Source organism: Galendromus occidentalis, unplaced genomic scaffold, assembly GCF_000255335.2.
Source record: "Galendromus occidentalis unplaced genomic scaffold, Mocc_1.1 scf7180000077497, whole genome shotgun sequence".
Taxonomy (NCBI): domain Eukaryota; kingdom Metazoa; phylum Arthropoda; class Arachnida; order Mesostigmata; family Phytoseiidae; genus Galendromus; species Galendromus occidentalis.
This window is the reverse complement of record NW_003805485.1, coordinates 954,223-1,024,846: the sequence shown is the minus strand read 5'-3', so window position 1 is coordinate 1,024,846 and position 70,624 is coordinate 954,223. Positions and strand designations below refer to the sequence as shown.

At 50.7% G+C, this 70,624-nt stretch overlaps 4 protein-coding genes across 4 annotated transcripts; 1 reads left to right on the top strand and 3 right to left on the bottom strand.

Annotated features, from left to right (window-relative positions):
• Positions 1–19,916: 19,916 nt before the first annotated feature.
• On the bottom strand, positions 19,917–22,450 carry LOC100899993 (lipase member K). The gene is made up of 7 exons (XM_003746539.1): positions 22,319–22,450; positions 21,769–22,055; positions 21,379–21,628; positions 21,082–21,261; positions 20,798–20,953; positions 20,255–20,402; positions 19,917–20,119 (listed from the first exon to the last, which is right to left on the bottom strand). The coding sequence occupies exons 1-7, from the start codon at positions 22,448–22,450 to the stop codon at positions 19,917–19,919; spliced, it is 1,356 nt and encodes a 451-aa protein (XP_003746587.1).
• Positions 22,451–28,632: 6,182 nt separating this feature from the next.
• Positions 28,633–34,680, bottom strand: Kdm2 (Lysine demethylase 2). Its single transcript, XM_029112399.1, has 18 exons — positions 34,607–34,680; positions 33,640–33,801; positions 33,427–33,482; positions 32,624–33,302; positions 32,412–32,473; positions 32,219–32,321; positions 31,923–32,072; positions 31,591–31,799; positions 31,380–31,503; positions 30,843–31,025; positions 30,603–30,689; positions 30,243–30,470; positions 29,940–30,124; positions 29,638–29,785; positions 29,368–29,539; positions 29,081–29,232; positions 28,898–28,972; positions 28,633–28,778 (listed from the first exon to the last, which is right to left on the bottom strand). Exons 1-18 carry the CDS (start codon positions 34,673–34,675, stop codon positions 28,692–28,694), a joined length of 2,931 nt encoding a protein of 976 aa, XP_028968232.1. The 5' UTR covers positions 34,676–34,680; the 3' UTR covers positions 28,633–28,691.
• A 3,096-nt stretch (positions 34,681–37,776) lies between these two features.
• Positions 37,777–42,509, top strand: Orai (calcium release-activated calcium channel protein orai). The gene is made up of 5 exons (XM_003746454.2): positions 37,777–37,797; positions 39,691–39,812; positions 39,936–40,092; positions 41,215–41,373; positions 41,535–42,509. The coding sequence occupies exons 2-5, from the start codon at positions 39,699–39,701 to the stop codon at positions 41,717–41,719; spliced, it is 615 nt and encodes a 204-aa protein (XP_003746502.1). The 5' UTR covers positions 37,777–37,797; positions 39,691–39,698; the 3' UTR covers positions 41,720–42,509.
• Positions 42,510–50,221: 7,712 nt separating this feature from the next.
• Positions 50,222–59,955, bottom strand: LOC100899575 (SLIT-ROBO Rho GTPase-activating protein 1). Its single transcript, XM_029112358.1, is given in 11 exon segments — positions 50,222–50,785; positions 50,907–51,087; positions 51,227–51,274; positions 51,350–51,687; positions 51,801–51,915; positions 52,034–53,301; positions 53,660–53,787; positions 55,637–55,777; positions 56,609–56,696; positions 58,796–58,979; positions 59,919–59,955. Coding segments are annotated over 7 exon segments (2,346 nt in total). The 5' UTR covers positions 53,785–53,787; positions 55,637–55,777; positions 56,609–56,696; positions 58,796–58,979; positions 59,919–59,955; the 3' UTR covers positions 50,222–50,514.
• Positions 59,956–70,624: the final 10,669 nt, after the last annotated feature.

Sequence of the window (70,624 nt, the reverse complement as noted above, 5' to 3'; positions counted from 1 at the left end):
GGAAGGGGTCGATCGACTGTCGAGCCGAACAAAATCTCACTACGCGCTCGCTTTTCAACGCAAATACGATGTACTCCGTGCTCGAGATTAAGAAGTCTAGAGCCTTGTAGCGGCGTACGACGCGGCAATACGAACGCAGTCACCATGGGAGCTCACCGTACGCGAGAACGTCTTACAGCCTGCGCGTGATAGACGCTGGAGGGTAGGTTGCCGCCGCGGAGGATACCCAGTTATCACTTCCACGGGAGACTCTCCCTGTTTCACGATGTCGAGCACGACCGACGTAAGCCTCCGAGGGCTTCCACTCGCCGATATCAACTTATTCCGGATCCGAGCACTCCATGCTCCACCCTCTCGTCCGGACTGCTTTATTTCGCCACCGATCGATCATGGTATCAGGGACCAGGTTCGCTCCACATGGGTGGCCATTGGCATGACCGGGAGGCTTGTTGAAGTTCGTTGGAAAATATCGACGTTCCTCCGCTCAGAAGGCTCCGAAGACTTATCTTTCTCAAGCGCCCACAATAGGCTTCTAGAATATGCTACGCCGCTCACAAAGAGAAAATTCTTTCCCTCCCGGCGATGACTATCGATCTCGGCGAACGGTTCGTTGGTTTCAAGACTGAAAAGCTTGCTCAGCGACACAAACGCTCCACATCCAATGATCCGGCACAGGAGCCAGCGAAAACCTTATTATTGAACTCATATACGGGGACCCCCTGGGGAAAGGAGGGGGATAGAGGCTGAGAGCTCGGCTGAGCCATTGGTCGTCATCACTCATTCGCTCGATTGAAATTTTTTCCCCCGGGAAGGATGCGATGCTGATCCGTGTGAAAACATTTCAGGCCATTCGGTTCGCTACAACTCCGGCCGCGCCGAGCTCTTGTTTGTGGATCTTTTTTTTGCACTCTCAGAACAACGCTGGCTGCAGAAAGAGGATTTGAAGAATCACGCTGCGAGGATTCTTTTAACTTTCTGATAAGGCACGTTCGTCACGTCAGCGGCTTGTTGTTAGCGAGTTTGTGTCGGCTCTGTCGATCCTATACCCATGGTGGAGCTTTGCGAAAAACAAGCCCCGGAGCATCCAGCCTCCTCTTGAGGCGGCCGCGGAAGGGGATGAAATTAATGAGAGAATCTGAGAGTTTGAGGCAAGGCAACCCAATAGCTCTGAGATACAATTCAATAAACTGTGACCCATCAGGGCCTGATTTTCTACGCTCCACCCGGACCCTTCCTTCGAGAGTGCATGCCATCCTGCTGAGAGAATAATTCCTAGATTGAAATGTTTATCAAAAGGAACAACGTTCGTTCCTCGCAACGGAAAAGTGTCACCTTGATTTTGAAGCTGAAAACATCAGGAGTAAGTAATCCAATGTTGTCGACATCTCCTGGGGGTCAACAATAGTAGAAAGCTTCGAAGAAGGCATCCGCTTGTGTGGCAGGACGATAAGAGATAGCCCCGTTCTCCTAGGATTCCGAGTTCCCCCTTCCTCCTCCAGGAGAGGATCGCTCATCGAGCTATCATATGGATTTGACATGACGAATTTGTGGCATGTCACGTTTCATTGTTCGGGAGTTTTCAAACGCATGTTGCCACAAAAGGAGAAAGAGGTCTCGAATGAACGTTCTCTGACTGTGGCTGAGGATAATGTGGAAACCGTAGCTCGGAACTTCCTCCAAATTCAGCCGGAGCTTTCGGGATAGTCGCCATGATCACGGTGGGCCACGATCACGGATATGTTCTCTGGAAAATATCGCCGGACAGTCTCCCTTTCTTTCCTCGCCGATTCCCAAGCATCCGCCTCGTGCACCGCGCTCGCAAGCCCAAAGACAAACCAGGGACGGGTTGCGCGTTCAGAGTCGTTGTATCTCTGTGCCCCTTCCGTGAGGCAACTCGATCGTATTCGTGCCGTCGGCATGCCACTTACGTAACTCGACTTTTGCTGACTCAGCTCAACAGGTGCATCGCTTCTGGGCACGGAGGACACGAAGACTATTTCGGAATTTGATGCTCTCAGAGATGCAGCTGCGTGTCTTCCGACCGGAAGACAGCCTCAGATGAAACGGATCACCGACCGAGGAACTGCATTGTGGAGTTCCGAGTCGACCCGGCGCGGCGTCGCTCACGCTGAATGGAATCCGAGAGAAGTGAATACGGCACTCCGCTGATGGCTCGGAAGTTGGGATTCCTTTGCATCTTGGTCGTAAGACATGATTCGCTGAGTGATTCGCGGAGTTTTCAATCTACAGAGCGTCCCACTCTGTACTCAGCATTGACATTAGAACGAAATCAAGCAAAGTCATCAGAAGGAAATTCTCGTTCCGCCTCGTTGACTTTTTTCAGGAAATGGTTCGTTCTTTCCATCGCCGCCCTGAGAGCCGTGGCTGGAGAACGAGGGAGCCGAGCGAGAAACAGAAAATCCGGGCGATGAGTCGGTCAGCCGGACAGACTCAGAGCCAAGATCCTGATTTGTCGGCTCTGAGTGACCGCACGGCAATTCGTCTGCGACAGTGGCAAGCGCGCTCGCCGTTTCGCAGCGGGGTATACGGAAGCTACATAAATGATTACATGCTCCCAGCAGTCATAAATATGCATCTGGGTTCGGTGGGGGAGTTTGGGGGAGTCCGGCTCGATTTTCAATGCGTTTTCGCAGCCACCGCATTTCTCGCTCAGCTCATCTCTCCGCGATTTCCTCGGCTGTCGGAAGAGGTCCGAACCCGCTCGGCAGTCACGATCGAATAGCTCTCACCTCCCGGAGATAAGGACGTCTCTTCATTCCTTGCAGTATCCCGATTCTCTCCGTTCGATCATTCTTTATTTCGACTGTTTCGAGATGTACTCTTCCAAACATTGCGTGAGCTCGCAACTAGTGCCTACGAGGCTCCCGCTTGCCGCAGCTGGAGATTCTCACGGCGTTTGACCGAAAACTTTCGCCCTCGGAGCGGGAAATATGGTTCTGTATTTCCCGGAGTCCTCCTCTATTCAGAGCGAATGACGATGCTGAGCGTGGAATTCCCTTCAGCCGGGAAGCGGCTGCCCTGAATTGATTCACGGACAACGATCGAAAATTCGACAGTTGCTCCAAGTTATCGGACCCTGATAGAGCATTCGGATCGCTGAGCTTGGTCACGGAAGCATTATTTCACCAAGCAAACACATGTTCCGTCAGAGGTTAAGCTCAGGAGCCTCAGGCGACTGCCACTCACTGAGGTGGAGCCTATTAGTTGACTTTCGTCAAATTGCGATCTCTGTTGTCGCAAGCGCATTGTTCGTCAGCGTCAACACTCGAAGCTTTTGCCACCGTCGAACACTGTTGCACGGGGGCCCCTGAGAGAACCCGATACTCTCGGAACGAAACTTGCGGGGAATGTGACGTAGGATACGTTTTTGCCCCCGCTGGTGCGAAGCGGATGACGGATCTCGAAACCACAGCAGCGAGGGTGAAGTCATCCCTCTAATAATCGTGTCGGATCCCCGAACCTTTGTCACACGGTCTAATGAGCTACAGTTCCATTCGACTCTTGTGCTCTCAAAATGGCGATCTCTCCCTCCAGCTCTCAACGGAGCGGCTTCACTCTCATGCTCCTAAGGGGCGATTCTACCACCAACATTGTTCTAGAGGTCGAATCTGTCAAACGGCTCCTCGGTGCAAGTCCGGGATAAAGCAGGAGTGATATTCAATGACGCATGTCCCTTGATACGCTAGTGACGGTCGTTAGAAGTGATAAGAGATGGAATCGTCGCCGGCATATAATAATCATGGGGAGAATTAGTCGTCGTGTGAGATTTCGAGCTTCGGCAATCTCTACGCAAGATCGATTCAGTGGCCATTTATTCCATCGGAATCCGATGCTGAGCGCGAGCTTTTCTTTCGCCGCGCCGTGCAGCCGTAGTTTCATTCTCGACGCTAATTATCTTGCTAACGAAGGTCAGACGTTGACAAACATGTCCGGTCGAGCACGAATATCGCAGGCGATCCGATTGCACCCTCGGTCCGATTCGCAGAATGCTTGCAGAACTAAATTCTGACCCAGAATTCAGCAACCCTATCGGGCTTTACTCAAAGCTATTCCCTTTTTCGGGGGTTTCGTTCCGATTATGCGAAGCGGGGCTTGACTCACACTCAGTCAGACTCCGGGAACATGCTCCGAGGTCCCATCGCTCGGGTGCTCCCACTGGAACTGTGTCACAACGGCCGCGGAAATCGGAGCCCAATAGAAAAAAGGTCGATCCCTCACGATCTCAAGCTATTCAAATTCAATCACGGACCGCCAAGTTCTTCTCTGACACAAGAACGTATTCTGGGTGAATACCGGCTTGGCTCCCAGCCAAACCCACCCAATTTTTCTAAAATGAATCTGCCAAATCTGCATTCCGCTCAACTATGTTGATGATTCTCTCCGGGAATCCTTCTGTGACTTCCGGAATTTGGAAGGCTACGACGCCGCACCTCGAGCCGCCTCCGCTGCTGCGATCGAAGGGTCCATTCCATATACTCCCTCCTCTCGGGGCGGGATCCGAGGGAACTTTTCTTATCCCTCTATTGCATGTCGGATAGGATCTAGTGGATAGACAGACGAGCATAGGACCGGATGTCCATCGAGTATGTTCGGCGTGGTAGATGCATGGTTTCCGAGGCTCCCTGGAAGATGAAGTAGACTACCGTCAATTCCACCGCTCACTCATTTGCCGGAAAGCTCGGTGCAGGCAGCCGGCGTGCTTTCCCAGAAACGCGGACATGGCGTGCGCCGTTCGGATAGCGTTTCGGTATCTCCCGAAACATGGTTGGGCTCGAGAGACGGGCATCTGCGAAAAATGCATGGATACCGATGTGACGAGGCGTGACTCTGTATGAGCATCATTTGGCGAACTTTATGCATCTTTGAAGCCTCTCTGCCGGTATCCCGTCTGCCTCTATCTCGCTGTCTTCCCTAGGACGGAGCCGAAAAAACCTCCGTGACCTCACAAAATGCGAGAGATGTGGAATACGTGGATGTGACAGCCTTCAAATGCTCGCTATGCAAATCGCTTCCATTCATCGACCCATCCTAATACATACATTCTCGACAACTGAATTTTCCCCCGCGTAGTCTCGCATTCACGAGGTCTTTGTTGGTACGTTTGACCGTACGCGATACGGAATAGAGATGAGATCAACAACGTCTTTGCGAGTTCGGCTTCCTGGTCGTAGGTCCAGCGGAGAGTTTTGCCCTTCATACTTGTTCATGTAAATTCCGAATCATGTAAATTCTACGATACAGTGCACAACAATACAACCGACTTGGCGCTCAGGGCTGTTTCAGAGACTCAGACTCGCTTCGCTCCAATGTGGAGAGAATACGGGACTTCGTTGAATGCTAACCGGGCCTCGGGAGGACCAAAAACTCCCGACAGGTAGTGTCGTCATGACACTACCGCGATTGGACGTGAAACGTCTGTCCAATGATCTTTTGCAATGCCGATCAAAAGAGTAAAAAAAGTAGCGATGATACAATCCGAGCTCTGAACAGCTTACGTCAATGGTGGACCGACGAAGGTCCAGACACGAACGAGGGATTGAGGATGCAAGCGTCGACACCCATTGTTGCCGAAGGGAACGATTCTATCGAGTTACGTGTTTGATGCGGGGCTAGTTATGTTCTGCCTACGAATATTCACTGCGCGACTACGAAAGATCTAGCCTCTCACAACAGACGGAAAATCGGTACATGAGAAACGATGTGCATATATGATCAGGATGAGTCGCATACCTTTTCCTTCCGGATTGAAACATTTTCCTTTCGGAATGAAACCTTTTCCTTTCGGAATGAAACCTTTTCCGGAGCCTGAGACCCTAATCAAGTAGTGGCACGGGAGGGGCTGAAAGCAAACTTCACGTTGTAAGTCAAATCAGCGTCAAAAATCAATGTTGAAGAGCGCCTGAGGCATATTTATCGAGTGGGCGCGATGATTTTTGGAAAGATTGGAAACTCGAGTCGTGGGGACCCTGATCAATCACAGATTCAATTCAAACACGAATGAGAGAATCGCCCGTGAATTGTCCGCCGATCGACACAATTAAGTAAAAATTCCATGCGCAATTAAGATAGTTCTAGCCTCTCAGAAGCGGCGTTAAATCGTTACACGAAGAACGAAGTACATTGAACGCGCTCCCACTCGGACTTGAAGACGTTTCACGTCAAAATGCATGCTGAAACACTATGAATTGGCAACGGAGGCAATCGACTTGTACGCCGAGTTGAATCGCTTCTCACCGAAAGATTGATGAGGGTGTCCCTCGCAACAAGTCTTTCAGCGTGGAGCAACGAGAAGACTCAGGACGAGCTACTGCCGCAAAGTACTATTCAATTCTAAATTTAGAGACCTATATATAATGAAGGACATTCTACATTGTCCAGGGAGATTGAGGACATCCTTAACAGGACAGGAGAAGGCGGTGGAGAGGAAAACGCTGCTTCTTGCGATTGCTATCGAGGCGGATATTCTTAGAGAAGGCAGAGAACGGTCGCTGCCAGTGATTAGTGAGTACAATCTTCTCAAGCGGAACTAGACGAGGGCCGCAACCCCGCGCTCGTCAAATGCCTTCATCATTTTCGTGGCATGGGTTTATGCACCTTTTCTCCGGCCCAGAGCGGCCGATATTCCCATGGGAACACTCGAGCTCTCAGAGATATCTCCCTTCCATCTGAGGGGTATCGTATATGAGTTCTTCGTCTGTACGGTCGCCTCGTTTTTGTCATCCGTCAGAACCGCCGAACGGCGTCCTCCCGCACCGCAAGTCTGATCGACGCTGCGGGAGAGTAATTGCGAATGTTGCTTGTCCCGTGGAGGCCAGGGAGAATGCGGGAGCGCCCGAGCAGGTGGGGCAGTCGCGTCGTTCTCGTGGTAATCCTCCGGCATTTACCCGCTATCTGCGACGTTATCGTTGGAGCACTCGGGCCCGATCGTACATCGAATCGCCTCATCCGATGCAATGGAGAATCGTGTCGATATTCCATCTCAAGGAATGAAGGTATCGGCGGCCGTACGATGTCAGGGGAAGATTTCCGCAGGATCGTTCTCCGGATGGAGTCGAATAAATTCGAAATTTATGCCCATATCCAAATTGAAATGATTGATCATAATTCGCTCTATCAGTGTCGTTCTGGTGAACGGCGGCCGATACGGGGAATCAGGATGACCTTGACGACCAGGACATGACTTTCCGCTCAGGATCATCAAATCGATGGGAGTCCCCAGCTGATACATACTTCAGCTGATCAACATGCATGCGTGGAGTCTGATCATCATTCCCCGTCCGACGGAAAACAGGAATTATATCCGCTTCCGGTTTTCCTACTAACGGAAACGGAGAGCGTTGTCATCGATAAGCTTTCGACACTTAAGAAGATCGGGAGCGTCGCAGCGCGATAGACCCGATGATTCCGAACCCAGTGATTTCCCCTTCATTCGCAGCTAGAGCCGCCTCGGGCGAGAAACTTTCCCCGAGAGCTATGATACATGCGCCTCAGGAGCTGTGGAATGCCCCCAGAGTGAATTTAGGGGCTCCTCAAGCTGTCACGTAGAATGCTGATGTTTACTGAAGTCGAGCCCCATCTCAGTCGACTATCGAGTTGCAATTAGAAGGTGATTATCGAATTACGTTTCGGGGAGGCTTCGCCGAGCATGTGCGCTGGAAACACTTGTTCTGGTCATGTGCGCTGCAGTTTCATCCTGAAGTCTCCCGAAGAGCGTGATCTCTTGCTAGATAGCTACTTGACTCGAATTAGCTGCTTGAAACTCGAACTCACGCCTTCTTAATCCTCGACTCCTTCCGCTTTGCCCGTTGCCCCCTTCTTCTGTCTGTCCGTGGAGCCGTACCAGTTGATACACTGACTGAGACGAGCCGTTGGATCTTTGGAAGAAAATTGGCTGAATCAGTCTCCCTGGTATCACCTATTCGCATCCGAAGGGTGTCGAACGAAGAAGGAATTCCGGGTCGCTCAGAGATGGGACCGTCTCAAGCAGCTACTCGATCGAGACCTCGTCGCATCGCGTTGGCGTCGGTGTGACAACAGTTTCACGCCATGCACTTGTGTATGATAATCAAGAGCAAGATCAAACGATACCCTCGCGTGGAAAATCATCTCGAATTTATTATTTTTCCCCGCCGGAGAAATGTGGAAGTCTTAGGAAGATCGTGCATTTGCCACAGCGGTGTCCGTGATTCGAGTTCATTGATCGACAACCGACAACGGATTCAAAGATAGGAATGAATCCGTCCTATCTTTGCCGCGGGAAAGAGTCCGCTGTTGGTCTCACAAAACTTTATGGAGTCGGGAAAGGTGCAAATCCGGTTTTGCGAAATCCGGTTATTCAGCGAGCACTCAGTCGCGTCGTTCCCTCGGTTCGCAGTGCGAACGATGGAACAAGAAGCGAGAAGCAAACTGAGCAAGTTTATTCGTGGGACAACGCGCGAGGTTTCAGAGTCAGATCGATAGATTGCGACGCTTCATAGGAGACAGCTTATAATTGGCGCAGAAGTTTATATCTCGGCTCGCGCAGTTCTCCTGTGTGCCGAATTCCCGTGGTGCGACGCGACTTTAATGGTGACATGAATCGCTAGGTGGAGTGTCGGCACACCAGCCGACATAGATGTCGCTTAAAGAATCGGAGAAAGGTTTTGTTGAATATGGAAAAACTCGAATATTCCCACCCGTCCGTCTCTGTGTACCTCCTCTCGACGCTCACCCTGCTCGGATGATTCCATTCCTCAGATTTTCAACAATGTTAGGACTCTTCGAGAGGAGCTCTCATGAATCGGGTTTTCAGAAGAGGTCACCATTAAGGAAATTCGAGGAAAAGTCTCGTTAGGTGGCCATGGTCAGGATTCAGGGAACGAGAAGACGTGTTCCCATGCAGATATACTGTTCCCTCAACACGTGATACTAAGCAGATCGGCCATTTCCACGAATCGGTGGTGTTCGAGGAATGGAACATTCAGGAGGGAGGAATCGTCGATTATCCCCAAATAATCTGTTTCCTCGTGGATCCTTCCATCGCGATTCGCTCTCGCTTTCCGCCAACAGCTTGCTGGCCGGTCACCGCGCGAGCTCGCCGTTCCTCACTGAAAAACTCCGATCACTTTGGAACCCTACGGAATTCAATTGTGCAATTCCAGAGCGGAGTACTCTCCCTCAGGCCACGTCCCTCGGCAGGATAACTTCTACCGGGGAATTCGCTCAAGGAACGAGAGAAACCTTATTGAACAAGAACGAACAACTTTTGTCCCGGCGACGTCTGAGCGGTGCCATTTGCATGTTTTGAAGAAACAACTCCGGGCTGGAATAATGCACAGTATTCCCAAGGGACGAAGCGAATGGACGAGGCTCGGTGGAGACATTCCAACGGCGGGGCCGCTCCGTAGCTCTCGTCTCATGTCTCGGTCTCTTTTTCAGCCTGGCAGGTTCAGAGAACGAGGAATTTGAGTTCAGTTTCAGATTTTGAAGGACATGTAGAATGAAACATATGCATTTATGGCTCGCTTGCGGGCGTGATTCCGTCGATGGGGAAGAGAGAAGAGCCCAGAGCGATTGCCCCACCTTGCAAGAGCCGTCGTCAGTTTGGTCTACGCTGTATCTTTCGGGGCCGGAATCGAGTGCTCTTGTCCCTCGGTGCCTCATGCGACGCAAAGGGGGCACGAGTACTATCGAATGACAGGAGCTGTCGCATAAGCGTCCTCTCCTGTAATCGGACATATATGTAGCGGCAAATTTCCGTTGTTTCTGCAATTCGTATTCTCTCGTCCTTTCGTTCGCTTAGATCGTGGACATCGTTTGTCGCAGATGGCATCTAGCGTCCGGGTGGACGACGACCGAATCGCATGCAAGAGTGGCCCCGCGGAAAATTCATCGGCCGAGGAATCTACTTTGCCAAGCGCAAATCACAAACAACAATGCTGTTCGGCTCTGTATTTCCGAGGCAATCTTGTTTAGCTTCTTGTTTCCATGGTCCGAAGCCAGCTCCCGGTCTCTACGAAACCACTTGAGATTCCGATCAGTAGTTTGGCCCATCATGTCATCGACGCGATCTGCAGCGCGAGATTGATTGATCGCTTTGTTGACGAAATCAAGGGTCGATTGATTGCGTGGAACTCAGTTTTTCAGTGAAATCCGAGGTCTGAAAGGAGAGCCGGCCAATAACAAGCGCTGGCAACTAGAGTTGTCTGCAATATGATCCCTCGTCAATGACTCTCTGCGAGATGCATGAAGCCCTGCATCATCATGAGTCGGCTGCATTTGATCCAATCTCCCTGTAGACTATTATTTGATTTACACTCATGTCAGCAAGCGGGAATATCAAGCGACTCGCGCGACCGTTACAACAAATAATTCATCGTATCTGAGGGGGTACGGCGCGGCGTAGTCAGCCTATCATCGGCGAGGCTGCATCTATCGTAGACTTCTCCTTCGGAGAAATTCTCGATCGTCCGAACCCAGCCGGGGATCTGTTATGAGAATACATGTACAAACGAGAGCCTCCGAATCCGTCCGGGAACATCCTCAGGTGGTCGGTCACGTAGTGACCAGGGACAGAATGAGGTATTTCGCAAGCGCACCCAGACTTCCGAGCGAGCTTGAACTGCAAGTTTCTTGAGCACTTCCTCAAATCCGCATTGTGCGGAGCGAGAAGAACGGAACTCATTGAAGAATGAAGCTACGCATCGCGGCGCATCTCGAAGGAGGAGTCTCTGGAAACTCGAATCCCCCAGGAAATCATCTCCCGGGGAAACTCCTCCGCCGGCCAACCTATGAGCGGAGTCTGTTTACTAGGCGTCTTAATTATTCTTGACTTTTCAGGGAACGGTACGCTCAACTCCCCCTGCAATCTCGGAGCCGGAAACTGCAGAGGGGAAATTAACTGAATACTTAGAGCACTAATAAATAAGCCTCAAACTTTCTTCTGAGAGTCCCAGGCCACGTATGACTCCACTCAGTCAGATGCGGGCTGAATAATTTTCATTGGAGAGAGATCTTGTTTCCATCTATAGAATCCATCAAAGGCTCTGGAAACCTAAAGGAGTAAACTTCATCCCATCCCACAACTCGTCATGGAACCTTAAAAGTCAAAGCTTCTGGGTCCGAGATCCGCTTCCCGTTCTGAGCTGATAAGCTGGCTCGTTCGCCTGAATTCGACTCGGACACATCGACTCCCGCCGCGCAGCGTATGGGATTGGGCCGGCGGGCCGCTGTCCTCGTCCTGGCTCCGTTCAGATCCGGGCACTTCTGCCGGCTGGTTCAAGCTTTTCGGATTTCTACAGGGAGAACCATCGTTACCTCACATGGTCTCTGAACGGTCAAATCAGCTTGGAACGAGCCGGCGAGAATCACGCAGAGTATTTCCGACGCAAAGTACGTACTCGACAATTGCGGCCCTACCCCGTGGTGGAACTTGCATCGGTGAGAAAGACGTCTTTGGATTTTCTCGAACGGAAGGTCGAATCTTGAAGTCCGCTTCGATGACCTTTGACAGAATCCAGGGAATTCACAGCACGATTATAATAATCGTATAATAATCCTGCTGGCTCATCTGCAGCCCTGTGGAATCCTCGAGCGCCGTGCTCTGAGCCTGTAAGGACTGCCCGTTTTCAGGGGCAATCGTTTTCACGGCTCCACCGTGGACACTCGAGGGCCGTTCGAGCCGCAAAATAAAGGAAAACCAGTGAACCAGTCGCAGAGACCGCGAAATAAGGATCTTCGGTAAACCAGATAGAGGTGTACTGAAATATGCACAGGACAGTCAGAGACATCAGAGTTTCTCAGCCTGATCTGCCGTTGTCGGCCTGATCGCTGCTCCGCATAAAATGCGCGGACTACGGTCATTCGCTTGGCGATGCCATCGAAGAAGCGTTGATCCTTCCAAATAAATAGGTATCGAGCGAAGTGATAACGAAGTTCCATGACGAAGAACGTCGAGGCTTCCGACCATTCACCCGGAGGCCAAACTACGCCAAGGCGTGGCTCCGTCCACAGTGACTCCTCGTTCGGTATCGTGTCGCTCACGTTGTCGGAGAATGTGGGAGAAATTGATGTTCAAAGCTCCACAACGGAGAGCACCCAGAGTGCTGCTGACGAAGAGAGCAGAACGGAACAACCCTCAACCCCGAAACACAGTCTTCCCCAGAAAGGAATGGCCGCTGTCAAAGGATCTAAAAGCTCGAAAATAAGACTCGGAGCTAAGGGGAGCGAGAAAAAACAGGAGATAACCGTTGAGGTTCAGAACTCCGCGAATACAGCCAAAACGCTGAAAGTAAGTAAAAATTGAACAGTGAAAATGGCATGTGTATATCTTCAATGGCTTCGTCAGGATCACCGAAATATAATTAATTCCGGAAGTGGAGCGCTCTCTCTTCCCCAGGATCAGAGGAAGAATATACGTAAGCATCGAGCAAGGCCTATTATTACTGAAGAGAGGAAGTCAGATCCAGACGAGATCACGAAGGGAGACGGCGCTCGGTGTTGTCGTTTGACTTGATGTCGTGGAGCATTCATCCGCCGGTCATCGCTATGATTCCGCATCTTGAAATATTGCACTGAATATCGTTCCATATCAAAGTTCTTACGCTGAAGATGGCTGTCCAGTATCGAGTTATTCTTTGCTTACTATGTGGGAATAAGTCACGGGGATCTCGAACACAGGGTGACGACTTTATACGACAGTATCGATGCGAGTGCAGAGAGACGCTTTTCTTCAATTTCTATCTCACTCAGAACATGGCGACCTTCGTCACGCTCGGATACCGTTCCCCCCACGCTCCAATCTGACTCGGGTCGTCACAGGATTCCGCATTCCTCCTTTCCCCTCTCTCTCTCTGCGACCGTCTCTGATGACTTTCGTCGCGACGGAGGAGTGAAAGCATCACGTAGTCTGACGAAGTTGAAATGATACGTGAGAAAGGAGTGAACAGGGTACTCGAAACAATGAGTCGGGAACGACTGCCTGCAAGCTGTGATCAGAGGCCTGCTTCTGCGTTATAGAATTCGACGACGGGCCGTGATAGTTGTCCGTGTCGTGCCGCGACTCGCTACATCGAATTCAGTTTTCGGTATACTCCGGAAGCTAGGCTAGTCATCACCTGGTGGCGTGTCATGTTTGTGGCTCGTCGAGGAGGCTGGAGCTGGACGGAGCGGCAGTTTTAAATTCATGGCAAATCAATCTAGGTAATTGAATATTTAATACACCGAGGAATCGATTGTAGCAATCGGTAGTTCTTTCTGAGGGCTGAATATTGCGTGCTTGTCTGATAACTCACGGGTGTTCTCTGGACAACAGCATGAGAACCGGAAAAAAACTCCTCGCTGAAAAAGGCCCCTGTAACTTCGCGACTCTCTGTCTATTTGACCCTGAGACTCGGTGAAGCCTTCGGAAAACCTTCGGCGCGGAGAAAATTCAGCAGAGTCACAACACGGGTGGAACTCCCCCGTTTTTTTCAGACACGCTCCAACCAGAGAATTATCCATCTTCACAGTGCGTAGGAAGATCGAGTGCTTGCTGCCGAGCTTCACGCGAATCACGTTTGAGACTTCGGCCGAGGATTTCTTGTGGAAAGCCTTGAGGCCGCCGATCGTCTCTGCACTCGACAAGCCGAATCAATGCTGACAGGGCCGGGAAATATTCAACACCCTCAATAAGGAAGACTCCCCGGAGAGTGAGGCGGTTCCGACGGATCAATCTAGTTCTACCAGATCCGTCTTCAGTCCAGAAAGAAATTTTGTTCAGCTTCCGAATAGTTCGCGCGAGGAGTTTCCTCCCTAAAGCTTATTTTTTGGAGACTCAGGGGCACAATGCATACTTCCTTATTCCTTAGACTCCTTAGACTCCTCAGACCCGATCGGGCTGGGGATCCGGTCTTGGGCACGATCGACCTCAAGGGGTCTGAGAATACCACTTCCCAATCCCGCTTCCTGTGAGCTGAAGCCAATGCTCGAGATACCGGGCATCGACGGGAGTTATTGATTTCTTTGACGGGCTGCGGACAAGCCCCAAATGACCTGCATCCACCCCCGCCTCTCCGCTGAATTTCTAGCCAATGTGGCTCCTCAAGGAAAACAAGGCTCATTTCGCCAGCCCGTCGCCGTCGCCTAATTGGCGGCTCCTCACCGGTAGGCGACGATCCTATTGCCGGTCCTCTCCTCTGAGATCATTATTACTTCGACTCGAACTTGAAGGGAATCGTTCGCCGACTCGTATGTGTCTCCCCCCGCTAGGCTGGAACCGGGCTCGTTCAGTTATCTAATACCAATACTGCGCTGCCCCTCCTGATCCGGATGTGCGTGTCGAGAGCAGCGCGATCCGTGCTGCTACACGATCGCAGAATGGCACGAGTCAGTGACACGATGATTCTCCAAGCCAGGGACGGACTGTTTTCGCTCGTGTTCCAGCGTGCGCCTGGGTGATGATATTCTCGAAAGAGCCGTCTCTCTTATTCGCAAGCCGCCGGACTCGTAGACGGCCGGCCGTCTGTTCCTCTGATACTTCGGAGCAATCCAGGAGGGTTCAACTCGCTATCGCACGATTTGTCGATCAAGCCACAAGCTCACGAAATCTTTTCCGACGACGGAACGATTTCTCCCGACCACCATATTTGTATTAATAATATGATGAATGATGAGAGACGCATTGGACCTCCCACGACTCAGAGCGCCCAAAACGAACCGAAGGGACCGGGACAGCTCGAGCATCCTCTGGAGGGGCACGGATGATTCCCCGCGGCTAGAGGCGTCGGAAGGTTTTTTGGAGCTCGAAATCTCTTGCGTTTGTTGAGCCTGGATTGGAGAGTCCGATTCATATTCACGCGGAGCCTTTACAGAGCGCGGCATTTGTGGCGGGAATAATTCATGAGCTTCCAATCCGAGGAGACGGACCTTCTAATTATCCCGGGTGATTGGGATACATGTATTGTACTCTGCTCCGCTCGGAGCTGCTCGCTCCCCACGCGGGAAATATCTCGCTCGGCTTCACTTTCGCGCCGACTAGCTTTGAGCGAACTTCCATTAGATAGGGTCCGGGACGCGGGACACCGAAGCAGAGGATGATTGATAGAATATTGGGTGGGCGCTATTCATTCCAGCCGAACACTCGAATCACACTTGACCCAACAGTTCCGACAATGATCGATTGGAGTGTTGTTCATCGAATGCGATTTCCCGGGATCTAGGCAGAAGGGGTACTTACCACGTTCCGATAGAGAGGGAAAAACTCCCCTATTGCAAAGCAGAGAATTTCAAGAAGAAAATTGAATCACTAAAAGGGTCAAGAGGAGTGTTTGGACCTTTCCACCTCAAGTGCTTCTTTGCAGGTCAAGCATGACAACAATTACCCGGATATCCTGACGCCGCTGGCTGCTTTTGGCAAGACGCGGCTGCTGCTTGGCCTGCGTCTGAAAGAGAGAAGTGTGCACAGCTTTGACCTCCAACGATTCTTGGGCTCATCCTTCTGCTCCCTTACTTCACAGCTGGATTGAGATTGGGATCAAGTGGGAAGCGGAACGAGACTGAAGCCAGAGCCTGCTGAACTCATGTCAATAGACTCCAGGGGGGTTTTGAGCCGATACACCACGCGGGCACCAAACCAAACCGGGATCAGGAGGCGGTAGTTCGTCAAGATGTGGGACAAAGTTTTCACAAAATTCTGTAATCCATGGGCAGGATTCCGACGCAACACGAAAAGATTTCGGGATGATCCTCTCGGCTCGCTCCCTCTAGAGGGAAGTCGTCAAAATTGCGGATTCGAATGGCGAACATTCCCGTCGGCGGGACCATAGCCATCACGCATCTGCCCAATTGGCGCGATTGCTAGCGGAGTGCTTCCGAGTCGAGCTAATTATCCAATCGGAGTAGGCGAACGCAATTTGAGGCGATACAGCGCTCAATGACGCGGAATGATTGCGCTGTCGAACCAGCTTCTAATATGCAGGATGGCTAACTCCGAATCTGATGTGCACTGCGACCTTCACCTTGGGGAGTGGTTTGATGCGGATGGACAAGATTTCCCTTAGCTCCTTATTCCGCATCGTGAAACATTATGCACCTCTTATAAACTCAGGATTCCGCTCCTAATTCAGCGATCCGATTTTCCGTGCCCGAATCAATATCCATGAGCTGGCCCCAGCTCTGTGGAGCCTGGATACTCCCCACATCACGTCGACTTTCCATCCTTCCAGACCTCGAACGATGTGAAGCCTTCGGCATGAGAGGTCGCCAGTCGCTTTGATATAAGACAGTGCTATCTGTGGTTAATATCACGATGGAACGTTTCCCCGGACTCTTCGGATCATTGCTCAAACAGGACCGTATTATAACAAACTCGGATGGGACGAACATAAACGAAAAGTTTTCCGCGAGCCAGCCGCAGCGCTCTATTGCGGCGGGAAAGGGCCACCGCAGATATCTGAGCGAATTTTCCGAGAGTCCGCGCATATTCAGCCATCCCGATCAGCCCAGACGTAGCTAGTCCATACAGCGCCCCGGCGAAATCCGAAAAATGTCACCCCAAAGAAGAAACTCCTCTCAGGAGACGAACGCCCAGGTAGAAACTCGGGTACCCTGAGGTAACGAAATCCGTAACTTCCGGCACACATTACTAGGAGATGACCTGCTCTGCCGGGAAATTTATGGAGGAGTCTCCATTTTTCCGGAAGTCGGAGTCGGGAATCGTTTCCCCCGGGAGATGCGCCCGGGGCTCGTGTCTCCTCTTGGCCTTCCAGAGATCCGTGAACTTTGAGATTCGCAGATCCCGGATCCGCGGATAAGATCCGCACCAACCCGGATCCAGAAAAAAATACGTATACATGTGTACAACTTATGTACAGTTCTCTGCGGATTCGCTGCTGATCTCCACATGTTTATGATATCTATGCGGAGCCTACCCTGAAGCATTTCATGCATTTTCCGCTTTTGGAACTCTCCAAGAAATGTTTCCAAACCCAGCTCATCTGGTCCGTCGCTACCTTGAAGTCCTCCATGATGAGGAATGCTCCGTCTAAATACAAGGAGAACAACAAAAATGGATATACGGGCTCGTACCGGCAGGAGGGCTGCAGTTTATTCTCGATAATTTTAGGCTCTACAAACTTGTTCGCGGGGAGCAGTCCAGATCACGAACTGCGGAATAAGAACGCTTGCGCATGAGGTATGAACAGTTGTCTCTCAGCTGCTATCGACCGGATCCCGGTCATAAGTCGCAGCGAAGTCCGACATGCAGAGCCGTCATGTCGGCGGGAAATGAGTGAGGGAACAAGCCCTCAGTTTTGAGACGAGAGGTTCCGAACCGAAATGGGAAATTCATGACTCGCGTTACCTGCTTCCTCCATCGGAGAAACGCGATTAATGGTCGCTTTCCTCCCGACTACTATGTATGTACGATGGTTTTCCCCTACATTCGTGGAATTCGTGGAACAAACTCGTGCGGATCCTGCGGATCCGGATCCGAAAAATCCTGCAGATCTTGCGGATCCAGATCCGCGAAAATCATGCGGATCTCGCGGATCCGATCCGCTGGAAGGCCTAGTCTCCTCTCGCCCTCGCTAGGCTCAAGCTTATAAGTTAACTCTCGATGCCTGCCCTCGCGAAGGGAAACGTCAGATATTAGGATCTTCCGTCGCTGAATCCTGTCAAGGATCATGATGGCCTCGCGCAGGGTCGACTTCAACGCGTTTGGCTACTTGCCCCGCAGGTACACGGCCTTGATCCTCCTGGGTACATTTGCTCTATGGTTCCGTCCTCGGAAGCAATGTGAATAACAGCACCCGGGACGTTAAACCTTGGCTGTGTGGTCCAGCCCGAAAGAGTTTTTTAGCTATTTGCACCATCTCAGCTACGGCTCGGCAGTCTCATCGGCCCCAATCCGAGTTGCGGTATTCTAATATCCAGGGAGAGCAAGCGGGGAGGTTCACATCGGGGGAGAGTTTTTATGCAGCTTCCGAAAATGAGCTCGGGATGGGTAACCACCGGAACAATGAAAAAGCGTTCTGGGAGTCCGTTTCACTTTCTCGAGCCAAGACCATCAGCATTGCAAATCGGCGCTGACCTTCGAAATCCGCTAGAAAGTCTGTTGGTGATTCAGACGCGGAGGAGGAAACGGCGGACTCGATTAAGGCCATCAGCATAGAACGCATGTCGAAAATGCTCCCGCGCCTTATCGCCCGCCGTCGGAGGGAGAAAGATGAAATGAAAGGAAGCAGACGGCGACTTCACCCGGATAACTCCGATTACTCCTCATGTCACTTGAGCGATTGTTTGCGACCTGTCTGCGCCCAGTCAAGAATCATATCCACGATGTCCTTGTCCAAAAGCCCGCAGAAAAACGCCTCTCTCTGCTCGTCCAGACGGAAGGTCTGCGAGCCTCCACCTTGTCAAGAACTTCCAGAAAAATCTCGATCGGTAGGCATTGGTCGATTCCGAGATTTGAATCTCAATCATCGGAGGAGGCTACGACTGATCCGTGAATATTTGCCTGAGATGTATTGGCTGATTACCTGACGGAGTCCGTATTCCAATTACCACTCAGTTCCCAGCTCTATTCCGTGGTTAGGGCAGCAGACAATACATAACGTTCTCCGGACGTTATGGACGCGAACCCTTCCTCCGGCATCCGGTCCCTGGCTGTTCCTCCGGGAGATGGGGTATTTTGCGATGGATCTCTTGCCGTGTGCGGACATTCTTCCCTCAAGTCATTACACGAAACTCTGGAATACCCAAAGAGTCATCCCGTCACCCCAGGAATCCCATGTATGTAGGTATGATCCCCCCCGTTCTGGAGTCGATACGAGGCTCCGAGTCGGTTCCTTCTATTCATTAGAAGCCGAAGAGACAAATATGTCTTGCTATGACCTATGACGAATTGAGCAGCTCCTAAGCTCGTAGCACCCGTTCACAACTCAAATCCTAATCACACAGCTCTTGGCACCGGGAGGCTGTCGGACGTGTCAGACTGGAGATAGGCCCGGTAAGTCCTTCTCCTGATCTGATGACTTCGGAATGATCCATCAGCGGTCAGCTATTCTGCGGGTCAGTTCACAATGGTTGAGACTTCTCACTCGAGGTAGATCATTGCGCTTCGAAGCGCGGACAGGCAACGACACAAACATGTATCAATGGAACTCTGAGTGGGAGGATATGATCCGTCTAATCTGGCAATCATTCCACACTGATCCGCACGACTTTTTCGTCCCATCTCGTGCAGGATCAATAAGTTCAAGGGTTTTCTATATTATGTATTGAGCCTATTCTCCTGGAATGCAAATCGATATCGGGTTTGGTTTAGGCTCCGGGAAACCGCTCGAGAGAATCATCCGACCGAGTTTTGGAAAATCCGCCGAGCGTTTGAAGCACTCAGCCTCAGAAGATCCGCACGCTGCTCGCAATGCCGTCGAGGGATTCGCGGGGGGGGAAGGCCTCCTGTCTCCTACCTGTGGCTTATGGAGAGTCGGGAGCCAATGGATAGACAGAGCGACCTTGCTTCGAATTCTCACAGACTACTTTATTCTGTCCGCAAAAATCTCACTCGATGGAAAAAATAATGCCTTTTGAAGACTTGGTGTGAGCCCGCTCGACTCTCTCACGGCATCGAATCTTGATTTGGCATAAATTCGTGTCTCTTCCCTCGGGTTTTCGTTTCTGGCAATGAGACGAAGCTATAAGACAACTTTCAAAGATGCTTCGGAGAACGACTCACAATTCACAATCGTTCAGTCAGTCACAACCCGATAATTCCGACGGTCTTCTCGACAATACTGTAAGTTATCTACAAACTGTCTGCGATCATTTTTTCTCTACCGCTCGTCGAAGCTATGTGAGTCGAAAGTCAAGCAAGGCTCATCAAATCGGAACGTTGGAGTCAGGAAGCTTCAATATGTAATGCATAAGGCCCGTCAGCGTCATCTGATCGGAACGCAAGGCTGTGGCACGAGGTATTTCCATTCTGCTTCGATTCTCGGCAGGATCTTGGCGAACGTCTTGTTCAAGGAGATATCATGGTCGCGGAACGTCATGTATATTGCGTTGACATAGATCTCGGCGTTCTGTCGCCCCACCAGTGGGTCCACATGCTGAAAGTTGGGGACGCTCACTTCGAAGGCATCTGCAAAGCGTCGGTATCAGTCTCGATTCATACAATCGTTCAAATCGAATCAACCAGGCTATGGCGACGAGAGGAGTAGATAGCTCGCCCAAAGGAGGTCGAGAATGATCCCGATTCTAAGTCATATCCGCTCACATTTGGAGGCTCGGGGTCCCGAGATGAAGGTATGGCACAGCTCGTTTCGGATCCGTTCATTATCGGCGGGAGTACTGAATATTTCCGTATTCGCTTGAAGCATAATGTGCGGAGCTTTTATCCGGCTCAAGTCGAATGGTCTTGAGTCCTTGGGGAAGGGGGAGGGGAAAGGAATGAATCAATGAGAGACTGACGTCCGAGACTCCCTTCTCTGCGGAAGGGAGTCAGTCAGGGCGATTCTGGCGAGCCCGTTCGTTCTGAGAAGTTCCGAGGGGGGAAGGTGAATGAATCTGGGTCTGAACCCGGAGAATCTCCGCTCCTCCCCGATTGCGCTTGAAGGAGCGGAGATTCTCCGGGTTGAGACCCAGATTCATTAACCTTCCCCCCTCGGAACTTCTCAGAACGAACGGGCTCCCCAGAATCGCCCTGACTGACTTCTCCAGGATGAGCGGTAAACACTTCAGCATTAGGCCACACGAGGACGAGCATTGGAATGCTTGACAAATATTCTCATTCCTTTTGATGGCTCCTTCGGAATCTTACCGGTAAAGTCGATCGATAAACGCTCCTCGGGTCAGCGAGCCACGAAGGCGAATATCTCCGATAAAGTCCGGAGAATGTGTTCTGAGAGAATTGGATCATCTCCCGACCAAACCACTTCGTAGGAAAACCGCGTTTCACTGCCTTCGAGATGATCTCCTGAAAATAAGTCCAGTGCTGAGTCAGGATAGTTCGCACGTGCGATTCTCAAATAAATATATCTGGGTTCCAGACGACCACAGAGTAACCCGGGACAATATCGATTGGTGCCGAGACTTTTTGCTCACTCTATCCATGTTAATATGTCCGCGTCGGAATCGGGCATCCCAGAGCCAATTGACTATCCGCTGCTCCAACCCTGGAAGCGTATCAGCGAGCCTTTGGAGGAATAACGGGAACTCCCAGAAATGTAAAAAATCGAAGTACAGGGTATTCGAGTCGAAGAGGCTCATATAGATGTCTCCGAGCTGGAACGAGAAGAATCCAAATTCATGGTACTTCAGGCCTGGTTCGAGATCCGTTGACCCCCCGGAGCCTCAAGCCGAAAAATGGACATTCGGGGAAGAAACTTCTCTCTGACATACCTTGCCAACCATGAAGCGATGAAACTCCAAGAAATACTTGATCCACCCTCGAGGCTGTGTCACGGCAGTCACTGGGACCATTGTATAGTGGAGTCGCACCTTGGCGTTGTATTCTGGTCTCGTCGACAATAATGCCAGGGACACGAATCCACCCTTAGACATCGAAACTAAGTTGAGACTCGGGTAGCCCGTCCTCTGGAGGACATAATCGATACTAGCCGGGAGATCTTTCAGAGCGTTATCATCGATACTGAAAGCGTTGGGTGAGCCGGGTCAGAAGGGGAGTGGAGAAAGTAGTTACAACCTTTTATGGACACCTTCGGGTAGATCATTCTATTCCATGGCGTTGTATACGATTCCGGGGACACTATTCGCCGAGGAAGAGCTTACGTTGTGTTCACATATTGATGTTTTTCGATCGGACTGTAGGACGTAGCGCGATAGTTCAATGCCCAAACATCGTAACCGTTTTTCGCCATGACCATGGCTAAACTATTCGACGGCTTTGAAACGAACCACGTATCCCCGTCGGCGATGAGAGCATGCACAAATAAAACGGGGATTTTCGGCCCTTTGATTCTGGGGTTCCATAGATGGTGCAATGCCAGAGTGCAGTCATCTTCCGTCATAGTGTATTCCCAGTCGAAGGCGAGGCCGTAGCTACGGATGAAAACGTCCTGAAACGTCACGAAAAACATCAATCGAGCGAAGCTTCCAAGCGCCTCTCTATTCCCGAAATTCTCGAGGGAGACTGCATGTAGGAGAGTTACGATTGACCTCTCTCGCGTGACCTCGATCCGCGTCATCCGATCGTTCACACCTGACAATGGACCTTGACACCGGTTGAGTTTTTTTTGGGTTCTACCGAATATGGGACGATCACTGCGAGTCACTAATTACGAGAAGAAGTCATAGAGTTGCGGTTTTAGATTCCACTCACCGTCCCCTGCTTCCATAAAGAGTAATCTTCATCCCAAGGTCTGTCATCGAACACCGCGTTCTGACGGAAGCCGATGGCACTTTGAAGGGCGAGCAGGCACAGAAAGGATATTTCGATTGAGCAGCATGACATCGTCCGGGTTCGAGTGTTTACCACCTGCAGAATCGGCGAGACAATCAGCTCAGTCGCGACTGCCGATTGGAAGTTGTGCCTATTCCCTCGGCAAGTGCCTCAGAAATTATTTCTCGCGGCATCTGTGACGGCTTTGCTTGGATGCATGCATAGATTGGCAACAGTTACTCAGAACGACCTTCCCGATCTTACAGCAGAATAGGGAATGATCCTCGACGCTCCACGATCAACTTATATAGGATGCCGTTGGCGTCATCCTTGGGATCCAGTTATATCCCTTCAGACCTAGACTTGTCCTTCGGTGTGAGAGATCAGACCTTTAACGCGCCAAAAGGAATGCATTGAACTCTACCTACTTTACTTTCTCTCGACGGATCGAGTTCGAGCTCCGAAACCGGACAGCTTGGGCTTTGAGTTCACTTCCCGAGCTCTCGGACGATTCGTGCTCTAGGTGGACAATGGACCAGATCCAGACCTCGCGGGACCTCGCGGATTAGCATGTTCCACCCGAGTGTACTTGGAATTTCGCGAATGATTACTCGATATCCCAAAAGGATGCAATCAATGCACGGAAAAGTGAATCATATGCGGGGCCGACGTACAGAGAGCGGGATATCAAGTCCTAGCTGTCTCTCTCACGAACTACTTCGAAACGCTGCGACGGCAAGCGTAAGGACGGAAAACACGCGGATTCATCACACGGAAGAACATTGTGAAGTGTTGCCGACCAGTGGCGACCAAGAACTCTAATGATTTTTCCAGGGAACCGACGGAGGGAGAGTTTCGCTCATGACTCGTATTGCGAAGCCTGAGCACCTGATGAAAAATCGTCGCCGCGAGCCATCGTGTAGGAGGCAGACGGTCTTACGGGTCACGAGCGGAAGCTTCATTCACCTTGTTCTGGATTCTCCGAAATGCGCTTGACTGATGGGGTCAGTACATGCGGAGAAATCTTCGAAAATTGAATTATTCGGTATCTGAATAAAAATCCCATATCTTGCGAGCATCGAAGGCTTCAAAATATTTTGTGACAGGACTGGACAAAGATCCAGAAAACCATCATTGGTTGTCCGACGAAGCTCTCTGCGAAGTCGTCGACCCGAGCAGCGAGGTCAAATCGTTTTTCTATGTGGTCATTCCAATTCTCCTATTCCGGGGGTGCCCGTTCCACGCAAGCGTCCGGAAACTCGCCTCCCCTACAGCCAGACACTGCCGATGTACGAAGCGCTCTCCCACGGAATTTCAGCTCACGAAACTGAGCCTTGTCGAGTTCGTTGGAGCTGAGCGGTATGCGTATGATATCCGTCATAATTCTACCATAGTTCTATCATACTATCTACCTATCATAGTTCGGAGCTTCGAGCCGAGAAGCACTCTGATCGACCGCCGGCTAATGCTTCCCGGTGAGCTCCACCTCCGAAAGAATGAATCCTCCATCACGGAGACACAAGAATTAAGGAGAAGATCTAGCCGAAAATCTATTTCAAATTCTTATAGAGAGCATAGATCCGCGGGTCTCCGTCAAATGTGTCATTCGGCTCGTCGAAAGCTTTTTGACACGCTCTGTCGGCTTCAACCAGATCAATCATCGATTTCCACTGTTTTCCCTGTTGAGGGAATCGTCCCCTCATATGCAGAGCTGCAAGATGCTCGCGGCTGACGACACTGAAGTCTTCTCTCAATGACTCAGAGCTCGGGAGAGCCGGGAGAGAATTCGTTCTTTATGGAACGTTGAAAATAGCCGCAATCAATAGCGCAGCACTTTCTCGTCAAATCGATTTGACCGAAACCTCTTTCTGCAACAGATCACATCGCTCGCGACGCTTACCGTTCGGAACCGGAGCTGCGACACTTTCTCAGGAAACGTCCGATATCATGTATCCTGTCGACTTGTACGAGCTCATTTGAATTGATGATGTGGAAAATTCAGAACGACGGCGAACGGCACTTCCGATGGCTAATGCACGAACACCGGATCGCGTGATCCGTCAACGTTGGCGCGCTTCGAACTAGTTGAGGTTCACCGATAGTTTCTCTCGAGATTTGCGCCGGGAACCGCTTCAGTGGAAGCGAACTGTCGGTCTCTCGAGGGTCTCCCAGAGCGGTTTCTTGAGAGTGCAGGAGAGGCGGAGCGAGTTCATGGAGCGGCCTCCGACCACGTTTCTTTTCGCGGAGAAGACTTCACTCGAACACGGATGGCTCCGCCGTGGCTGACGGAAGCGTTCTGCAACCCATGCGGAAGGCTTCTGTCAGCTGTAACCGGCGCCGACTGTTTCTGATATCAGCCGACCTTGGGGAGCACCGATGGAGCGCTAGATAGATACTTGCGGGACAGTTTTATTGAGTAAGAGCGAATGAGAGAGAGCAACGTAACAGAAGATTAATGCATCCCGTAAGCGACGAAGACGGTCGTCGACACAGCGCTTCGATCTAAGAATATCTGACATTGATTGATGGACGGCGAACTTGAAGAAGACCGGGCGCATAGAGTTCCGGGTTCACGCCTTCCACCTCGGAAAGTTTACCGTTTGAACCTACGCTACTTTTCGGAAGAGCTATGCCATCGGGGAAGGTGTACAGAAGGTAAATCCACCCATACCGCGGACTAGGTACTCTACAGTGGGAAACTGTTCGCTGAACTCCTTACGATCACGAAGGATGCATCTTTTGAAACAAAAGTGAATCCTAATTCGATGGGAGCGGGCTAGCGTGTCATCAACTCCGATGGATAACATCGCTCGCGTGCCGAAAAGAATCCGGTTTGAGGATCTCAGTGACTTCAAAGAGAGAATCGAACCTGGGGCGGGACCCCGACCGATCGAAGTCCCTTCCAGGGAAACCTGCGTCAATGCTCTGACGGAGGGAGTCGGACAGGTGGCGTCAGCGGTTTTGCGAGAATCCCAAATTGCCTTTAGCGAATAGTTGAGCATTCTTCTGAATGAATCCCACGACGCGCGTCCTCGCTCGCGATCGATTGTGACTCGAGACCCGTGAGTCTCTAGTCGCGACTCCAGAGACAGCGAAACGCATCAGCGAGGAGCCGTTCCGAAGTTTCATTCAGCCGGAACTTCGAGGTTTCTCAGTACCCGGTAAGGCCCGAAAGAATTTCCGACCGATCGACCAACTTCTCCCAGCTGAGTACATAAGAGCGTAGATGCCCATGTCTGTCATCGCAGATATGGAGAACTCAGGGCTACAGAACGGAGAGACCTCAGCTCATTGGCCGCAGGTACATGTCGCCTGTCGCGAGATTCTACTGTGTTTTACTCGCTTCGCGCTAACACGAGAATCTACTTCATCAGCTGAGCGATGGGGGGTCTTCGGCGAGCGATGCTTGTTTTCCATGCTTTCGACCGTGTTCGGCCCGGATTGTCGCGATCGCCGCTAATGGCAGAGATAGCGGACAAAACTTTCGCTCAATTTTCGGAATGCGGACAGGATCTCGGCGAGGAACAGGCGCAAGGATACGGAGAGATTCAGGTTCAAATCTTATCAGAATCATCGCCTGGTGGCACCCCATTCGTTATAATTCGTCATTGAACCGCCCTACCGGAAAGCCGATAAGGCTCCTGTGTCCGCTTTCACGAACTCGCCTCCGATTCCATGAAAAACGAATCTGCTCATTCTTGGAGAAGAAAATCCACATTTTAGAATTAATCTTCGGTCGCTTCGATCTCTGCCCCAGGCCACATCGTGAGGGCGTCTAGTTCCGATGTAATCGTGTTGGGCGGATGAAGAGCACCGTTGCGTTGTCGGAGCGCAGCTCGCGTGACATACCGCGGCATCACGATTCTTGGAAGTAAATGGGGAATAGCAGTGAAGAGGCTAAGATACTTCTGGGTCTGCAACACGCAACAGGCCGTCAACGGAATTTCAGACTGCGTTTTATGCGCGAGAACGGCTGATAATAATGGGTGAGAAGACGGAATCAGACGAAAACGTGGGGAATAACCAAGATGGTTTCTCGCTGCGAGCTCAGAGCCGCAAACACCGATCTTCTCTGCATCTGAAGAATCATGCCTGGCTAACAATGGGCCGCGGTGACACCAAGGATCTTATCTGATCGATCGCCTCCGAACTTCGGCTGCATTGGAGCGAAATCAAGTCTTTGCTTATGAGCCCAGTCGGCTCCTTCTCTGCTCGAAGACTCGTGCAGAGAGAAGAGTTGGTGGAGAGCAGAGATTCTGGCGATCGCTCCGTCTCGGTCAAAACTATGTTTTTGCCGCAGGGGATCTACCCTTCTCCGAAAGATTATCCCTCGTGCTGACAGCATGAACATCCGTCTCACTCCAGTAGCTAATACCTTGAGCGGACTCTCGCATTGTCGGATATCACCCCGGTGTTAATCTGGGGATGTCTTTCAGTACGGAGGGCTCGTTCCGCAAGCCGCGACGCTTTGTGGGCTCTCGGCCGGCATGCGAGCTGAAAATAATTTATGCATATCAAGATTTGTAGAATCCGCTTATGTAAGCGTCCCTGCAACAGAACCAGGATCCAATCAGACGGAATTCTTTACAGAATCGATGTGCATATATAACATACGTGAATCTTGCCGATTGGATCGGTGAAGGTGAGCGGAAAACAAACAGGCTGATGGAGCACATCCGTGCGATTGCTTCTGATTAGGTAGTTTTTGTTTGAAATGCCATGATCCCGAAACCCTGAATCAGTAAAATAGTGTTAGCTGTTCTTGAATGAATTCAGAGGGAGGTCGCAACCCCCGAAACCAGGGAAGTCTATCTGTGGGTGCGAAAAGATCAGGCGGATCGACATTGGTAGACGGATACCAGAACATTCTGTCGGGTCCCAGAAAATGGAGCCATCGAACGGAGAAGACCTTGAGCGGGCACAGTGTGACAAAAAGTTCACCTCTATCGGAGATTTTTCCGCTATTCTAGAACCTAACCGCCCCCCCCTGACACAGAACTTGAATGGCGAAGCTCAGACTCAAGGGATACACATAAGCCGGGGGGCATCAACGCTCAAAGAGCCCAGTGCTACAGAATGTACAGAAACTCGTCGAATTTCCATTTTCTCTCCATGAAACATGCTCTACGAGAAGAGATAGACATCGTTGTATATCCGCTTCCATTTATTGTACATACGAGAATTATCATTCGCGACATCATCATCACCGCTTCCGTCATGTCGGAAGGACGGGTGTATGATCTTAGTTCCGATGAAGGTGTTCGTATAATGACGTGATAAAGGAATTTCGTAGGAAGTCGATATTCCTGACATTTCCTCTCCGATCCGTGCCCATCATGGATATCATCGTCTGTGACCATCAAATTACAAGTTGATTCCGACGGCGAACGGAGAGAATTTTACAAAAATATGGTAGTATACAGAGAATATCGTCTGTATGCAACACAGGATGATGTTCTAGACAGCGCGATCAAATGCAAAACCTCATTCAGAGGTTTATCTAAAGAGCTAGGATTCTGCGGGGCCACCGACTGAGACGTGGTTCGGGGATGTTCCGATTGACGGAGTCTAGGTCTGCGTCCGGATACCTCGCCCCGAAACCCGGCAGTAGCGGTATCAGCAGAAACCCTAGCATTTTGGGAATGAGTGAGCTCGTCTTCACTAAAAATGACGGTCACTCGCGGTTTTCGAAATTATGTTCCGTGAAACTACCCACGACAAACTGAAGATAACTTCAAACGAGTGATCTTTAAACATTGCAAGGAGAACTGATTGGGAAAAATATTGCGAGCTCGGAGCTCTCGTGGGTTCGACTAGTTTTTACATCGACAAGAATATTTCTAATGGGGAAGCTCGCAGAGTCGACGTTCGTCTTTTTGGTGGGGTCACTCGATATTCATCCTGTTGAGATCATTCTCATCAGATCTGGCGACTTGTTCTGAGTCGAGAATCACGGCGCCCGACCTGGGAGTTCAAGCACTTGAATCATCGATAAAGAAACCGAGAGTCTCAATACGGAAGGTGTTCTCCTGAGCATATTAACGTACGCGGAACGTCGACCCGCTCGCCATCGAACGGAAGTGATAATTGATGAGAAAAGAAATCTGCAGAAAGTATCTAACTCAAGGAGTACCTCAAGGGAGTGCCCTTCCCCTCGTTGTCAGATCTAATTTCCCAGTCACATTTCGGTTCGATAGATCTTCGATCTCAACGTTTAAGTAAATGTGCACCGGGTATGAGATCGTTTCCTTGTCATATGGTTGTCGCTCTTGAATCGATGCTTCGAACTCTGGCTCGAATCCAAACGATTGGGCTATTTAGCTGTGATCAATTTCCCTTCCCGGATGGCGTTCAGAGTCGACATACACACGAGGAGTCTCTTTATACCGTCTTCAGTGACCTGGATCCAGAAAAACGAGGGGAATTATTTCGATCCGCAGGGAAACATACTTAGGTAGTTCCAGGTATCCGCTTCATCTCAATCTGAATGCGGCGATATCTCCGAAAATGGTAGCTCACCTTGGTGCAGCCTCGCGCGTCCAAGCACTCGAGCTTCGAGCATATTTTCAGAGCCTCGAGTCCTGCATCGCTCACCTGCAACACAAGGATTCCTTTAGAATAGGACCGCCTTCTGCTTCGATTCCAAGGCGACTCATACCATTCGGAGAAGACGATAGCCTCGATTCCGCTCTTCTGACTGACCTGTGGGCAATGCGATATGACGAGACGGCTGAGCTTCGAATGCAGCTTCGACGCAAGCATCATCAAAGAGAGGTCCGTAACTCGATTACAGTTGGAGAGGTCGAGTTGTTGCAAATTTGGCATGTGCTGGCAAAGACTCCGAATTCCACTGTCTGCATGAAGGAATGAAGATTTATTCATCGATTCCGCGGCTAATCCCTCCATGGATCGCCGGAACGGCGGAGTTTTACGGGAAAGGGTCCCGAACGGCGACTCGAATTGGATGTCGATTTTCCGCGAGGACTCACCAGTGAGGCTATTTCCGCAAAGTTTCAGTTCGCTGACGGCTCGCATCTGTTTTGACCATCTAGCATCGCTTGTGTCAGGACAGAGGAGGTCCTTAAGTCTCTCATCATCGAGCCCGTCTACCCAGGACAGGTCGAGAAAACGCAGCTGGGGACCCTGGTCAGCATTCAACGCCTGCGTGAATAATGTACATTGCACATCTTCTCCTCAGAGTAAGGTCTCGAAATTATTGATGTCGTCCAGCGCTGGGATCACGAATCCATCCAACTCACCTTGAGGGAATGGACGGACAGCCCGCGGAGAATCAGACCTTTGAGGGATGGAATTCTCGGTAGTAACCACAAAAGTTGTTCTTGGCTCATTGAGGTCCAGGATACGTTGAGGTACAGAGGCTGTCGCCTCACAATACCCACGAGGGATCTGAGCAAAGGAGAAATCGATCCGTTAACCGAATAGAATGACTTTGGCGAGAAGCCCGGAAAGTCCCCGGATATGATTATCATTATTTTATTTTTGGTCAGCTCTTCGCTCGATCCGACAACGAGTCGGTCGACACACTCGCGGTTTGACTCACTTGCTGCTGAGACGAGTCTTAGAAACATCCATGTGCTTCCACAAGCTCGCGTGGGTCGCGAATTCGTTCCAACGTTTGCACACGAGGGAACAGTTTTGGAGATCTTTGACATTGAGGTACTGCATCACTAAAAGCATGATTTGGGAATTGTTCACGAAACCCTCACAGTTCGACGCCGGGGGCTCCTGTAGGGAACGAGCAGCAGTGAGTTATCGAGACCTCCACCAAGGAGGGTAAGAGAGCCCCACTCATTTCTTGAGGGGGCATTGGGCTCCGCCGAAGGCATGTCAGGCATGAACCTACCAGACAAGGCGCGGGACGCACGACGCACTTTGGTTGTACAGCGATCATTTTATTGCTGAGGTTCTCGAGAACGCCCTGGCGTTGGGCCTGCAGTGACGAATGCTGGAGAGACCGATTCTCGTCCTCGGATTTGATTTTCTTCTCTGGTGGACTGTCATCGGGATATCCTTGTACGAAGGGTGTCACTCGCGGATGTCCCTTACCACCTCCGCCTTTCGTGTGACGGGTCTGCCGAGAAATATTCACGTCCATTTCCGGCTTATCCATCTCAGGCAGAGATTCTGGCCCGTGATCGGCGGGGCCCTCGAAGCAAACCAAGTGTCGTACCGAAACGGTTCTTACATTTCTCTCAAGTCTCACCTTGGCTTGTTCTGGTTTACCCTCTTTACAACATTTCGGACAGTCCCAGCTATTCGGAAGGTCTTCGTTGAGCAAGCCGTCGTTTACCTGGAACGATCGCCGAGTTTCTCTACGTGGGTACCACTCGATATCATGCAGGCCAGATCGACCTCCGGCCAGATTTTCCGTCCCAGCAATTAAAGCTCATTCTTGCTGTTCCAGAAATCTAAGTCAGGAGACGGGGCCATCGGATAATCTCACCTTGAACTCTGGGTGTGCGATGACAAAACAGTCGGGATGAACGATTTCCCAACATTGAACGCATTCCATCAATTGTTCTGTGGGGATCACGCCATCGTCCGGCGGAGGAACCCCGGGAGGAGCCAGCTGGTTCGGTCTCTCGGTTTTACAAATTATGCATTGTGCAGTATGCGGGAGAACCGGCTGCAAGGTTTGACTTATTCAACTCTTGAGGTCACCGAGAGCTTTCTCTAGTATGCATGCGGATCAGTCGATCGCGGTAACATCATCGAAGCCCGGTACGTAAATTTCGTACGAATATTCGATAGAGGCTCGCGAGGCGCATACGATATCGCACAGGTTCCGGTGACGACATAGCGCATTTGAATTTCCAATTCGAAGAAGACGGGATGGGAGCGCAGACAATGGCTTTTTTTTCTTTCAATTTACAGAGTTTTGGCGGTCTTATCGCTCGAAATTATCGAGAGAGCAATTTATAAATTGCTGCTTCCAGGCCGATGTGGTATCACAGTTAAAACTTCGAGCGTATTTACTCACGGCCATGCACTGTCTCGCCAAGCAAGACTGCTTCATACGACCCGGACCTCCGAATTTCCGCATGTCTTTACAGAAATGGCAGTCACCGCAATCGGTTCTCAGACACGCGTCGCATTTACGGCATCTGTAAATAGGAATCTTCAGCGAAATCCGGTTTCGCATCCGAGGAATTCCTTGCTCTTGATCTTGGGATGGAGCGTCGGTCTCGAACCTTGTTCGCCGTCTTCGAGCCTTGTCCTGGTCTTTTTCGTGACGCTGTTGCCCTTTCGGGGCTCTCGGAGCAGCTAAGGGTCTCTTCGGACCACCACCATTTTGTAGAATGAGAGGGCGACGCTTAACGGCGCCTTCCGGCCAAGTTAGGATGGGATGACCAGTGATCGCCAAATCTTCATCGTCATTGGCATGGAGCGCGACAACATGCTGTAATGAAATCGTGGTTTTAGCGTATTCCTTGGAGCTCCGGAGAGGCGTTCTCGGTCACCTCTTCCATTGGTTTGAAACCATAGCAATAATCCCGAATAGGAGTAGGTACAAGCCCCTTACAGCGGCATCTTGGAGGAGAGCCGTTGCGTCCCGTAATAGATCCGGACAGCTCTTCTTCGACGGTGGGAGTCGTTGCAGATGATCAATGATGAGTGACAAGCCATGCAGTTCTCTCTGCGTCAAACGGATGGATTCCATCTCCGGCTTCACCTAGGAAAACGAGCACGGTTCAAACCATCTCTAGTGTGATTGAACAATTCTAGTTCCGAAATCCTCGGAACCAAAATCCCGATCCTGCCGTGGGATACCTCTCTGAATTCTCACGGTTTCCCTTTCTATTGAAGAGGCACATATACCTTTGGCGCCAGGAGGCAGTTGATCGAGACTGGTTTTCCTTCTTCATCGCACGATAGATGGTTACGTCCAGTCACACACATGACGTATCTCTGTAGTACATACCTGAAAATCGATCGACAGGAGTCATTGATTATGAACTGCATAGAACTCAGAGAGAAGTTCCGTCGATATTTCAGGCGAGCTCCGACTTACCACATCATCTCGGTGTAGAATGGATAGCGGAATTTATGGGGCACTTTCGTTGTGTCCTCAATCTGTAAGGAGAGAGCTCGTTTCTTGAAATTGCTTCTTTTCCCTGGTCTCTAAACTAGGTGATAGTCGGGGAATGATCAACTATACAATGGGACCGAATCGATTCATGGGAGGAAGGAGCCTTTCTCGATTTCTCTCCGATTCTCGCTTACCTGTGCAATTCGGAGTTGCATCTTGATGCCGAAACTGTGGAGGAAATTCCCTCCGAAAACCAAGGTATCTATCGGGGTGTACACAGCGTGGATCCAGCCGCTAGGAATGAAGAATGTCTCTCCGGCTTGGAGTTCAATTCTGGCACATTTTTCTACCGACTGTCCAAAGAAGATATCGCCTTGTTTTCCAGAAAGTACCCAACTTTCATAGAGTTTGAGGTTCGTTTCTGTCGGAGGAATCAGCCAAAATATCTTCTTTCCCCAGAGAATATGATACCAAACCGAGGTGCCACCAAAGTCGATATGAAAATCTGTGTAGCAGCCCGCTACAGACATCAAGCAGTATTTCTGAACTTTGGGATATTTCATATCGTCCAGAGAGTTCGTCGCCTCTGTCTGCGATTCCTTCAGATGTCTGGGCCAGGCGACGTCGATCCAGTCGACTTGACGAACCACCGTTGGGCTCTCAACATAGTTTTCGAGTTTCGTGTGGGAGAACTCGAGCGATATGACGTTCAGGAGTCGTTCGCGTTTCGACGCTGGTGTGTTCATGTATTTACACCATTCCTTCATGGTCATCTCGGTGTTTTTCTGCGTAATAACGTCCATGACGTCCAGTCGACGTCGAGATCCCACGCACATGCGAACATCGTTGACATTGAACTTCTCCGATGGCAACCTGCGGACATGAGAGGGGGAATCGGGTTCAAGTTCGGTGCAGATCCATGAACGAGGATGGCTTCTTAGAACATAAACAGAGGGAGTAAAACAGAATCTTAGATCTCCGGATCATATCGACTTACCGCATGCCCAGATTGCTTTTATCCCTGAATAGCAATGGTTCCTCGAAGCCGAATTCCTACCGAAAACAGATGCGATGTTATTCCCAGGCTGGGTTCCGCGAGGCAGATCCGGGAGCGATAATATCATTGATACTCTCGGAAGGATATCTCGCATCCAAAAATAAGTGTTGATAGCAGTTCATAATGAGCACATGATTCGGAAGAGTCACTCACCTGGAAGTGTTTGAGAGAGAAATCGGCACCCGATGGCATCTCCCGGACGAAGGCCGGTTGGAATTCGGTTGACGTGAGTTTGTCCTCGATCGTGAACGTGCGTCCACCTTCCAGGAACTCATCTCCGAGCTCATCAGTGTAGTGTTTCCGCTCCTTGATTCTCTGCAAGGCGTTCAAGGCATTAGGAGACGCTAGACAAAATCTTGAGCTTGAGATCAGACAATCACCGAATGAGCGGATCGGGATGTAAATAAGAATTTACGGTTCCCCGATGGTGCATTCGGCCCACTGTATCGTGCCACAAAGGTCCGATAATGACAGAATGACAAGGAGCAGAATATTCTCCGAGTGCGGAAAACTTTGCTCTTTCCTTGCGGCAATGCGCATTCATGCCTCATGCACCATGATTTTTGAAGCGAACGACGCGGAGGCCCCCGGGTGAGTGTACCGTTAGCTCCGTCGGAGGCACTGCGCTTTCATCGCGCAGGGAAGTTTCGAACACCGCAAACGAAGTTCCACAGACACAGACCCTCGAGACCACGCTTTACGGACCCCGACTATCGAAGAAAAAATCGCGTCTTCGAATCCGCTGCTAACGCTTCGCGCAAGGTTCTAGTCGGAAGACATATGATGAAAGTTCACATGACGGATGTTTTGATTCATATGCGGGAGAGAGAGAGGAGCTGTTTTGTGGGTGGGAGGGAATTGCGGCACCGGAACGAAGTTCCTCGATACTACTCAAACGTTCGATGGGACACAAGAATCGTTCAGGCAAACACTGGTTCCATGAGAATGAGGTCGGGTCTATTGTGCAGGTGTAGAGTGGTGTACGTGACAAAGCCCAACTGCCCCACGGAGTACCCCAGCCACGCGATTTTCAACACCTGCACCGCACTGCCTGGTATCGAGTCGCATATCAATCGAGAGCTCATTTGTCGCTCTATCCAGTCCGACAAAGTTCAAATACCTTTGAAAAAGTAGTTCCTGGGGCTCCAGGAGTTTCGCAGCGACCTAGCTGTTCGTCGCTAGACGCCATGTCTGTTGTTTGGTGTGGGAGAGAGATCACACCCTTCTCCTAGCTTATGCTAGTGGGCGAGCGAGCGGCGGCCGGGCGGACGACGGGGTTCTCAGCGCGGAGCTTCCTCTGCGAGCCCCGAGGAATGATTGAACGTGTCCCGGGAAGGTCCCTGATCCACTGACGACCGAGGTTGCAGTCTCGGGGTTTCAAAATGAAGTTCTGGTCGCTCCGTCCTGCGAGTATTTAAGCGGAGAGAATCCACAGATCACAGTAGTACACCCTCTCTCAACAATGATCCTTTGAATTCTATCACACGGACTCGAGAGCGCTCGATGCAGGCCTTATCAGATAATTGCGAAATACAGCAAGGGGGACGCCGCAAGAGATTTTCTCGTCGAAACTGGCTCGAATATTCTAGGAATGATGCTCTACCAGTGTACTGATTCTTATATGCCCCGGAGTAGCCTTCGAAACATCGGCAGGAATGCATCCGCGACCGAGAGTGCGGAATCTCGAAAGAACCCCCTCGCCCTTGAAATGCGGGTTTCGATACATTTCTATACGGTCCACGATAGTTGCTATGGTACTCGAGCTAAATGAGAATGATTCACATGAGAGCTGAGAGTTGATTGGAACTCCGTGAACTCAGAACCCTTCACAGCGCTCGGGGTGAAAGTTTCTCTTCCGAAAACGAGTGTATCTCGCTCAAAGACGAGGGGAATTTAGTTAATCCATGCTCTCAGCCGGAAGTGCTATTGTGAAATTGGTGTGCCGCTCGAGAAATTCGGAGGAGCTCGGCCGATCAGGAATCTGGAATTCGTAATGCATGAGGTCGAGCGACTCGGAATTTCTGGGTACATGAGTTGGTCGGTGAAGACCCCGAGCAGATGATTCCGATTCATTCAGCGCAGTTTCGGAGAGCATCGTCGAAAAACCGCAGGGCCATCAGGTCCAAGCAAATGAATCGAGGGCGGAAACTGGAAGTCCCAGACGGCGGCGTCATGACCGGAAGACCGAACGGCGGAAAAATTCATGCGACATGCAGAAATAGAGGGAATGACGGGCGGACCTCCGAGGATGGAGCAGATTATCTCGACTTCCCCGATAAGGGGAAGTTCTATCTAAAAGTTCTATCTCTGGTAGAACCATGAGGGGCGACCATTTGTCCTGGACTCATCGTTTTTTTCTGAAACATCCCAGAGTGGCATTTCTTGTAGGCTCGAATGATCGCCGAGATCGAGAGATGCTTCATTCCGCGGTTGCCCTCCGGGGATTAGCTTTCCAGCCGGCACCGCCCTGATTTGCATTTCTCACAATGTGCCCTCGACCCGCCCGTATCTTGAAGAAAACCCCTCCAGCGAGTGGTGTATCCAGGAGCCCAGGGAAAATCTCTACGACGTTTCATATGGTGGTCTAATATTCGAACGGGGAGGGGGGCTATCACGGTCATATCGAGTGGGGATTTTCCTGCGAGCGTCATCGCCTTCTGCAGATGAGGGATCTTCAATCGTGCAGGGGCGCTACCGGAGTTCCGGTTTCTCGTAAGGAACATGGATCCTCGAACTGTCACAGCGGTACGTAGTCCATCCGTAGTCTCCCACGTGATCGAGAATCTCTGCCATGAGCCAGCCGCATCAACGCATGACGGTCACATGCGAGAACCCGCTCTGTACCGGACAAATCTGTGATCGTTCGAATCTCCAACGATCTGTCAAAAATTACTCCGATGAGAATCTGCCGGCGTTTCCTCATTTAGCATCATCCGTCGGAATGGATTCACGAGCGGCGGCGCGGCAGTGTGAGTCGGTCGTGATCCACACGCCTCGAACCCGACAGCTGAGTGGCTGACTGTCTGACGGTCTTCCGCTGGCGGCTACAGGAGTAGCTGTCGGCCCGCCCGCTTTCTCCGTGGCCGCTGCTGCAGCAATCCACGGGAAGAGGGTTCTGTTGTTTATTGTTCCTGCTGTGGTCGACTGCAAGAAGCGCTCCGTAGAGCTGTCAGAGTATACAGCCCTTGTGGAAGAGTTCAATGTGAATTCTTTGAATTCCCGACTTGTGCTCGTCGAGTCGACAACTGTGACTCTCCATGAGTGCACCTAGTGGGAAGATTCGTGCGCCAATCGGAAAGAGAGATTTTCCTGACATAAAGGCTGAAAGCTCCAGACGCGGATCTCTCTACGACTCATGTGACGCGAGGGATTCCGAGAAATGATGGAGAACATGAGCGCGTAGGGTGCTGCCTTGACATTCCTCTGATGTTTCCATCACCGACAATATGAGCAGAACCTTGAATTAGGGGGAAATCCGAGTTTCTGTACAGCTCTTCAACCGAACGCTCGCCTCACTGCTCAACTCAGGAGCAGGACCGGACGGGAGACATGCCTCTCCAACGGAGCGATGACGAGGGGAGCCAAGAAAATCGTGAGTTCTCCAACTTTTCCCACCCAGGGCAGTCTAATAACCGGTTGATTTTCGCTCCAGCCAGCAATGCGTGGTAGTGCGTGGATGAGGTGCTTCCTGTTTACAATCAGAGCGGCTGGGACGACGTATCCACGAAGCTCTCGACGAAGAGACTTCGATACTGTTTTCTCAATTCAGCCGACATCCTGAATTGGAGCCATGAAGATTGTTGGGTAGCATGGGGGACATCCTGTGATTGAAAACACTCCAGATCCTCCTTCCTTGGATCGGCTCCAACAGAACCGCACCTGAGTCCTCTCGGACGATCCCACCTGTTAGACATCTGGGTTAAATCGGATTTATCCTTGCTTCCGACACGCTCTTTTGAAGCAGTGTGACGCTTCCAGGGAATCGATATTTATAGATCAAATTAGATTAGGAAGGGAATCAGGCCGCCTGTGAAAAGGCTTCTTTATCATTATCAACGAGACTCTGATTGTCAGTTTGAAGCAGACGACGTTCGGGAACCTTGATGGCAGCTGATCCGCAGCCGCTGCGGCTGCACCACCACTGACCGCCGTTCGGAGTGTATTCATACCGGGTGCCTCAGAGAGGCTGTTTGTTGGTCAATCGGTTCGGTTGTTTTTCTTTTCATTGGACGAGACGGGTGAAATCCCCGAGTGATATACCAGGACCAATGCCGCTAGAGATCGATGAGCACGTACACCATAAACTGCTGAGTACGTCGTGGGGATCTCCTGAACCGAGGGAGATCCGTTTCGAAGAGGAAAAATTCCTAGACTGGCACAAACCATTAAGCAAGTAACCTCCCTCCGTATTCATTCACTAATCCACCGATTTCGCTGTACTTATCATCATCTCCATACTCGAATTGTCCTAGGCTATGTAGAAACTTCAACTCGACGATCGAGGGTTTGGTCGAACTGAGAAGGAGGCAGGATCCTCTCTGCCTTGTGAGAACGGCAAGTCTCGAGCTATGCCGGAATCTGAAACCGATTCTGAGAAGTCGATGCTGGAGACTTTCATCCCAAGTTGCCTTGCAGATTCGCATGCATTCACGATTTGCTCCGTCTTTCGTACCCTCTCCCATTTGAGAATTCTGCCTGCATATGAGGGATTATCTCAAAGAGCCCCGAAAAGCCGTAACATGATCGGAAGTGCCCTATGATTTGAATTTCAAAGCATGCCGGACAGAATTCCGGAACACCCGCTTGGCTTCTCGGTGTCCGCAGCATGGACTCAGACGTCCCGTGTGGACGAAGGCGAAGCACACCCCAACTTCTTGTACGTGTCATATTTGGAGCACCGCCGCCCGATTATGGATTCGATCGGGATGGCAGACAACCATATTTGGCGCGATCTGCGCTTGAAATGCCTTTGTCTCGTGACTCTTTCCCGGCCGAGCGCGTATAGCTAGAGCCGCAAGTTCCAAATGGAGAGCTCGACCCCCCGTGACTTCACTGGCCGCATCCAATATATTAATTCAATCGCGACGGCCATCGCGGCATCTGGAGAACGCTTGAGGCTTTGCGAACCGTTTACCAATCGTAACTGCTCATATCCCATCGAACGATCGGACTAGGAAATTCGGGTGACGAGCTCACGATGTCAGCTTTCGTGGAGGAAAGCGATCGAAATTCTCTCAGAGGTTGTGGAGGATAAGTGACTGGCCTTATCCTCGCAGTGTAAGTCGTAGCCACTTATTCACGACTCGTTCCTCGTAGCTTCTAGCGCGTCACGCTGACGTGGCCAAATCGATCATCGTTGGCTGAACGCAGCTCAACAACGATCTAGCAACACTTTCAGTACGGTGGCGGGAATTTCATTCGAAAGGCGGAGAAGAAACGCTCCGAGCTCAGCCCTTCGGTGTGATCGCCCCGCCGCGTCGGTCCTCCTCCCAACGGATTCGTAGCCTTTGCGAGGAGGAACGGCGTTCCACTCGAGCAGAAGCTCTCAAGAAAGTGCTGCTAATCATCCTGACATCACGGAAAATCTTGGACCCGCACACTCGTCGGGGGAACGTTTACCCTTTACCTGTGGAATCCGTCGAAGAAACGGTCTGGTTGGGGAAGGCCGAGAGGAGCGTTTACAGGCCGTGATCATGGGAACGGATGGCAGGAGGGAATACAGCTCTCGAAGCAACCGCGCTCATAGGGGCATTCGCCGCCTTTCAGCGATGACTTCCTCGGGCGCTTTAGTCAGCACGGCTGACTGCCTGACTCAAGTGACTGACTCGCTGGCTAAATGACTGCGTGGCCGGCTGGCGGAAGGTGTTCTTGCGGCACCGCTCCGTCTCCCTCGATTCTTCTGCGAGCTTCCCATTTCCACAGAAAGAGTCTAGATACTCCTCTGCGATTCGAGGTTCTCGCTTTCACGACTCACTCAGATCAATCGAGCGCGCGTCGGATCGCGAGGAGAATGTGCCCGCACTAGCTGGAAAATTCTTCATGGTTCAAGCATGACCTTCACAATGTCGGCACCGCAGTCCGTCTTCACGACCTCAGTCTCTCTGGACTATCTGAATTCGTCCCGAGCGACGATGTTCCCCGCTCCTCGATCTTCGTCGGACCACATGAACCACAGCTCACAGTCAGTGTCTTCTTCCGTTCAAGTTCGCGAGATGTCGAAGCCGGAAAATAATGTGACAGCTCTGAACTGGCGCCGACTCCATTTGTCCAGGGCGAAACTTAAAGCCAGCGCGAGGACTTCGGCTCTACTCGCGGGTTTTGCCATGGTGAGTGACGATGCAGATTCCAAAACCAGCTCTTTCCCTCGAGATCATTATTCGTTGGGCTCATTTCTCAAAAATCGAAAGTTTCGGAGAAAGCTGTGATCTAGACTCCAAATTCATTTACAGGTGGCCATGGTAGAAATAAACCTCACCAAAGATATACCGGAACCTTTGTTGATCGCTTTCTGTGTGTGCACCACACTCCTAGTATCCGTTCACATGTTGGCGCTGATGATTTCTACGTGCATACTCCCAAATCTGGAAGCCGTCGCGAGCATACACGGTAGGTCGATTCCATCCACCTGACTTGATAAAGGCGTTTCTCCCTGTGTCGAGGATGATTCTTCCTGGCAGACTTTTCTGACAGAAACGCTGGTCGGAAATAAGCATATCCGTACAAGGCTGACTTCAATGTCGACATTGAGCTGAGAGAAACTGTTTACTTGGGATGGATCATGCATCCGACTGTTTGAGAGACTCGTCTCCTCGCTGCTGCGAGTCGCCGGAGCGACTCCTCGTAATGCCAGGAATTTCGCGTTTCCTCCATCCGACTGTCATTATTATTGCTCATTTCTCTCCGTATGCAATTGCCGAAAATTCGGGAGAGAAGCAGAGAAACGCCGCAGATTATTTACAGATCGGGGAAAAATACACGCGCGGAGGTTATCGTGGGATATCGAATGGACCCCTTCTGAGTCAAATTTGGAGAAGCGCGCGAGTACCAATTACGAATCTGAAACGATCTAGATCCCGGACGGGAATTTTCTATTGTAGAATGTTCCCCTCCGTTGCCCGACTTTCGCCCTTTCGGACTATTTCGCAAAATCCTCCGGAATCGAATCGTTCTGCTTGTACGAGGAAAGGGCATGGATGGTGACGCTGATCAAGTGATATTGCGTCCGCAGGAACAAGAGGTTCTCTAAGTTATGCAGGGTAACTGTGGCAGCCGAGGATCTGTCGTCCTTCCCACACTGGTTTTTCACGCCATCCAGGCTTCAGCATTCGTGCCTCCCTAGCATTATTCGAATGATACTTTGGGACTACTCTATCTCTGTAGCTGAAACTCGCTTCTGGTACTTGGTGAGGGCGTTGTCGTCACAATAATAATAAGGACGATGAGACAGAATCATCACAAACGATCGACTTCTCAGATTCTCTTGATGGGTTGATGCGAACAAAAGGTTGAATCTTCTCGTAAGTGAGCTCATTAGCGTAACAGACGATTGTTCTCGAGATTTTCCGAGCGCACTTTTGCTTGGCATCGGAAATACACTCGCAGGCGACAATGATTCTCCTAGTCGAACAGGGCACTGAAACTACGCTCGACGAATCGCTTCTGCCATCATCTCATTTCCTCTCGACTTCGCCTTCCTCCCGAACGCTTCGAAGATGCTTTTCCTTACAGGGATCGCTGCCGTCAACGAATCTCCGCATGAGAAGATGGCTGTGTATATTGAAATTGCGTGGGGTTCCAGTACAGTCTTCGGGATTCTTTTGTTCATCGCTGAGATTGCAATCATTTGCTGGGTAGTTTTCATCGATTCCCCACATGCAGCTATCGCAGGTGAGATGGAGCGAGCTTATCGACTTCCACTCCTGTCAAGGATTTTCCGATCATCTCAACCTTTGGATTACATCCCGCATTTGACGAGGAACATTTTTTCGCGATATCTCGAAGTCATTCCCAGGATATGAAGCTCACTGTGATTCGCTCCTTTTCAACAGGCACCATCGTTCTTATCCCGGTCGTCTGTTTGTTCCTGTTTTTCGCACTGCATTTCTACCGGAATCTCATTGCTCACAAATTCGAGCGCAGCGCCCAGAACGTTCAAGAAATGGAGGACATGATCAAACAGTTGCAAGCAGGACCCCACGTACTGAATCCGACGTCGGCTGTTCTCGAAGTCTGAAGTAGGAGAAACATTTCTACGACTTCGTCGTGGTAGTCGATCAGGCCACCGAAATTCACAGCAGCTCACTCGGTATCAAGAAGCTCGATCGGGTTGTGGCCGAGCGAAGACTCCTCATGACCTCAACGTCGTGCAAGGAGTTAAGCTCTCTCGCGCTCGACAGTAGACCTGCTCTGATATCGAACTATGAAGCTATGCAATTTCGTGAGAAACTTAGGTCCAAAAGGAAGCTATACAAAGTGGCTAAAAGCGTGCGATAAGATTTCGGCAGAAACCAGTCCGCGGGAAACTTCAGATGCGTGCGAGGAGTGGAACATTCGCGACGGTCCATTCTTGACGGTCTTTGCAACTCAACACGCAGATCGCAAGACTTTCTCCCTCCCTCGACACCAAGCGAAGATTGTCCGCGAAGGATGGACGATCCGCACAGCTTCTCTAGCTCATTCAGCGACATTGTTCTTTCCAGTGCCATCGCCACTGAATCCCAGTCGGCTCCCCAGGTCTATGATGAATGTTTATGAAAGTATCTCTGAAAAATTGCTCGTGGAGTTCATTGCATCTGTACTCTGTAGACCTCGGGTAGGACGATCTGAGAGGACTCGTTTTTGATAGGAGATTGCTCCAGCGCGAGGTTCCACAAGCCACCTGAATTGATTTACTTATTCGTAAACCTATCAGAACAGTTTTCGTTGTCTTCCCACCGCTGTGTTCTATAGTTCTATCATCAAAGATGGACTGTCAGTTGGAAACGTGCAGAACACGAAAATAATTCTGCGCTGGACAGAGCCATTGATGATGTAAATAAAGTTATTCCTTTCGAGCCCCAGCTCGGAGCTGTTAAGTTCCGTGTGATCAATATCCATGACCATGACTGAGTGAGCGACTCTCTTATTCACTCCTCTATCTTTCTCCGTTCTTCCAACCCATTCCAAATCGAGCTCATTATTTCTCCTCCGAGGAACTCCACAGTTTCATGCTGGGGAGCGCCAGGATCTAGCAATCGAATGAATCGTCGAATATTCGGCGGCTCAGGAAGGATCCGCCAGAGGATCATCCGCTGATTCCGTCTCAGAGAGGCCCGTCTTGAGGTAATGCCATATGGGGTCTCGACAAGAAGGAGGGCAACAGGATGTTTGAGAAGGGTGGAAACGACTCGGAGGCCAAGTTCCTACAGAATCTCATCTACCCGGCCTCACGGAGAGCGGGAGCTCTCGAAGACCTCGGAATATCGAAACACCTTTCTCCACCATCGATACATAAACGGCCAGCGCCCGGTTGGGATGAGCTCGCTTATCGATTGTCGGATCCCGCAAAAGTTTCAATCCATGACGAGAAAATCACTAATCCCACCCATACCGTGACACGACTGCGACAGCAAGCGCCGAAACCGACTCCTAGACTAGGATATTTCTCGCCGTGGAAGTTTCATCTGACGTGGCTTCCTGATATCAGGCGCCTTCAAGTTTCAAGGTGCATATATCATACGTGTAAGAAGCGCAAAGCTCCCATTTCTGACTGTGATGGGGAATCTTCCGGCCGTCTCCGAATGATCCCAGGATTCGGCAGGGTCGGGTTGTCGGAAAACCTTTCCTATCGGTTTTCACGGCCATGGACCTGATGTGGGTTCTTGATACGGCGTCTCCATGATCTAATGGCGCTTCGAAAACGAGGTTGCGAGAACCACATGTCGCGTGAAAGGATTGGCATTTGAATCGCGGATCGACTGATGGTAGCCAGCCAGCCAGCTAGCCATGAGTAGACCGGCGTTCATCAGGGAAGTCGAGAGTCACATCGACACTTTGAATAGATACACGCATCGGAACGAGCCATTTTTGTTTCATGGGCTTCCTTGCTCGCTTAGTCGGCTTTTTGTCATGCTGACTTCTGACAGTAACACAAGGGTGAGGCATTAGCATACAGATTCGAAGCAGGGATCCATCACATTTGTTAACAGCATTCCGTGCGTCTTATTCGCGGCGGAGCTGCTGTCTCCCAGCCTTGTCCTCAGCGTCCGGGATTCTTCTGTTCTGGAGCCCTGGTCCAGGATGTCTGTCGCCCACGTCAAAGACGGCGACGCCACCGACAGTGTCATACAGCGTGATACAGAAACAAACTTGAGACTCAATGTTCTTATTCTCTCCGCGTCTCCATCTTCGCATCGAGTATCGGGATGGATTGAAGATATGGGGGAAATGCAGAGGGATCGCGTTCCCTCGACGGATTCGAAGCCCCCTCCAGTTTCAGTTCAACGGTATTGGTGGAACGGAGAGGGAGGATCCTGGCCCGCGATTTTCTCGATTTCCAAACCGAAGTATGAGCTAGACGTTACGATCCACTAGAGATATGACATGAGTCGGCAGACGTGCATGACTTGCATCAAGCAATTTATAGGCTCGACGGAATATCCGCTGTCCATCGAAGGGTCCATACATATGCGTGAGTGTCGTCCAGCGAGGTATTTCGGACATCGCGGTGTCTCCTACCGGTGTCGGACGGCGCGTTTCCTGACGTTTATCCTATCTTCTGACGGACGAGGTCAATCATGTCCACGGCCCGGACGCACTACGCGTTTCAATAAGAACGACGCCTCAAATGCCATCAAAACTTTTGATCCCTATCCGAGCTGTAAATCTTTCGCTGAACTGATTCGGCATGTCTCGTGCAATCGGTTGCGCAAACGGACCACTTCTATCGGGGCTCCTCAGGGCGATCGCTTCCGTGGTTACTCGGTCGAAACGGCCCTCGAAAATTGGCTAGTTATCAGGGGTCGCACATGCTGTCACAATCTATCGCAATAAAATCTCAAAAGGATCTGGAGGGGGCGTGTCAAAAGCAGAGGCCCTAGCTAAGTCCATGAATGTCGAGAAATGCTCACTATAATTGCCTCTTATCTCCTCTACAATTTCCAGGAGATCGAGGAATGCGTTTTAGTATTGAGAATGTACACTAGAAGTCTGAGAGAGAATCTCAATGACCTTGGAAGAAGATGAGCTCTTTGCGTCTGTATCGAATATATAATATCGAATATAAGCCAAACTATTCGGCTTATCCGACTCCCTCTATGAGTGGTTCGAGGTCTAACTCACGCGATTGACCTCTCGGATTCCTAGCATCGAACTGGGAAATCCCGCGAGAACCCCCGAGCCGTTCGAACTCGACCGAAGAAATAAGCTATCGCAGAATATTTCCAGATCATGGCGTTCACAGACGTATCCGTTCAGCATTCATTGTAACACTTCATTAGCGGTCGGTAGTCCGTTGTTCCTCTCCACTCTGTCAGCTGATGAAGTAGATGATGTTCTTGTTGTTGTTGATGATGAAATTCTGTTCATCTTCATACTAAGAGCTATGTATTTCCTTGGATTCTTCTGACCCGCGAGAAGTTGTCAACCGCGAGGAGAGGGGATCCCAGGAGTGCCGTACACCCGAAAGAATATAAAAAAGCGTGCTTCGTACAGCAAACGATCACTCAGTGCCGAACATCTTTCCTCTAGCAACTGACATGGTACGCTTCGTGCTCTCGAGTACTCTGAACTCGACGAGAGAATGTGACAAATTGTACGCCACAGGAAGTGCTCAAGTGAACAAAAATAGCACGGCTGATTGCGAGTTTTTTTCCGAGTTTCGAACCGCAGAATATCTGATATCCGTTCAGTGCAGGACGATTCCAGTGCCTTCGGGATCGGAACTCAGGGAGTTGCAGCTCAATATTCTTTACCTTACAGCGCGCCTTCATCATAGCCGCCGCAGCTGCCGGCGTAGCTTTCGCTGGTTATGGAAGGCCAGCGGCCGGTAGAGACGATTATGACGAGGATTCTTATACCAAAACCGCGGCGATTGTCAATAACAACGCCGTCAACAACGTCCCGTATCAACCGAGCTACGGCTCTGTCGATACCAAATCGACATATCCCTCTTCCTACGTTCCGGATCAAGCCAAAACTATGACCACCAATGGATACCAACCTCCTGTACAGAGCTATTCACCAGTCCAAACTTACGCCCCCACTCAGGGTTACGCACCTGTCACCCCTCAGACTTACTCAAACAACGCGGTGAAATCCTCTTCTTACGGGAGACCTCAACCGACCTCATACGCACCCGATGGCCGCTCTTCCGCTCGGATTTCAGCGGCTTACGGGCCGAACCAAGTGTACGAACCCCTTCCGACCGCCGAACCCTATTCGTTCTCCTACACCGCCGAGGACGGAGATGGCTCACACTCCCACAGCGCGAGCTCGGATGCCCAAGGGCGAGTTTCCGGCGAGTACACGATCCAATTGGCCGATGGACGCAACCGAGTTGTAAAGTGAGTTCTCGCTATCTTTGATCTACGTTGAGCCGATTCTGGATCCCCGAGTGGCGGGGGGTTTTGCTATTGATTTCACCATTGCTGCATTTGAAATGCCGAGATTCGGATGACGATCCCGTCGGCGATCACAGAGCTCCTCTCGAATGTTCACAGATACACCGCTGATGAGAGAGGATACCGCGCCGACATCGTCACCAACGAGCTCGGGACTGAATCGAAAAATCCCGCTGACGTGACCATTCAGTCTTCTGCTCTGACCGGTGAACAGGCCGCCATCCAATATACTCAGCAGTACCAACGCCAGATCCAGTCGGCAAACTACGCGTTCAAAGGAGCGTCCGCTCGACAGACTCAGCCTGCCTACAGCCCTCCTTCCTACAGTCAATCCTCCTACATCTCCTCGTCCCCGTCCTCCTCATCTTCTCCATACAGCCAGCCCTCCACGTACAGCGCACCAGCTCCCTCCGCGTACAGCGCACCGGCTCCCTCCACGTACAGCGCACCGGCTCCCTCCACATACAGCGCACCGGCTCCCTCCACGTACAGTGCACCGGCTCCCTCCACGTACAGCGCACCGGCTCCCTCCACGTACAGCGCACCGGCTCCCTCCACGTACACCGCGCCGCTTCGAAGCGCAGTGCGTCCTCAACCTCCCATAGCTGCTCGTCTAGTTGCTCCCGCCGCTCGCGTTCCAGCTGTTGCGTATGCGCCCGCGAGTCCCGTGTCCGGACGCCTCAGCGCCCCAACCACCGAGCCTGCCCAACAAGGAGATCACAACGCCGGATTCAACGACGCTACCGCTGCCATAGATCAGAGTGTCTTGCGGCCGGCCGTCGAGCAAGCTTCGCAGCGTACAACCTCTGACAATGGCTCGAAGCGTCGCAACAAGCCTTCGTACGGTTAGATGTGATACTATTCGGCGGTTGTATGGCTCGTTCGGAGCAATCTGAATATCCCAACACGCATCGGAACTCTTCCGTGGATTGGCGTCGGAGAAACAGAGGTTTAATTTAATTTCAAGGAATTTTAGGCATGGCACGCAGCTCAGCGTTCTCGAAAAAAAGCAGCTCGAAGTGGTATCCCTTATTGCTGTAGATACTATCACTAATATATTTTCATCTCTTTTACATATCGATATGTTCCGGGTGTTAGCACCGGAGCGATCGGTTCGCTTCCTACAACCTTGCGACTTTCCGCAAGGCCGGCGTTCCCAGCAGTATTCTCGTCCTTCTGGCAATTCTGTTGAAGGCGCTCGTGTCGCGTATGATAAAAGTTTCTGGTCCCGATTCCCTCTTTTCCTGGCTTCACTCCAAAACCTCGAATCCTGGACTGGATTCTGTGGAACTCCCATGGTTCGTTCTCCCTAGAATCCGCGCAAGCGGTAATCATGTCTGAATTGTGAATTTCGGCAAAAGAGGGAATTACAGTTAAACGATTTATTCCTTATGAAATCCGATGAATCGATTCACAATCGAGTACTTTTGTATGCAAAAAATATATCATCGACGTTATGTATAGTCCTATTCATGTATTTGTTCTAGTGAATACATCCTCACCAATCCCTCTGATCGCGTCGATCGCGGTGAAAATGCCAGCTCACCGTTCAGATCGAAAGCGCACAATTTCGCGGAGACATTCGAGTGCGCACTGCGCTATATGATACGGAAGGCATAAAATTTACAATGTAGCCCCCGAGGGCAACGTCATGTACGCTTGAGATTCCCGAGACTGTTTCAATCTCAAGCTCGATACAACTACCTGGCAATTGAAATCCGAGCCAACTCGAAAACATCGAAGCAATTCAAGTCTTTGGTCCTACGTCTGAACACAAGGAACGGATTTCCGGATCTGGTGATAACTCCCGATAGAATTAAGACTACGTTTTTCGACCATCGACCCAAAGCTCCGGCTCCGCTAATTCGCCAGAGCTGCGCTGCAGCAGATCAGTTTCAGCAGTTTCCCCCATGCTGGTGTTTGAGTGAAATTTCGAAAGTTCTCAGTCATGAGCGCAAAGAGTGTTTCCTTCGGGAAAATGAGAAACATCCCTTCAAAGAGACGTTTTGGGGCCACATCAGTCTGCTTCAAGGATTGTCGGCTGAATATCCTTTCTCGACAGAAAGGGCGCAATCCTCGCCATGCCTCCTCCGCGCTCTCTGGGGCTAAATGGTTCTGTTCTCAAAAATGTTCACAAAAAGATTCCTCCTTTACATACATCCTGGGTGTGAGCTATCCTCAAGTTTCATTAGGTTCCTTCTCTCGTGGCTAATTTTGCCTTATACATTCGGAAACATCATATATTAGAGGATCTCTTTCGTTGGCATTGACAAATCTAGCATCTAGCAGGAAGTCTGCCTGTATTCCCGCACGATCAGTTCGTTTTCCAGGGGCGACTTCTCTTTGAGAATCTCTTGAGTTTTCGGAGGAGTCGTTCGAGGTGATACTGGAGGGTGCTTCCGACTATTGAGTTTTAACAAGGTGACCGGCTTCGCTTTCAGAGCCGGTTTTGGACTCAACGGTGGTGTCTGCGTTCTGTCCGGCTCGGAAAACATTCGTTTGAGCTTTTGCACGGAGGGGGACTGTCCGGTGATCGAGAGGACCGGGGACACGCTCCCACAAGAGCTCCGTCGAACGGAGTTCCCGTTGGTTTGTGGTGTGCATTGCAGGGAATTGGACTGGGGCGATGTTGAAGGAGACGTCGATCCCTTCAACACGACGACGTGAGTGCCGCTCCGAGCAGAAGATCTGAAAATCCATGATTCTTTAAGAAACCCCGAGACTTGAACTCATGGGTCTCAGGCCCCTTTGAATCGAAACATCCTGATCGAGCTCCGATTCCCCCGAACCACTCAATAGAATCTTACCTTGGTGATCCTTTGCGCATCGTACACTGATTTGTCATCGCAAAACGTTCGGCAGTACTGAGATTTTGGGATCGAGATTCTGTCGTCAAAAGATTTGTGCTAGCGGGGACCTTGTCCACGAATACCGCATCTGTAATTTTCGACGACGCGACGTTATCCACGTCGTCTTCGCCTCCCGACGATCCCCCGGAAGCCGGCGGCAGGTCCTGAACAAGGTCCGGAGCGTCTTTCTTCAACGATTTCACAACCACAGGTACATCGGCTGTAGCGGGTCGCTCGACGGCGGCCTCGGGTTCGGATCCTTGGTCATCGACAACGTTAAGGTTATTTATAACGTCGTTCAACGCCTCCGAAAGGTCCCGTGCCAAGTTCGCGCTCGACTCGAAATCTCCGTGAATGCCCCGCCTCTGCGGAGTTACCGTCGGCTGCCGATGGCCTCGCAGAGGACTCTGCCGACGAAGTCGGGAAATAGCACCTGAAAAATATCTGATAGTTGGAAAGAGAACTGACTATATCTGATAGAGTAAGCTTTCGGATTTCCCTCACGAAGAGATATTCATTTCCAGCCAATCGTTACATATAGAAGTGCCTCGGGGATTCCTGGAAGCGACGACTTACCTGACAGTGGTGAACCTTCCTCCAGCGAGGACGTTGGTGACGAGGACGAGTCACCGGTCGCATCACCTACGCTTGCGGTAGCTCTCAACCGCCGTTTAAAGGACATCGTAGCAGAGCCAGTCTGTCCAGGAGAACGATCTCCTGAAGATTCGGAAAGCTCGCATTAGTGTTAATCACAAGCAGCAGTGACATTCTGATTAGTCTAGACACACAAGATCTGGAGGCTCGACTCTCTCTTGCGAAGCGTCAAGCACCGTCATCGAACTCAAGCGTAAGCCTATGAGTCAATCTATTCAGCCTCTGGGAGGAGCTACGCAATCGTGGGGAGGAGACTCAGCCGGGGTCCCGAGAACATTCTTCAGCAAATCGAAACAATCTGATCGGAAAACACTCGTTGACCGAGAAAGGCGGTTCTTGGCTGGATTTCGAATCGACTCGACCTGCATTTGAAGATACATTCTGAAAGCTATCCTCGAGCTAAAAGGCTCTGTCGGGTTGGACAGATGTTCGTCGGAAGGACTCTTCTTCCTCGAGATACTCGGGAAGTTGAAAGGTGATTTCTTTCCGAGTATATTTCCTTCCGATCGATCCGTTGATTTACGAACGTCCCATAATTCGATCGCAGCATCAATACGGAGATGGAATGGCATCCCAAGATTCCTTTCGAAAGCGTCTTATTTTCTTTCAATCAAGCATTGAATCGAGAGGGGATTTTTGGGATACGTTTATTTCGTTTCGATCTTGACTCTAGACGTGAACGATCCTCTACCTACAAATCTTCCTGTCTGAGCAGCGTCGGCTCCCGCTAGGAAGATCGCAGGACGTAATGTACAATAATGAGGACTGCAGAACCAGATCTCTCATTTGGATTTTTTCCAACATCATACGGGGGGAGACTTGAGTGATCTTTCCCGAGTCATCCGCCAATCTACGGGAGGCTATACAGTGCCGACCCTGAATTATGATCGGCGAGGCGGAGGGAGCTACTTCGCCCCTAGATCTCTTCAGAGTCTACACGGTGCGGTCTCGTGACCGATGGATAAGATGTTTTTCGACACCGAGTCTACCGTGGAACTCTTCGTACCGGTCGAGCTGGGACTGAGAGATCTCCTCCGAAAGCGAGGTTCTGCCGTGAGCGACGAAATACTTCCGTCAGGCGAGTTCGCTGATTTTGTCGACGTTGCAGAGTTAAGCTCTCGTTGCGAAGCCGGTGAACCGAGGCTGTCCGACGATGACGACGTTTTGTCTTTCTGAGAGCCTTCGCGGTTTTCGTCCCTATCGAAGGAGGCCAATTAGAATCCACGAATATCATTGAACCCTTCCGATTGAAATTCCTCGTTAGAGGGGGCAAGTGTTCAGGATATCTCATATTCCGTCGGAACACGATGATCTTCACCTAATGTTGAGCATGATGTATTTGTCAGGCACGAGACCCTGTTGTCCCCTCAATGAGCCTTTCCACCAATCGGCCGAAAGGTGCTCCGTAAGATGGATAACGTCTCCTCTTTTGAAAGACAACTCTCGTTGATGACGCGCCGTGAAGTCGTACTGGGCGACAACTTCAAGAACGTCTTCTTCTGTAAGATTTTGAAAGAAGCTTGAGCACACCGAACTTCCACACGGTGGCGGCCCCCGTACATATTCTCGGCTCCTGCTGAAGCCCCACACACACTCCGTCACGGCGTATTCGGCTGGATCTTACTCGAATCAACTTACTCCCAAATAAATTCATTGAGATCTCGGGCTCGTCGTTGACTAGATCATCTGGAAGGGATGGGATATTTGAACGAACGCGAGCCTGCCTCTGTGAATCTTCCAGAATGATCGTTGTCGATAAACTTTATGAAGCCAACCCCCTGATGCCCATACCATCTGTGTTATTCAGAGGTTCCTCAGTCTCGAGAGTGATGTTAGTCTGAGAGACGTCCGACGGTGAGTCTAGATCTTCAGGAGGCTGATCTTCTGAGGAGCTAATGTATTTCTCATACAGGATCCCGCCGTATTCCGACGCGGGGAAAATTTCCTCCTGATGAATTATTAGACCCTTGATCAGCTCGTTCACCAGCGGCTGGTACTGCACCGGGTTCTTGTCCTCGGGGATGGGCAGTAAGGTTGGACCGAAGCAAATCGCCAGATTGTACGGACACATCATATTCTCGTCGCTCAGTTCGGATAAGCTGAAAACAGAATGTTCACTTTCACAAACGCTGGCTGAAATCCCCAACCGGTCCAGCCGGATTCTATGCCGCAAAGTCTTCCCACCGTGGGAGGGGGGCGGAACCGAACTCACTGGTTTAGGAAAGCGAAGAGGAAACGCAGCACCGAAAACGAAGGTCTCGGGAGCCTCTTCACGACATCCTTCGCCCTCGAGACGAACTCTTTTTCGCGTTCCTTCGATGTCAACTCTGCGAAAGAAATCGAATTGGGCATCGGTTCGACTGACATGACTAACCAAAATTTTAGGAGCGGGCTCTTCTCTTCGAAAAACAAACTTGCCCAGAGGAGTCGCGGAGATGAACTTACGGCTGATTTCCATCAGTTGATCGAAGAAGAATATGGGGAACAGTGGTTCGCGGAGCTCCCTGAGATATAATTTCAGGACCCCCGCCACGGAATTTATATCCGACGCATCTGAAATATCCGCCAGCGGATCTTCACCTCTTTCGAAAGCTTCGCGGAAGTTATTGATCTCGACCTGCGATCCCGAAACGCGGAAAACTCCCTGGTGATGGAGCCCATAGAGGTTTATCACTCGGATACAGCTCCGGATTATCAGCGGAATATCCTGATTGGTGGCCTCAGCGTATTCTTCTAGACTGCCCCCGAAAAGTTTCGGCTGCCCGGTTACGGCCTGCCGTCCGATTCGCTTCCTTCGAGGCCGCTTCGGTGGCCCCACTGCACCGAAATTACTTCGTGCCCTCTCGACTCCGGAATTCTTCGTCAGAGCGTTCTCCATGCAGTCGTACCGCGCTTGGAGACGCGAGATGATTGAGCATTGAGTCGAATACTCCCGGAACTTCTCCAAGTAGAAATCCTCGGTTTCCTGTTTGTCCGCCCGGAGCTTGATTGCAGCTGTTTCAGGCGTTTTGGGAATTACATTGGATTGCAGACTCGTTTTGAATTCCATCGAATGTCCGCCGATGGAAGAGGGAACCGCCGAATTGAGAATCGAAACCTGCGGCTGATCGGAGCCCGAGTCGAAGTGAGGAGACATGTCGTAGTCCCTCGACTCGATCATGTTCATGAGTGTCTTCTCGGCCGTCTCTAACGTTTTCCAAACTTCCTCGTTTTCGATCTTTAGATCGGTGAGGCGGTTCTGTAGTAGGCGGAATCTCTGCTCCATATCTTCGAAGATAGCGTCCTCGACTTGAACTTGAGCCCGTTCCACGTTGACGACCTTCATCGGGGACACGTCGCCCTTGTGGGTTTGGAACGCGAATTTCGGCGGCGCCATGAACGCGGTGTTGTAGCTCTCGAGAAACTTCTGTTTGTCGGCCCGCGAGTCGAGCGTCTCCAAGCACTTCTTCATTGCGTCTCGACTTCCCTTGAGCGATTTGTATTGACATTCTAGCGTCGAATTGTACATGAGTAGACATCGGGAAAGACTCGTGTGGAAACCGAAATCCATCGCGTCGATTAGATCCGAGACATCGTCGACGAAGTACTTCTGTACAGCCGCGTTCGCGGCTTCCACGCATAGTACGTAATCGTTGCGTGCTTTGAGCGCCTTGACGCGTGCTTCCTCGCCCTTGTCCCAGCGTTTCTGCCGTTCTTTGTTGAGCAGACGATATCTAGATGGATAGGGACGGAAGAAAAGCTAATTTAGACCAGAAAAAAAGTACGACCAGAACAGCGGCAGTTGTTTGAATCAGCCTGAGCCTGAGCTGCTTGTCAAAATAAATATTGATGGCGGAAAATGGGAAACAGTGTGCGGTGACAGATGGAGCCGCCAATTTGCTGCTTGAGGAGCGAAACCGAAACGAGAAAAAAAAGACTTTTCGCTAAGCGTCTCCCTGGCTTTCGGGGATTTCGTTCGGTTAACGAGAGACGCTGCGATAGAACGAACTGCGCTTTTTTTGACGATCATAGTGCTCGAATTATTGTGCGTGATCTCGCTCCATCATCTTTCTCTGTTTCCTCTTGCCTTACCTCCTCGATTTCGCGACTTTGTCCTTCGGAAGACCTTGCTCGAGTTTGCTGAGATTCGTCTCGACTACGGCCAGTTTCGAAGCTGCTTGTTGCTCCAGAGCCCAGTATGAATGGTAGGTTTTCATTGTCTGGAATCAAGACGAGGGCTTCAGTGGGGAAGATCATTGGATACTCCTCTCGGAGTCGAATCGAGACAGCGGGATCACTGGCTCCATGTCCGGATTGAGTTGGTGTGGAGAAATTCTAGAAATACTATTCAATAAGAATATTCAGAATTATTCGACACGTTTGCGTGATTGCGTAGCGACAGCTCACTGCGGAGAAGGATGGAAGATACGTCTACGAATCCGTGGTTAGACATCGTTATGAGTTTCCGTCGACCGGCGGGAAAGCGAGCGAGCGCCTGGCTGGCGGGATGAATGTTTATAGACGTCACTTCAATAAATGCCATTCGTCGAGCGAGCGTGGGTTGTGGTGGCAAACCTTGTGTATTTAATTTCGGATCGGAAACAATAGAGGAGAGCTTTGACGATTCTACGGTTCTTGTATCAACAACGCCCGACTCGTAACTCCTCATCCACGGACCGTCTTCACGGATGTACCACCCCTTTCACGCGTCTTGCTTGACCGGGGTCCGTAAGTCCATCGAATTCCCAGTTATCCCGATCATCACTCCGAAGGATTGACGTAAGCAGGATCGAATCCGCAAGATCCGCGCCTCTCAATCCAGATCTCGCAAGCTTTCCCCTTCATCTTGGACTTTGTCGCTCTCTGCACAAAGAAATGAAAAGCTGATATCAACACTCCCGGGAAGGGAGTCTGAGAGGAGCATTTAACGCTTTCTGTTGGCACGGGATTTTCTTCGATGGTCCTTTCGGAGCTTTTCTGGTGTTTCTAAAGACCCCTTACGATCCGTCTGGCTAGCCAGCATTTATCATCGAACCTGGCGCGTGGGACTCGGATTCAGAGTTTTCTTTCTGGTCTCGTCGAAAATCTATTTCCGCATTGGTCCCCAGGCGTATTGTATTTTCTTATATCGCTCCTCGATCCTGTCGGCTCTGACTGAGTCATTCGACTCCCTCAGCGAAAGAGACAGGAGCTCCAGGATTATGATATCCTCGGATCTATCGAATATCTGGGGAAGCGATGGGCTTAACTTATGGAGGCGGGCGAGCTATACGTGAACCGTAAAGCAGTTTGAAATTATTGGTTGTCTGTGAGCGTACGTCGCAATGCGACGCCTAGGCGCGCGTTCCATGGTGACGCTATGACGCAATATGTTGGGGATGATCCAGAACAGAAACGGCGTCATCAACGAGAGTCGACGTCGTGTCGTGAATTTCTCCAATAGGAAGACAACGCCTCGACGAAACGATTATAGACGGATCGATCCGATGAATCTCATCCCAACGAATTCGAGACGCAAAAATCGGGGATCGGTTGCGATTTGCGATATGGGGCTACAGCAGTTCGAGAATACGTGTGGGATATGTATGAAAAAAGTTCAGCTTAATGAGTCTGTCGAATTTCTGAGGGATCTGAATGAACATGAAGACCCTCGCCGCATTCCTGAAACTCCATCGGAAAGATGCGCAAGTGACATCGTTGCGCCCGGCGAAAGCAAGCTCCGATACCCTCAGGAATTTCTCAAATTTATCGGTATGCCACGTCGCTCTCGGTAAGTCGCTCAGTCTGAGGGACATCAGTCGGGTATTCATGATCCTCAGCTTTTTACGCTGCCCGAAAAAGGCCGTTCTGTCTTACATCTACGCGATTAACATTTCTCGAGGAAGAGTTCTTTCTGGTATGCGCCTATGGGAATCGAAGCTTGAATCGTTTCCATAACCGATGTGATGACAGCTTGTCAATATCCCACGATCTCAGCGACGCGACGGCGGAATTCTCTGCTTCGTCGGATCCTACTGACTCCAGCGAATCAAAATCAAAGACTAATTCGCTCGGCATAGCAGGTCTCACCGTATGAAGTTCGTGCAGAATTTTGAGCAGTTCTTCGTGTTCATCGATTCCGATGTTGCGGCATTTCCGATACACCCGTTGCACATCTTCAGCTGCGTGCAGCAGCCGGGCCGTCAGATGATTCTGGTACACTTCAGCCACCTTGACGAATGAAGAAGTAGTTAGGAGAAATGTTCCGAAGGGAGGAAGATGATTCTTCGATGAGTAATGAAGATATGCTCGGCTTCCGAATTGCGATCTCTGGGATGTTCATCCGAGCAAACTTCACGATACTAGGTACCATCGAGGAAGGGTGGAGGGAATCTAAAGAGGAGTCGCCCGTGGAAAAAATCGAGAGGAAATCAAACGGAAGGAATGTCAACAGGAACATCCTGGCGCTATGCTTGGACTGAGGGTGCCATAGTCATCGGATTCATCGATTGTGTATATCAGAATCGGACGGTATCCGCAAACCGATTGGGTAATGATCACACGTGAAAATTGTTAACAATCATTCGATCACGGAATCGTGACGTGTTTACACAGCACAAATCGTTCTGCCACAATATCGAATTTCTTTTGTTCTCGTAAATTTCACCGATTCGAGAGGCTCGTTTCAAGACTGAACAGGAGTTCGCTAGTCGGGGAGGGGGAGCCGAACCACCGGGAGATAGTTATCAGATGATTGACGGTGCCGGGCAGAAATGGAAAACGGGCAAATCCTCGGGGATGACTCTCTCGTGCCAAAGAAACAAAACCGTATTTGTCAGCCGCGAGGGGCGCAACCCGACATTTGCAATAGATGATAGAGGATTGGCAGTCGTGGATCGCTGTAGAACCAATTCACTTCTGTGTGGAGTCCAGAAAAGGGAAATTCGTATACGTTCGACTCGAGGAAAAGGGAAATGCAGCGAATTACAGCTTGAAAAGAGGAAGTATTACAGAGGGGGGGGAAGAGCGGGAAAGTATACACCGTCTCACGATCGCACTCACCTTGGCATGGTCGCTGCTTTGTTTCCGAGTCGTGTTGATCAATTGGAGCCAACATTGATACGATGAAAAAAGGTGCCACTGCTCCCGCCTGCTCAAGAAAAAGAAATAAAACAAATGAGACAGATGTCGTGATTCGAATTCGCGGCTGAGCGTCCTTCACAGTACAGCCACTTCCCCGCTACTGTGGCCATGTTCGTACGGAAGCCGTACACTTTTCTACGGACCCCATCCTGATTTTGATCAATACAATCACTCGTGAACCGCGGACGAATCCTCTCAGCAATCTACCATCTCTCACGGGCCATCACTGAAGGTTATCAAAAGCCGCGTAATTGAAAGGATAATTCACGGTAAAGATCTCATTCTCCCGCGCCGGAGGCAAGAGACGTCGATGGCTGGATCCACATGGCTATGAAATTCATCTTTTTGTAAACTTGATGTCCACGGCGGCTTGAAGCTCACCCACTATTTGTTCAGAGACGCGGTTATTTATTTACACGCCGAGAATGTTATCGGGTAAGCCGTGATTGCTCCTTGGCCTTCCTCGTAACTCCGTGCTGAAGTGGTCAACGCTGACCACGAAACTTCGAATCGGAAGAATGACGGGCCGATAGTTACACATCACGAAGGCTACCGTAAACTCCATCTGGAGCAGTTGTTATTGTCATTATCATATTACAAGAATTAATGCTAGTCAACCGTGGCCAGAAATCGTCTCTCCCTTTTTAAATTCCGATTTCTTGACGAGCGCTGTCGAGCGGGGTTGACAGGTGAAGCCTTGTCCGATCATACGAACTTCGCGTCACATAGGCACGTTATAATGAACGTTCCCCTCCTCACTTTCGATGATCTTCTCCGACGAAAATTGTTCGGTGAGCAGAGAGCTAGCTTTTCGGAAATACCCAGTCGAAGATTCCGGGTTGAGTTTCGACGGATCGGAAGAGTGAAGAGCAATCGTTTCCTAATTCAAGCTGGAAAGGACGAGAATCGGGAACACAAGAGCGATGGTAACGGGAGTTCCATCTCGAGTTCCCGCGAAACGATGTGCAAAGCGATGGAAAACCACACGCCTCGAGCCGCGTCGCGCGAACAGAAGTATCAGCGCGTGCGCACGGACTATGATCGACGCTGGAAGACTGAAATCTTCTCGGAGACCATCCCACATTTTCTTGACAATTCCACGCACATCAAGGCGGTTCCAAATGCTGCGAGCGAACGAGCGCAAGCTGTGATGCGATATTCCAGTCTTGGAATAGGATTTTCAAGGACCCGCCGTCGTGCTAGTGAACCATTCTTCTACCCCTTTCGCTTAAGCTGGTTGAAGAACGATTCGGACACCGTGTATTCGTACATGGTTCACCTCTATTATGAACTTGAGCCCCATGCATCGTGATGGAGCCTCTGGGTCAACAATGGTGGAAAGCAAGTCCCAGAAAGTGAAACATACGATGATTCGGGATCGATTTGACTCGCAGATATCGATGCTATTGAATTAAACATTTCTCGTGCTCAAGCAAAAAGCAAGGTGTGATCACCTTCTGACTGAGACAGGAGATCGCGCACCGTTGGGCTCAAACTGAGCACGAACATTGTAGCATACAACAGATCTACGCACTATTCCTCTGGATCCTTTGCGTTGAACGCCCCGGGTTCCCGGAGCGTTCCTACAATTGCGTGAAAACGAGGATTATACAAGCCGAATGAGAAACGTCACATGAACGCCCCTTACAAAGATGTTCCCAGTGCGTTACGGCAAATAAATTTTCATAAATTTGCACCATCCGTTTCCCATGAGATTCTTCTCTGCTCTTTCTTGGCCGGCCCGGCCGAAGGTCCTTGGCATCGTGTTCGGCTATTGTGAGACGATTGAGCCGATCATTCCTGTTTCTTTATATTTTTCTTGCCACAAGCAGGTATATGTTGTCGCAGCGTCCCCGTGCGAGTTCAAAAAACTACGGCCGAAGTTCCGGACGCACTTCTCAGATGCATTGCAGCATACACTTGAGTCAACGGATCAGAGATCTGACCACGTTCAGCTCAAATCGAAACGGAGTCATGGAACCAGAGCGTGGTCTGCCTCCCGCGAGGGAGCGCTCCTGGTCAGGCGATCCAGCCTCGGAGAACTGAAGACTATCGAAATTCATCCTAGAACTATTCTTCTCGGAGTCTCAGTGCTCGACTACTCACTTGGGTTTTTCGCTCTTGTGCTTGAGCAACAGCTGCTTCGCTAGCTTGTCCAACTGCTTAGAATATTCGATTTCGACTTCGGCTCGTCTCCGAAAATAATCCTGGATCTCCGTCACGATCGATGCCTGAGAGTCCACCCGAGTGTCCAGCCATTTGAGCTGTTCGTTGAGTTGTTGACGGATATCTGGAATTGGGAAAGGGAAAAAACCTTAATGGCTCGTCGAAGCGTCTATTGGATCTGCATCGTTAATTTTGAGCCGTGTTACAGAAGCTGGTGATTTTCACTGGAATCCTTCCAGGTGACTCACGGCGACGTCTAAAGTAAGGACTTCCACCATGACAACATCCCTCCCGATTCGAATTTCAGCTAATTAAGAAGGGAAACGCAAGAAATACGGTTACTCTACCCGGAACCTGTAGCTGAATATTCAGAGTGTTCGCTCTCGGCATCCTAAATTGAGCGATCTCTTCCCAGTTTCTGGCTCTTCCGAAACGAGTCGATTCCTCGGACATGGCTTTCCGCAGCGGGAAAAACATGAAGTTTCGCACGAATTGTCTCGCTTTGCTTCCAGAGGTAGTGGATCCTGTCCGGGAGCGTTTTCCCGCACTGACAGTCGGCACCGAGCCGAAAATCTCCCGATACCTTCGCATGTTCTCTTCGGGGAAAAGCCCAACGGACGGTTCGAAGGATCCTTCCACATGGACAGGATGGAAGGGGCCACTGATCTCCAGAGTGCGAGAGCGTCTCTTCCCGAGCGGTTTTTGGCTTCTGGGAGATCGGAGCGAAACCATGTCAGGCGATTCCGATCTCCGTCTCTCGACATTTTCCGGCTTGGAAAACCTCGAGCCGACAGGGATCACCTGGGCGTCCGCCATGCTCATCAAACTCCTTTTGTCTGCATCGTCCGAATCGGCATCTGAGTTTTCGGACTTGAATTCGAAGGGGTTTGCGACGCCGAGGACCGCTGAGGACCTCGGAGTGTTTTCTTCGGCCACCGGCGATGGAATGCTCATAAATGCTTTGTGTTCGTAGAGTGGAGGGATTTCGGAGTAACGTTTCCACCCCGGGTGTCGCCTGAGCGGCGTCGGAGGCATGATGTTTTCCAAACTCCTCGTTTTGTACACACTCTCGTAGCCGGGGTTGATCTCGGGAGACGCCGATTCGCTCTCTATTTCTAGAGTACTGCCATGACTATCGAGGTAGACAAAATCATCGTCCTCAAAGTCCGGTGCGTGATCCAGATGACTGTCACTGAAGCTGAAGGGGACTCGAAGTCCTCTGCAGGCATTGGGTCCAGCGTTGGGTCCGCGATTGTTGTTGTCGCAGCTGCTGACATTGTTGTTGTTCATGTAATTCGTTGAATCTATTGATGGCACTCCACTGAACGTCCCTCGGAGCGGGGGCCGGGTGAATGAAATGGACCTTGTTGATTCGCAACCGATGGAATTCCTGCGTCTCTTATCACTCACGAGTGAAAGTGTTCCGCGGCTACCGCGACTGATCGTGTGCTGCTTGAGTCTCTGTGCCAATCCGCGGAAAAAATTCACTTTTTTGTTGCTTTCTTTTTTCGAAACCGTCCTACGCCTATCCTCGTTCACTTTTGCACTAACTAAAGGTATCTGTATGGCGTGAATGTTGGCACGTTCCCGGCTACTTCGGGGCTCCCGACTCCGGACGGCTGCGACGTGACCGACTCCACCGTCCCGACTCACAGGACTCGCCGAATGCTCACTGCTAGGACTGTCACTGAGGCTCGCGCATTTCCTCGAAACGATGTACGTCGCGTTGCTGCCTGTGGACATTCCGTCGGAAGAGAATGCAATTTCGACTGCTCCCTCCTTCAGAGCAGCTGCGTCGAGCGATTCGAGAGACCGGCGGCCGTGATCGCCCACGACATTTAGATGCGGCTGAGCGAGAGGATCCACCGAGAGATCTACACGATCCTCTCTCTGCACCTTCGAGGTTCTCCGGAAAATGTCCTTGAGTTTGAAACGAGCCATTCCGGAAACGCCTGCGTGAAACTGCCAACGAACATTACTGTCACAGTGGTCGCTCTGTCGTCGCTCGCTTGACGGCGTCCGTTCCCGGGCTAATCCCATGAGAGATCATTCCGAGCACTTTGAACCGAACACGGCGTCGAAAACCCCGTCACTTCGTTGATGGAGTCGGCAGAGAGCTATTCGAGCGGACTTCGTGGAACCATTTCACCTCACATCGATGAATACCAGAACGATCGAAAGAGGAAACGTCCAGAAATCGGAGGGACTCGGAGACCCGGCGGTGCCGACCTGCCGGCGGGGAAAGATTCAGGCTGGTGTCCAGTGCGACGCGGTGGTCGCAAGATACGGGTACATGATGCGAAGTACGGAGAGTTTTCGTAGCAGGGAGCGATCGCGCGCGATTCTGGAAATTTTCGACGGACGCTGGCTGGCAGGCTGGCTCGCGGCCCGTGATCACCCTTTCCGCTCGGGTGAGCAAGGGAGTGAGCGAGTGGTGGATTCCGTTAAGACTTTACTTCGATGTTAATCCAAGGCCGGGGACCGAAGTTGAGATCGACACTTCGGATCCTTTCGCGATGCCTGTATTCGAACGAGTGGAATCGATCAACTATCCCACTGCTCAACTGTCCAAACAATGAGCCTTCGCTGTGGACACCCGAATGTTTCATGGAGAGACGCAGAGATTAGTCAGTGGAGAAAAGTCACTAGGACACGCCTTCCTCTCTCGCCACGCTCGAATACAGCGAATCCGTCAACAATACGAGGCTAGGACAATATTCGCGAGGAGCTATCGAGAGCTCGATTCTTTCGTCCGGTCCGTGGGAGCTTTTGAGGAGGGCAGGACTCGTTGAGAAGAGAGACGGTGTGGAAGATTAACCTGCTCCATTTAGAAGCCGACAAATATGCCCTAGATGATTTAATGTCGGAACTTGTGCCACGGAGCCGCTGCTCCCAGTAAATCGGTGTTACGAATACAGCCGAGAGCATACACCGAATCCGCTACATTCTGCATGTCTCCCACGACGAATTCAGGGCGTTGTGTCCGATGACTTCATCGGTTTCCCTACACGATCTCTTCGCGAATCATACGCTGATCTCGTTCTAATAGGCTAGAGAAACCGCTGGATGTTGCAATGTATTACAGATTCTGTAGGGAATTCGACGGTACATCGCGACTGACTTCGACCGATTCCGCTTTCCACTATCTTCCGATGGAAAAGAACTCTTTCTCCCTCCGCATCATGTCGCAGACATAGAGCGGGCCGCGATTCGAACTCGATTCCGCTTGAAGAGAGCCGTTCCTCTTATATGAAGTTAGAAAACGTTCTCAGTGATCGTTGGCTGGTGAGCTTGGCGAGGAATGTAAGAAATTTCTTTGGGATCTTTCCTGTCAGATAGATCAATAACAAGGACCATATTCTGGACCGAGACACATTTCAGACAAAACGTTTTTTCTGGTCTGAAGCCTCGCGGAGCGGTCAATGAATGTTTTGCCTGCTCAATGCGACAGCTGATCAAGGCGACCGTCAGCAGATACTGGGATAATTCATTTTTCTCATTCCTTAACAAAAACTTACGAAACATTCGTCTGTTCCCAGTGATCTTAAATTCGATTATGTTGCTCGCAAGCTGTCAATGTCTGACGGAATGAATATGTATCTCGTTTATTTCACAAGCCACCAAAATATTGGATGGGTTCAGATATTCTCTCCTGATTCAATTTAGACCCCCGAGAAATATAATAATTTCTGAAACCGTCAAATGTGTCACGATTCGAGAAATTGTCGACTTGTCTTGTGAAGCTGCTTCAGAAGAAAACTAGCGGTAGCTGCGAAAAAAAGCGATCGAAGGCCAGTAGCGGAGATCAGTCAACGTAGATGCTGCTGCGCGTGATTTCACATGGAGACAGTCTCACGCAACACTCGGATCCCGAATGTTGGCTGGGAGCTTTGCTATTCCACACAGCGACCGTGTCCAGGTCGCGGCGCGAGATTCCGCTCCCCCACTCCCGGGCCTCCCGAGTTTTGCCCCAGAGGGAGTACTCCGACCCCACACAAAATTACTCCGGGATTCCGAAAGCTTCCACAAGACCAAAGTGTATCAAGAGCTTCACTTTAATGTGATCCGATAAGATTCTAGGCCAACTAAGCAAGCAAGTGAAGTCCTCCGGGGTACGACGTCCGGACGGCAATCGGCTCAGCGGGGAGCAACGCAGCCCAACGCAGGGAGCACCGTGCTACTGCTCGGTCCCTGCTCTCATTCGAGCAATATTCACGGACTCCTATCTCGTCATACACTCGGGAGCGATTTTTTTAAACCAGCGGCTTTCAACCTTTTTGGCTCCGCGGCTCCCTAGCGAACCCAGAATTCCCCCGCGGCTCCCGGGATACCCAGTGCCCAAGCGGCTCCCGCGACTCCCAGGATACCCAGTGCCCACGAGGCTCCCGCGGCTCCTACCTACCCTCCCTTCTTTTTCCCATAAAAGGACACAAGGAAACAAAAGGTGCTCCGTGCGGTGGTGTGAAAGCGAGTGAGATAAATTTTAGCTTCGTTCACTTCTCGATAGAGTTGGGCGGAATAGGCCTGAACCGAATGGCGGGAACACAACCGTGGCAGATGAGGTTGATCCGTTTCGGAACCTTCCCTTAGAATTGACGAACCCTGACGGCCCGGACCTACACCACAAATTCGTCCGCGGCTCCCCCAGAAAAGTCCCGCGGCTCCCAGGTTGAGAACCGCTGTTCTAAACTATCGCTCCTTCTCGCTTCTTGGATTTCTTCCAACGAATGACTCCGAGCCGCAAAGACGACCTACGCGTTTGGGAGACCCCAGCCTGTGAGGCGCGGATTTCGACTCCCACTTTCTTAGCACAGTTCGGAAGGTGACGATCAGCAATTCTGCATGTTGCATGAGTAGAATACCTCATCTGCCGTTCCACTGGCGAGGAACCCTATGTTCACTAGGACGGCTGTTCTGGAATGAGTTCTTCGCACAGCGAGGGCTCTTCGTTTCCCGCGCTTCACGCTATCCGAGACCAACGGACGGGGAACTTCAGAAGTAGAGCTCATACTGAGAGCTGAGCTCGAGGGAGCTGAATCGCGGTGAGCCCATGACGGAACGTCCACAACCTGAGAGAAAGAGATGATCTCATTGTTCCAGTCGATTGGTCGAAGCCGATCCTTCTGCGCATCGCTGCTTAAAATCAGCGAGGTCGCGTAATCACGAGTTCGCATGGAGAAAGAATAATTCACGCGGAGCTCGATGATTTCTGAGACGCTAAGCTCGAAGGCTCCTGTATTCATTCCTGTACCTGGCCTCCCTCGAGCTCATCGAGCTAGGCCTCAGGGTCCTGCAGCCCAGGGGCCGGCTGCTTAGCTCGTGGGTAAGAATCGCAGGCAGCTCATGGCGGAACGTCCACAATCTGAGAGAAAGAGATGATCTTATCGTTCCAGTCGAGTGGTCGATGGAGCCGATCCTTCTGCGCATCGCGACTTAAAATCAGCGAGGTCGCGTAATCACGGGTTCGCACGGAGAAAGAATAATTCACGCGAAGCTCGGTGATTTCTGAGACGCTACGCTCGAAGGCTCCCGTATTCGTTCCTGTACCTGGCCTCCCTCGAGCTCATCGAGTTAGGCCTCAGGGTCCTGCAGCCAGGGGCCGGGTGCCGAGAGGACATCGGTAATGGCCTCTTCCGAAGAGACCCAACTCTTCAATGGCCTCACCCACGATGTTCTGGGAGGCGGAGACGAACAGCGAAATCTTAACTGAGCCCGATAATTATTCGGTGAATGGAAATGAAGGATGATGAAGTAAGTGAACATCTTCTTCTCCGTCTTCGTAGGACGGATGTGTTGTCGGAATGACAAGGTTCACATCTACAAGTTATTCCACTCTGTTGGCTCTCGGGTTCCGCTACAGTTCCACACAGAAGAACTCCATGGTAGAAGAAGGAGGCTCTACAACGCTTCCTCCAACCGTTTTCCCACCAAAAATGGATCAAGATTCTGCAAAGTATCCGGAGATAAGGGGAGCTGTTGGGATGAGATTGTCGGAAGGGTCCTGGTTCCGAGCTCCAGATTTCTGTTCGAAGAAAAGCTGATGGCACGCATTCAGAGCTCCAGATTCGCAGTTCGACGAAAATGAATAGGGTCACTCCTCAAGCTCGTTTCCAACTCTTGTCCGCTTGAGACTGGACAAAATCAGAGCCTTTTCGGAGATTCGGAGGGGATGTTACTCGTATACATGTATAGGACGAGAACAGGAAGTCAAAGAATCAGCATCAGGAGGATAGATCGTTCCCACCCCTGACGAGATACACCATCCCTCCGGACGGATCGTCATGCCGTGGACCTTGACGCTCAAGTGATGAGAAGCTCAATGATTAGAAGCTCAAGTGAATGCCAGGCCGGATGAAATCTCTGTGAATCCAGGATGTCGCGCGCCTTCGCTCATCTCTCTCGATGATGATTATCCACCGTATTCTTCACCGGTATAAGTGTTCATCGCGAGCGATCCAATTCCGCGAACGACGAGAACTGACGCTTGTTGTTTTCACTCGAAGATGTTGTGTAATGAAGGCGAGACATCCCAGACAGCGATTGACTTCCGCCTCCTCGATGTCGTGTGATGCGCGATCAAGATATTTGCTCCGCATCGCAAACAAGCGGTCGCAGACTAAAACATACAGATATGTAGGACCGGATGCAACGCCTTCACAACAACAAAAGCAGTCGTGGCCTCAACGACTTCAGAGTGATGAGTCTTCCCGCAACAAAAGTCTTCGATTTCGGTCAGACCAGGGGCGAAGCATCGATTTCGGATCCGCCCGAGGCATCCAGCGGGACCGTATCCGATAGCGTGGATCAGAATTATTCGTCTACATTGTATCGAATTCGATTCCTATTCGCTGAAGTCTCTGCAATGATCCGAGCGTGGCGTCAAAACCGTCAGCATATGTATACCCTCCCAGAGAAGCTCGAAACCTTTTTCCCGCCTGCCCCGGCTATCGATTCTCTCCGGGGCGCTCGCCTCTCTCGATTGGAATTAGCGTTCTACTTGAATGTCTCAGGAGATCATGCGCATCCGATAGAAATATGATTTGTGACGTTGATGACAAAAGAATCGTCCGTTCGATGACCGATGATGACGAGCAGAGGAACAGGATGCTTCTGATAAGACCTAAGCCCATGCGTGAGGAGCCCTCGATGATTTAGCACGTACGTGTACACACACATGTCGTCAGATGCCTCAATTACGACCAAAGCGTTCATTGTAATCGATAATGAAGTTGCGTGACGACACGTCTTCGTCGCAGTCACAGCGGTGACGTTGTTCGTTGCGTAACACGAACACGAACGCTTGTCGTCTATTACGAATCGTTGTCGGCGCTAGAAGACGATAGAAAAGAACGGGCTGCGGGTCCCATTGCCGTCAATTTCGCTCGACTTCGCTTTGTCGCTGCATCGTCGCAGGCCTGACGGAGAGGCGAGCGATGTTGGTAAACTGACACCGATTGCTTCCGTGTTGTGCAATAAACTGTACTGCACACAACAAAAAAAGCTCGAACCATATACCCTGCACGTATTCGGCCATCTGACGTTCGACGATTTCCTTGTATCACATCTACATGATTCACAATTGGTTACCGTTTCTCCAGGTTTCCTGATCATATTCAACGTTTCCCCAAACTCCCATCAGGAACGTGAGTAAAACAAAAATAGAATAGTTGTCCGAGAGGACACCGAAAGCAGAAATTCTCGTGATTCGCCTCCTCGTGTTCATATGAGAACCCGGGCTCTTATGGCAGGCACATAAACTTCGTAGAGGGAACTCCCGGTGCCGTTCCGCAGCTCCATTCTTTCAAAGCAGCCAGCATCCGTCACAAACCACGAAATCACCGGACATAAAACCCGTCAAAGGAGGCCCGGCCCTCCATTTTTTCTTCGCTTGGCTTATGGAATATGTCTTCATTTCCATTCCCGACTCTTCGATCGTTCGATGGAGCCTTCGGAGCATTGTTCAATCCCTCTTCTGTTCCCAACGCTGTCCGGGTGCTTCCTGTCCTCATATGCGGACAGAGGGGTCTCATGGACTTGGTGCATATGGAGGAATACAGATGAAACAGGGAAACGCTAAAACTGGGAATTAAGGATCTGCTTAGAGCAGACGCAAAGCTCCTATGGTTCGACAGACTGTGGATCGACTTTCAGAACATGGTGACCATAAGCTTCTGATGTCCGGCACATGCTCAAATTCCGGAGATTTCCCCGCTAGTTCAGAGTGACTCGTAAGATGGAGCTCTTCGAGCAAAACTAAGGGCCCGCGGGGTCTAGTACCCCCCTTTCGTTCCTCCGTTTTCTATCGGTCTTGTGGAAGTAAGACAATTTTCTCACGGACTCGTTTCAGCTGTCGGAATTCTAAGCCATCGTCTCCCGTTGCTCGTGAGGAGCCGTTTCACCACGTTTTGTCGTCACGTTCGTCTATTTCATCCATTTCTTTCTTCCATATTGTCGTTCCTGATTTGCGGAATGCCAGCACAGAAATATATCCCCAAAGTTCCAGCCTACGATCGCTACGGAAGGGTAGAACCCTCAGTGGCTCGCGGAAATCCTTCAAAGCGAAGTAAGAAAGATGTCAATGTTCTCGGAATCTAAACAGCCCTAGAGGATAGTTTTCTAGAGCGTAAAACGCCTCTGGATAAAAGGTTACAATCATCAACCACCCGCGATTGTTGGAGACAGAGAGAGAATGAGCGACAAAAAATGTAATAAGTTCGAGTATTGTGAATCCGCAAGCTCCCTCCAAGTCACGCCGTCGTAACGGATTCGCCAACGGTTCTATCCACGACGGGAGATTTAATGTCACATTTATGGAAGCGTTCTACGCCCACTGAAGCTTCACAACGGAATGACGTGGTCCGAAAGACGGGGAGCCGACCGTTTCGGAAGAACGGTTTCATTTTTTCCCTTCAGACATTCATGCGTCGGTAATGAGTCGGACTTCTCAATATCGTCTCGTCTTTTCTGTCACTATCTCCCGCTCCTCCCACAAGTGTCTGTATTTCTCGTCGAGTCGGGCTGGAAGGAAGCTGAGCAGAAAATCGATACCGGAGGATATATCTGTCTTCATAGGTTCTTTGCTCACCTCTACAGAGAGATGCTTCGATCCCCATCTCGATCATTTTTTATTCAAGATCTCTCGACTTCATTTGCGGGAGGCAACCAGTTCCTCGAATATGACCATCGGTTCAATGATAATGGAGAACACGGAAGCCGGGAAGTTCTGACGAAGCGCATACGAAACAAGGTCTTCAAACCCAGTTGATTCGGTCTATCGAGCTCAACGGCGGTGTCGCGGCATTTCATTCAAGAGCTGAGCGAGTCGGTCGTCGGCAGAGCTCGGTTTTTCTTCCCTTTTTTTCTGTGATTTTCTCAGCTCCGAGTGAAACTACCCGTGAAGAAAACTAAAAACGGGGCCCCTCAAAGGCAATCTCTGCCATCTTCCACCGAAGGCGCGATTCCTCCACATGTTCGAACCCACGGGAGCATAAAACAACGAGGTATTCGGATGTTTGGGCCGCGGGCTTCTTTGCGGTTAAGGACTATCGAGAGATTCTCGATTATATATTCTATACGTACCCCCAATCGCGCACCTCGAGGAGAAATTCCTCCTTGCGCCCGGATTCCCTGATTCGCTGGAGGTAACGGGTGAGTTGCTGCGCTCAAGGAACGAATGATTTCTCCATGGGGAAGTTTGGGACATTGACTGCACGAACTTTTTCTGTTCGCCAAATACAGTCTGACGCGAAGCGAAATCCGGTCGAGTTCGGGGATTTCAAGGAAAAAGAAAGTTGACAGCGAGGGAGAATTCGGAATGGCTCCGGAGCCGATATCGTAAAAGAATACGGCCTCGAGGTCGACGGCTGCCCACAGAAGATTTTCTCTGTTGTTTTCCTCCCAGAGCTTTTCGCCGAGCTTTCACTGGATCCGTTCAGCTGATGCGTCCTACCGGGCGAGGCTGAGGGTCTGCCCATTGCCTCGGAGCTCCCTCTTCTCCACAGCTCCACGAATATCATTCGCGAAACGCTAGAGACTGAGTTCCAGATGAACGAGGGTTGGATATCTCAGGAGGATCTGACCATCTGGCTTCAGGGTCACATCTTCATTCACAAGAAAAAAATTCACCGAAGACCGGAAGATGCGACAGCGCCCTAAAGCGAAGAACCCATCACAATCCCTCGTCGCCCGATTCCAATATTATCGATCACCATAGTTCGGTGGTTTAGATTCCCTTTACCGTTGAGCTTCACGCCTGGAAAGGATTAGTTTCACGGAATCCTGCTTGTACCCCCATGACTGTCAGGGAGATATCTTGGATAAACCAATGGAGCGCTTGGAAGTCGCGGAAGGACGTTGTTGTTGCCGAGCACTGTTTGACAGGGCGCCAGAAGAAACAAGCCGCGGAGAGAAAGTTCAAACATGCGCTTCACTCGACTGAACCTTATTCTCTGAAGATCCCTGGGGGTCTAACACAGATATTCAACATGGGAATGTTCTGGAGAATAGGTCATGCGACAAGTTCAGCACTGACTGGAGGCAACCCTACATAGGTTTCCGTGTTCCCTCCAGTGCCTCGGACTTCTATCTGGTCATCCATTTCTGCCCGTGTCGAAATCTTCTTTTCAAGTCTTGAGAATCTCATTGTACGCCAATCGTTCTCTTCATTCCTCCTCGAGAAGGATTGTTTATGATTACGCGCCGTGATTCAGTCGATTTTTCATTTTATGGAGTTGTAACTTTCACTGTGGCTTCATTGTTCAGGTCTCTCGTTTCCTCTCGATCGGCAGTCGTTGGTGTTTTCGCGGCCGCTGCCGAACTGGAGGAGCAACAATATATCTCAATTTGGACCTCACAGAAGCCGGAGCCACTCGATCCCCCACCAAGTCGAACGCTGATGATGATTTCGACGACGAGGAGGACCACACAGCTTCTTTTTCCCTCCTCCTCCTCTTGCTCTTATTCCGTCTCGGTTCCGATAGAATCGGAGCTTCTATTTGGTTAATTGTCCCCCTTCATTTCTCGTCCATATCACCCATCTCGCCCGAGAGCTTCGTAGGTAGACGAAGAACAAGCGCCGTCAAATAAAGTTGGCACATATCAGCCCACTCGAACGCTCATTGAAACGGTGGAGCGACGTCCCTGTCATGAGGAGGGCTTCTCGCTCTAAGTCTTCTTGCGTCGAAAGAATTTGTCAGTCTGCCGGATCGGACCAAAACATACAAGCGAAGGATCCGGAGGAGTGCATTTGTTTGGGAACCCCTCCGGCCCGTAACACGTCACCAATCAGAGGGACTCGATGTACATATAGCCTCCGTTTCGTAGCTCTCATCCGTCATAGACCAGAATCCGGTACAATTTTCCGAGTGAAGCTCACAGAATAATCGGCTCTTTCCCATCTTCGCTGACTTACCTGTGAAGAGGAGGAAAATACTCTCTTAATCCTCACGCGTGAAAATCGTGGTCTGAGATGCCTAGTCGGGTGTGCGCATACGATTGCGGTCCGTGGCTCACGAGCAATGCCTATTCCCGAATGTCATTTCATTACTTCCGGACTCGGGCTCCAACAATGAACCGATAATAATCCTTGGCTCCTTTTGGCAGCAGTCACGCTGTCGAAAGCCCAGTCCGCAACTCAGTCAGTTGGCGCGCAACAGGACCGCCGGAGTGGCAAGGTGCCTTCAATGACCATCGTCGGAGAAGATAAAGTCGACCGGATGCAGATTCAATCGCATCGAGAAAGTTACGAGGTGCTGAAAGAATGTTCATGTC

Coding starts and splice junctions, on each gene's coding strand:
- LOC100899993 (XM_003746539.1), bottom strand. CDS start 22,450: ATGTCATGCTGCTCAATCGAAATATCCTTTCTGTGCCTGCTCGCCCTT. Junction 21,262..21,378: donor ATCGCTTCATGGTTGGCAAG/GTATGTCAGAGA, acceptor TTCTCGTTCCAG/CTCGGAGACATCTATATGAG. Junction 20,120..20,254: donor GGGACCCCGAGCCTCCAAAT/GTGAGCGGATAT, acceptor GACGCTTTGCAG/ATGCCTTCGAAGTGAGCGTC.
- Kdm2 (XM_029112399.1), bottom strand. CDS start 34,675: ATGGCGTCTAGCGACGAACAGCTAGGTCGCTGCGAAACTCCTGGAGCC. Junction 32,474..32,623: donor TGCAACTCCGAATTGCACAG/GTAAGCGAGAAT, acceptor CTCTCCTTACAG/ATTGAGGACACAACGAAAGT. Junction 30,125..30,242: donor TGCGTCCCGCGCCTTGTCTG/GTAGGTTCATGC, acceptor CGTTCCCTACAG/GAGCCCCCGGCGTCGAACTG.
- Orai (XM_003746454.2), top strand. CDS start 39,699: ATGTCGAAGCCGGAAAATAATGTGACAGCTCTGAACTGGCGCCGACTC. Junction 39,813..39,935: donor TACTCGCGGGTTTTGCCATG/GTGAGTGACGAT, acceptor ATTCATTTACAG/GTGGCCATGGTAGAAATAAA. Junction 41,374..41,534: donor CCCACATGCAGCTATCGCAG/GTGAGATGGAGC, acceptor CCTTTTCAACAG/GCACCATCGTTCTTATCCCG.